Source organism: Raphanus sativus, chromosome 7, assembly GCF_000801105.2.
Source record: "Raphanus sativus cultivar WK10039 chromosome 7, ASM80110v3, whole genome shotgun sequence".
NCBI classification, from domain to species: Eukaryota; Viridiplantae; Streptophyta; class Magnoliopsida; order Brassicales; family Brassicaceae; genus Raphanus; species Raphanus sativus.
In genome coordinates this window covers 7,970,325-8,041,846 of record NC_079517.1, presented here as the reverse complement: position 1 = coordinate 8,041,846, position 71,522 = coordinate 7,970,325, and the positions used below count along the sequence as shown (strand labels likewise).

General features: G+C 35.0%; 6 protein-coding genes and 1 long non-coding RNA gene across 10 annotated transcripts in view; 4 read left to right on the top strand and 3 right to left on the bottom strand.

The window, feature by feature from the left end:
• The window catches only part of LOC130497520 (uncharacterized), an 11,494-nt gene extending 746 nt beyond the window's left edge, over positions 1-10,748 (top strand). Inside the window, exons 4-7 of one of the 2 annotated variants that reach the window (XR_008936499.1) lie at positions 1-54; positions 148-510; positions 7,069-7,143; positions 10,516-10,748. The exon at positions 1-54 is cut by the window's left edge and continues 64 nt beyond it. This is a non-coding gene — a long non-coding RNA (uncharacterized LOC130497520). The remainder of the gene's footprint in view (positions 55-147; positions 511-7,068; positions 7,144-10,515) is intronic. The other variant, XR_008936498.1, reaches the window with a different exon arrangement.
• A 21,633-nt stretch (positions 10,749-32,381) lies between these two features.
• On the top strand, positions 32,382-35,811 carry LOC108817875 (cytokinin dehydrogenase 5). Its single transcript, XM_018590696.2, has 5 exons — positions 32,382-33,425; positions 33,510-33,637; positions 33,769-34,035; positions 34,594-34,856; positions 35,295-35,811. The coding sequence occupies exons 1-5, from the start codon at positions 32,834-32,836 to the stop codon at positions 35,641-35,643; spliced, it is 1,599 nt and encodes a 532-aa protein (XP_018446198.1). The 5' UTR covers positions 32,382-32,833; the 3' UTR covers positions 35,644-35,811.
• On the bottom strand, positions 35,569-37,581 carry LOC108817876 (probable ubiquitin-conjugating enzyme E2 16). Of its 2 annotated transcripts, XR_001944080.2 has the most exons (7): positions 37,422-37,581; positions 37,219-37,322; positions 37,039-37,141; positions 36,601-36,664; positions 36,123-36,211; positions 35,898-36,045; positions 35,569-35,708 (listed from the first exon to the last, which is right to left on the bottom strand). XR_001944080.2 is itself a non-coding variant. In XM_018590697.2 (6 exons), exons 1-6 carry the CDS (start codon positions 37,449-37,451, stop codon positions 35,950-35,952), a joined length of 486 nt encoding a protein of 161 aa, XP_018446199.1. In that variant the 5' UTR covers positions 37,452-37,580; the 3' UTR covers positions 35,828-35,949. The 2 variants fall into 2 exon arrangements, 1 of the variants encoding a protein (XP_018446199.1); XM_018590697.2 differs by lacking the exon at positions 35,569-35,708 and having other exon boundaries at positions 35,828-36,045; positions 37,422-37,580.
• Positions 37,582-40,020: 2,439 nt separating this feature from the next.
• Positions 40,021-41,717, top strand: LOC108816301 (BEL1-like homeodomain protein 11). Its single transcript, XM_018588881.2, has 4 exons — positions 40,021-40,441; positions 40,755-41,140; positions 41,235-41,295; positions 41,396-41,717. The coding sequence occupies exons 1-4, from the start codon at positions 40,148-40,150 to the stop codon at positions 41,522-41,524; spliced, it is 870 nt and encodes a 289-aa protein (XP_018444383.1). The 5' UTR covers positions 40,021-40,147; the 3' UTR covers positions 41,525-41,717.
• Positions 41,718-49,187: 7,470 nt separating this feature from the next.
• On the top strand, positions 49,188-52,240 carry LOC108818395 (BEL1-like homeodomain protein 3). 2 transcript variants are annotated; one of them, XM_018591358.2, is made up of 5 exons: positions 49,188-49,440; positions 49,834-50,616; positions 50,918-51,294; positions 51,384-51,444; positions 51,537-52,240. In XM_018591358.2, the coding sequence occupies exons 2-5, from the start codon at positions 49,909-49,911 to the stop codon at positions 51,936-51,938; spliced, it is 1,548 nt and encodes a 515-aa protein (XP_018446860.1). In that variant the 5' UTR covers positions 49,188-49,440; positions 49,834-49,908; the 3' UTR covers positions 51,939-52,240. The 2 variants fall into 2 exon arrangements, with proteins under 2 accessions (XP_018446860.1, XP_018446861.1); XM_018591359.2 differs by lacking the exon at positions 49,188-49,440 and adding an exon at positions 49,484-49,658.
• A 5,468-nt stretch (positions 52,241-57,708) lies between these two features.
• Positions 57,709-59,886, bottom strand: LOC108818342 (uncharacterized). Its single transcript, XM_018591297.2, has 5 exons — positions 59,729-59,886; positions 59,173-59,526; positions 59,055-59,086; positions 58,004-58,990; positions 57,709-57,929 (listed from the first exon to the last, which is right to left on the bottom strand). Exons 2-5 carry the CDS (start codon positions 59,492-59,494, stop codon positions 57,903-57,905), a joined length of 1,368 nt encoding a protein of 455 aa, XP_018446799.1. The 5' UTR covers positions 59,495-59,526; positions 59,729-59,886; the 3' UTR covers positions 57,709-57,902.
• Positions 59,887-66,127: 6,241 nt separating this feature from the next.
• LOC108814671 (uncharacterized) lies at positions 66,128-68,078 on the bottom strand. The gene has a single exon (XM_018587286.2). The coding sequence runs from the start codon at positions 67,611-67,613 to the stop codon at positions 66,360-66,362; it is 1,254 nt and encodes a 417-aa protein (XP_018442788.2). The 5' UTR covers positions 67,614-68,078; the 3' UTR covers positions 66,128-66,359.
• Positions 68,079-71,522: the final 3,444 nt, after the last annotated feature.

Genomic DNA, 71,522 nt, shown 5'->3' with positions numbered 1-71,522 from the left:
AAGCTAAAAGAGATGTGGGCGATGAGGCAAAGACACTTTCAGCAGAAAAGATAAGTATGATGTCATCTATCAAGTTTATACTCTCATAATTTATGCTATGTCAATTAAAACTTTAACTTTGTAATTTTGTTTTTCTCCTGTATTTAGGTCGATAAATACAACTACATAGAGGACCAAATTATTCGGACATAAGATATTGTGAAATAAGATAGAAGCTAAAGAGATTTGGGCGATGAGGCAAATACACTTTCATAGGAGAAGATAAGTACAATGTCATCTATTAAGTTTATCTATCGTATAGTATATATATATATATAAAACATATTATAACAATCAGTTCACCTTTCCATACCTTTTTCAAACAATTTCGTTTTATGTAGATGAACTGATTATATTTTCTTCATCTTGTTTTAATAGGACCAAGGTCATTAAAGTGGTGGGACGTGAAGATACAGGACTGAAGTTTAACTTGAAGTTTCTATTCACGGGTGAACGAAACCGAACATGAAGGTTAGTAACATTATTACTCTCTTTAGATGAGAAATTGTAGAGTCATGTAGGATTTAAAATACATCATTGAGTTTGATTTTAGTTTACTGTATAGTATCGATTGAATAGTAATGCATATCTGGATAGTGAAAATTCAATAGTTTCAAGAAAAATCCAATGTAGCTTGTAAAAAATCAAAACAGATGAATGGTTTAGAGAATAAACTTATTGAAACAAAAAAAAAACAGAACAATCATGAGTCTAAAACAGACATCGCTTGAACCAATCTTCTTGAACTCCATCTGTGTCTGAATCATGATGAAAACAGAAAAAATAATTTTAAAAACAAATCACTCAATCATGCATGTAGATATAAGTCACATACCTGATCACTGAATATGTCAAATATTGTTGAAAATCTGTTTGAAAACAACATTCATAGTTTTGGTCTGGGGTTTGCCATCTTTGTCCACAATCAATATCTTCAAACCTTTTTTAGATGTAACCCTTGAAATACCAACATAGAGCTGACCATGTGAAAACACGGGTCTTGGGAGAAAGATACCAACTTCAGATAATGATTGACCTTGACTTTTATTTATAGTTATTGCAAACGCCACAGCCAAAGGTAATTGCCTTCTGCGCATCTTAAATGGTAATCTCGTGTCCGATGGTGTTATTAACAACCTAGGAATATCAACTGTCCGCCCCACCTTTTCTCCAGTTATGATCTTTGCTCGAACCATAAAATCCATTAGTTCAGTGATCTGAAGTCTTGTTCCATTCATTAAACCAGCAGACGGATCAATGTTTCTTAAAACCATCACAGGACATCCAACCTTCAGTCTAAGGCTATGGTTTGGCAAACCAGAAACCTTGATAGTGTTAAGGAAATCTGGGCCTAGTGCTTCATTGCTTAAAGAAATTTTATCTGATGGATCTATACTATCTGCACTAATATAGATCTTCTCCTCACCTGTAATAAAATAAGTTTAGCGTTAGAAATGTATTAGAAACAACTTAAGCTTTAAAAAACTTAGGCATAATTCGAATCTATAGTAACATATTAGAAGAATAAAAATATACCAGCAAGTCTATCCAGCATGTACTCGTTAAGCATATTAACATCCTCATTTGTTGGACACAGAATAGCTCTTTGTTGGAAAAAAATAGGATCCTTGTTTTCTTGAAGGGAAATAGAATCACCGTAAACAGCTTTGCTGATTGCTTCTATAGGTTCGTCTGCGTCAGTAATCAAAAACTCAGAAGGAATTTCAATCTCTGCTTCACCATCATTAGGCTCGTTAATTTTGCCATCCCCAACTTTTAGTATCCACTCTGAAAACTCCTTAAGATCCTTTGCATCTTCAACTGACAAACCATCTGATAACAATCGCATATTCTTGGTGAGTTTAAGCACTTTGCAGTGTTCCCAAAGATATGATGAATTCAGCGCAGCCAAAACAATTTCTGCTCTTCCAGCTCCATTAATCACAGGGAGAACCTGTCTAAAATCACCCCCAAAAACAATGACTTTTCCTCCAAAAGGATTGTCGCTATTGTTGCCCATGATATTCGAAAAACTTCTGTCTAGTGCTTCAAAACAAAACTTGCTCATCATTGGCGCTTCGTCCCATATAATAAGTGATGATTCCTTCACCAAATTAGCCTGATCAGATCCATGCGATATAGTACACGAAGAAAATTCATCAGGATTTAGTGGAATCCCAAATCTTGAATGAGCAGTCCTACCACCTTGTAACAACAACGAAGCAATGCCACTGGAAGCAACGTTTAGCACAATATCACCTCGACTTCTAATAGTTGCAGACAGTAATTTCCATAGAAATGTTTTCCCAGTACCACCAAATCCATCAACAAAGAACATTCCACCTGTTCCATTATCCACAGCCGAAAGTATTTCATCATATACTTTTTTTTGCTCGTCTGTCATTTTCTGGCAGTCTCGATCAAGAGTTTCTAGCAGTGACTCACGTGAATAGTTTCTTTCATCAAGTATCAACACATTTGAATCCTGAACCCTTGTCTTTGGCAGTTTTGGCATAGTCTCGAATTTTGCTAGACAAGTACCATTACGCTTCAGAAGATTGTCAATCTCTTGCAATGCATATTTTTTTTTATCTTCGTCACTTATCAATAACCCTACAAAACAAAAGCGGAAGTCAAAAAAATACAAAGCAATACTTACATAACTCGGTTTTTGTTTATGAATTTGAAATAAATATATGCAGATTAATATTACCTGGTCGGTTGAAATATTTTCTTCGGTTATACTCAATATCTTCCGAGAGGCACTCCCATGTATGTTCCCAAACAACCTCTGGCATAGATAAACTGTCATTCATCAGCATCATAACAAAAATTTGTCGAAGTTCACTTGCTGTGCTTTCATAACTCCTCCGTAAAATATCATCAATGTACTCCTGATCATCATCTAGTAACCCACGAGCAAAACATGCTAGCTTGTAGCTAGGGTAAAGAACACCTTCGTATGTTTTAAAGTCGTCGTAACAGGTAGGGCCTTTAACGATGTTCAACAAAACCCTCAAAAAGTAAGCATCTTCTTGTTTCCGCGGAGCATAGTTAATCCTCCCAATGCTGAAACCTCTTTTTCGCCTGATCCACTTCTTCTGCTTCTTGTTATAAGTAAAGAAGTTTGGTATCTGCGCATAGGTTAGAGTTCTTGCAAGTTCATCAACCTTATTCAGCTCAAACCACGCCAGGAACATTGTATTCTCTATCAGTTTTCGACTGACCACAGCTTTGAGTTTATCTTTCCCCTTGAAGATAACCATTTGTTTCCCAGGAAGATGAAATTGTAGTTTCTCAACTGAACAACTCCTATAGTGAATTGGAAACTTGAAAATTCTCCAAGTCCCTTCACAAGCAGAAACATATCTGCAATGACAATAAGCAATAATTGAATACAAAACTCTCTGATTATAGAATGTTTAACGAAGTAGATTATAGAATGTACCTGCAATCAAAAAAGTCCTTGATTTCATTCCTCTTTTTCTGAAGACTTTCTTCACTGGCATCTACAACATTTCCGCCTCCATTTGCCAATATACTGTCCACGATATGAGCAGGCGGTTCGACAGCTACTGTTACCCGATCTTGGCCTTTATTAATGTACTTAAATAAGTACTTAATAGAACCTGCTTGGTTGCACCACTCTACATTTATGTGAGCTCTATAACGAAGCGATAGCTGCTTGTTGTAAGGAATAACATATCGGTTATCACATCTAAACCCATTCTTCTCAACAAAACTCGATGATTGCTCACGCCTTCTATAAATAGGAAACCCTTCTTTATTAATTGTGGTCTTCTCAGCAAATGATTTTGGGTATGACTTTGAACACAATCCATTCTCCATACATGGAGAATTCATATTAGCAGCTCCACAAGGACCATGAATCATCATATCTTTAATCACATCATAGAGCTCTGGTTCTTCCACCTTGTTAGGTATTTCTGCAGATATAATCTTGTCGATGTCGTCTGTGTTGGGAAGCTTGCTGGTGGGGTGAAGAAATAAGAGAATGTGGGCATGGGGTAGACCACGTTTTTGGAACTCGATAGTATACATTGCTGTGACAAACAAATGTAAAAAATAAAAACAAACTTAGTGATTCAATTGAAACGAATTTAAGAAAAAAAGATGTAGATAGCTGAGTAGGTGAACTTACAAGCGACAGTTTTTCCAAGCATGTTCTTTCTTGTTAAATCGTCCATCAAGGATTCAAGTTTCATCTTGAATAGCCTACAAATAATGTCTGGTCTATCCTCTGCTTTTAACTTCCTTTTTTTCAGATACCTTGTGATCTCTGGCCATTTAGGATTGCATGTAAAAGTAATGAACAGATCAGGAAATCCAAAATGCTTACATATGGTCATAGCATCCAAGTAGTTGTTCTTCATATATCTAGGACTCCCGACAAAAGAAGCTGGCAATATGAATTCATTCCCTTGCTCATACATATCAACCATTCCAGCATTCTCAGACTCCTTTATAGAATCGTAACTATCAGACCGTAGTGTGGACTGGTTGAACTTCAGATAGCGTAAGCGGTTTGATTCAATAGTTGTGAAGGCATCCACAATGAATTGCTGAAAAAGTCGTCTAGCATGTAAGAGACAGTGAGACTCATCCTTACGCTCATGTAGACGATAAGCAAAGAATTGCCTCATACTGATATTAGCCTTCTTAAGTTTTTTCGATGCTGCTGTCACACCTTTCGCAATACCCAGTCTGAATCCGTCTTCTCCATGGGTAAACAATAAAGGATACTGCAGTGCAAGATAGGAAGCATGAATCTCGTTTATCCTCTGAAGCTTCCCTGATTTTCTCTGAAGAACAATATCTCTGATATTCATATCTAGATTAAAATCACCAGGAATGAGTGCAGCAACTTCAGAAGCCGTGGGAGTATTATAAGTTCTTCCATCCGACAAGCGATCACTCACAATTCGCATATGAAAAGCATCATTAGGATCTGTCCGAAACCTATCTTTAGCTGATCTGAACTGCTTCACATAAGGATTAACTTCATTTAACATCTTCATCAATATGTCAATAACTTCGTCCTTGAGACTATCTTTCTTCTTAGTCACAAACTTTGTTTTTCCTTTGCTGTAAGAAATTAAACCATAGATATAAGAAATAAAAAAAATATCTAAACTGTTATCTAAAAAGATGAAATTCCGAAAAGTTTAATGATCAAGTATACTGGGAGATGGTGGTTTTAAATTACCTCAAACAGTTCACCCTGTTTTCCACCTCATGTTCAGTGTCAACTATATATAGTTGACCAAACTTGGCTTCATTTCCTTCATTTGGTTGTAGGCTTCCCATAAGATGATAATTCTCTCCTTGAAGCACCAACATAGAAGGTCCCTTTCCCTTTTGAACAGATCTATCAACTTTCCCCCCAAGGGAAGTAAAGGAAAAAGACATGTTATAAGCCCTCATATTCTTTTGGAAATGCTTGCTTAATTTGTCATCTCCTTCCATTAGTTTTTTCAGCACCAGGGGTGGTTCTTTTAGGAATGGTAACTTCACTTGACCTTGCATACAACACAGTGAAAATGTAGGAGTCACAGTATTTCTTCGTCTGTTCAACCTTTCCCCATACCACATGATAGCTCCACAGTGCTCGCATGAGTAATCAGGATCGCCCTCATCCAGATATTCTGCTAAGGTGCAACATATAATGACATGTATAAACCATTTGCTAGTTAGAAAAGCTCTTAACATGAAAATAATTTAAAAATTGTTTCTTGAAAAGTACCTTCTTCTTTTGGTTTAGTTACAACCTTAGTTGACCTCTCTTTACGCTTTTTCGTGCGTTCCAAAATGGATTTCATACAAAATGGTGGTGGAGCATACGGATCAGTGTCTGGTCTAGCATGAACCTCTATATTGTCTGCTTCAGTTTCAGAATCTGAACTTTCTTGAGAACTACAATCGAAATCAAGCTCACCTTCAAGATCGGACATACCTAAAACACAGTAATGAAATATTAACTTAAGCAGTAAAGGTGTGTGAACTTATGTATTTTCTTTACACGTAGAGATTAGTACCTCCAATAAAATCATCGGCAAGCAGTTGATCATCCTTTTCAATATCACGATCTATGGATGTCTGTGTTTCTTCGTTTCCATTAGATATAAAATGTGAAATATTGGTTATATCATTCAAGACAGAACATGGAGGCTTTCTTCTTCTCTTTGAATTCTGGATTAGAGGTGTTGTAACTCGTGCATCTGGGCTAAATCCAACTACTTAATAGTTTAGGCAATTATTAGTAAATAAACATGTACATATAGTGTTTATGTAAGTCTTAAGTATAGTTTAACTTACAGTTCGTATTAGTCAAACAACTCCTTTCAATTGTTGAACTCGTTGGTTGGTTTTGGGTCAAATCCACACCTTTTTGGGGTATCACAGAATAAAATAACCATTTTAGAACTACCTAGAGAGATAGGTAACTAATGTAGAAAGGTTTATATAAAAAATATACTTACCAAACAGACGGATTGATGGTGTGCGGGGTGAAGCCAAATCATTGCTCTGTGGAGTATTTAATGGATGAAAGGTTGATGAAGATGGTGAGGATCCGATATTCTGATAAACCCTACTAAAAACATCTGTCAATGGCACATTAGAAACAGAGCAATCACGAAGTGGTATAGCTTGGTTCTGTAAGGCTGCACGACTTATTCCTCTAGCAGAACTACTACTTGGAGGAAGATTTTCATCTCCACTGCCACGGAGCCCCCCTCTTTTCCTTTTCATTATAAGCGGGTAGATGTGGCGCTAGGTTTTTTAGATAGCAGTGTTTGTTTAACGTGATGTTTGTGATTGCGAGTCGGTTGGTGTAGGGAATAAAAATGGCATTATTAGGGTTAATGTCGTTTATAAAAATATATTTATTAACCTTTGAGTTTTATCAGTTGATAAGATTAAAGGACATAATATAGATTATAAGTTAATATATCATAATCTCTGGAAAATATGCATTTTGGATGTGTAATATTTTTAACTTTTATGCAGGAGAAACGCTGTAATAGGGTGTTGCAATATTGAATAGCGATCAATTGGGCCATTAACGATATTCAAAAATATAAGGTAACCAATCCGCATCCTATAGGAATGTATTTCATTGTATGAGTTGTTTGGTCTGTTAACTTAGTTGATGTGGGTATGCTAAGTTGATTGGTTAGCTAAGTTAGTTGATGAGATTTTGGATAGAAAACAATAGAGAATGTAGTTGATTAATGGGAAAAAACCAATAACAAAGAACCCTTTAGCTAGAAAATAAAGGATTAAATAAAGTAAACTGCAAAATAAAATATCCGAAAAGAAAAAAACCAAACATTATTCAAAAAACAACTGCAGAAATTAAAAAAAACACTAAAACCAAAAAACATAGGTAGTACTTCCGCTTGTCTCTCACTCATCGATCTTGACTTTTTCAGTCTTGACATTGGAAGTGCACAACTTCTTTGAAGTAGATGTTATGTCCACCAATTCTGAATCATTTTCTTTTCTTTTTGAGTATGGAGTTAGACAATCTTCTGATGCTGCATGACTGTCTCCATCCTGCAACATCACCTATTGCATAGAAATAACAAACAATTATGCAACAAACTTATGTAACATCACACTGTATATTTAATGTTTTCACAAACACGTACCACACCAGAAGACAAAGTCGATGAAGATCCTTCTATAAGGGCTATTGGCTCTGATTCAGTTTCAATTTTCTGAACAATATCTCCAGACCACACCTTAGAAACCTTATAGATCTCGGCTCCGGAATCTGAGGGACAGAGTCCAAAACAGAAAGATTTTCCAACCAAATCCAATATTGGTTGAGGCAAATTTTCAGGATCTTCAATCTGAAAAGCATAATAAATTAATTTTATATATGAAAATCAAAGATTTTTATTTTATAAATGTATACACATAAACTTACCTCATCATAAGAACCATCCCACAACTCCTTAGCTTCAAAACCGATGATCATTTTGGCGATAGAGCCAAGCAACACCAGTTTACAGTTTCCGGAGTCATCATCAACAATCAAATGTAGTTTGAATCTGCGATAATAATTCACGGTTAGGACAATATATAAGTATCTTATTGATAAATAAAGAAGTAGTTAAAATCTTACTTTGGAATAACATTAGAAACGTTAGCACGACACCCAGAACAATGGAACGTAGGTTTATTAACCTTCACAGAGGGAGACCTTCTGATTCTAGTAGCAATTTTACCACATGCCTTACATCCAAAATAGTACCATGACCAATCGGTATCAATCCTTTCCACCGAACATATGATCTTTACGTTCTCGAGCTACAATTAGTGGTATCGATTAGGATACATGAAAATTAATATGTGATAAAATCTTATTTTAAAAACAAACCTCAGCAGTTTCCTGTAACTCAGAAATTGGGATGATGCCAACATCATCCCAATCATCAGCATGATTAATCAGGGCTATTTCCGCATCCTGATTTTCATTCCCACCAACAGGAAGCACCTGATTTCTGAGCCTGTGCACAGATTTTTAAATTGTAAATATTAATAAAGTGAAACAAAAATGACTAAGTAAAAATAAATATGAGAATTATTTTACTTCTCTTTGAAATCCATTGCCTCAGCCATAGTTGGATTGAGATACATTACCGATGCATCAAATGCATTTGTTATTTGAACTTCACCTATATATATACATATATTGATTGTTAGCATCTTTGGAAAGTAGCATTATATTTGGTATTAAATAAACTATAAAATTTTCATACCTCCAAATTCACCGATCTTAGCAAACCTTATCACACAAACAATGTCTTCACCAACATGTTTTTCAACATGATGCTCCATTTGCTCAGCATAACGGCCCCACAGACAACATGCCAAACTGTTACCACTGTTTTACACACATAAAAAGATAACAGATCAAATTGAAGGCAATATAAATTGAGATGTGGCCTATTATAAAGCGTAAACATAAATACCTGTTGTCTCTTAGGCGAAACAAAATCCTTTTCCTATCCTCATTGTGGACTGGGATGATCTGAACTTCACCAATATTAATAGCTTGGCCTATTATGTCTGTGAAAATATTGAATTCATCACGTTTGACTAAAAATATAGTATACGAATAATATAAAATAGAGCATAGTTAAAATTATATACCGACAAGACATTTAACATCAGCACTTCCATTCAATATATCTTCGTAGCTTATTAGAGATAAAAAGCTGCTATCGTCCGTAAGAGTCGAGTCTGCAAAAACAGTAGCGTTTGTGATATTCATCTTATAGGCCAGTTTTGTTGGTTTGTATTTGCCACCAGTTCCAGATATCTTCATGTTCTGCATAACACGCCATTTTCCAAGAGTAAGGTTTCGTTGAACTCGCTTCATATGAGTTCTCTTGCACGAGCACTGAATCTTAGCACCCTAATAACAAAAACGATTGTATAAGAAATAAACAGGGTTTTATTAAAAAAAGTTATAATCAAAATACGCAGACTATAGAACTAACTGTTTCATCTGCTAACACCATCTCTAATGTTTCTTCAGCGTAAGGTGGGTTTTGTATCCATGAGTGAATCAATTTCACTTGAACACGCCACGCATCCTTAAATGGTTTAAGTTCGCTGACTGCATCAAACCTATTTTTCGCAGACATGTTTTTTGTGAGAGGGTTTGCAAAAGAATGTGTAGATGTGTATGGTTAAGTTGAAGTCGGGTAGAATATATAGTAGAGGGTGTAAACCCTAGGGGAGAAAAAATAACTTTGCCTAATTTGCAAGGCAAATATTAACGATAATTAATGAATAGAATATACCGTTGATTTGTTTTTATCGTTGCAAGTAATATGATGCCATAATCAATGAATATAATATTTTGTATCTTCTTTGTTATCATTAATATCCAAAAATATAGGAGTGAGTAAGATTTCGTGTGTGTTAGTTTGTATTGTGTGCGCCATAATATATTTCTTTTAGGATTGAGTAAGATATCGTTGGTGTTAGTTTCAATTGTGTGCGATTATATATTCTATTTTCCTTAAATAATTGGTGTTAAAAATTTGAAATAGGAAACGATAAGATATTGTGCTTCTTATGCAAGTATAGGCGTAAATGTCGTAAGATGGTAGATTCTCTGGTTGGTTAAGAATTTTTACTATTATTAGTTATGGAAATTATTATTCTTATGCAAGTATAGGCGTAAATGTCGTAAGATGGTAGATTTTCTGGTTGGTTAAGAATTTTTACTATTATTAGTTATGGAAATTATAACCACTCGATTCATCTTTATAATAGTAAACCAATTCTTTATAGTTCTGATGAGCTGATCTTTAATCCTAATCCTATGAATTTTCATACATTTTACATTATGCATATAGATGAATGTCTCTTGACTTTTGATCTCAAACTATAAAAATCGATGGTAACTAATATTGTGGTTGTTTAATATGGCAGGCGTAATGTTATTGGTAAAGGAAAACATGGCATAGTTGGAAGATGAAGTACATTGATCATTTAATTATTAGTTTCCTTCATTGTAGTTTGTTAGCGTTAGTTTAGGAAAGTGTTAAAACGTGGAAAAGACATGAATTTTTTACGCAAGACATTATTAATTCTCAGTGGCATTTGCTTGTAAATAATAGGGAAAACTAAGGGCATTTCCATATGTGTACTTCTATTTTAATAAAGTAGATATTTAGAGGACAGAAAAATGTGATGTGTATTCCAACTCAAAAGCATCATAAAAGTTTTCCCAATAATACTTCATTTATGGAGTGGATGGGATGAACATGTGTGGCTGGTATTGCAAGGATTCTCCTCTCGGCTAACACTCTTCCCTGCCTTTAGTGCAGTGGTTGTGACTCTTAGGGTTACACGAGATGCAATCTTTCAAGAAACTTATGAAACTGCTGTGATGCGATTTCTAATGTTTACTTGTTGTGATCTGTATTTTCATTTTATCTTATGTTTTAGCTGTTTCGTACTCTATTTGGCTCTTGTAGCTTTGTTGTACTCTCCTTTCATGGAGGTTAAACTCTTCTAAGTTCAATACAAGTTGGTTTGATCAAAAAAAAAAAAGCATCATAAAAGTCCACATTATCATATTATTTTCTATTATTTATACATTTATACATTACGTTTAATATTTCTCTGTAGACTTTCAAGATTTTAGGAGAATGATTGCCAAAGCGCATTGTTCATGGAAGCTTTGGGTTTTAGCTTTTGTCCAAAACTTTAAATTTGAACAATTGGTACATTCCGAACCCCTCGATTCATGTCGACTATGGAAAAGGAAAACCAAAAAGGACAAAACTTTATTAGATATATATATATATACTCATTATTGATTGTCATAAAAAAAAGAAACCTATTTATAAGAAAAACAAAACACTGTTAATTTTTTAACAAAATAAAAAACACACAAGAGGTCCCCTTTAGGATGATTGATGGGAAGATCAAAGCTTCATCGAAATTTATAGAGTTTTCACATTCGTAGGTTATATATACAGTATACTATTGTTATTGTTTATTAAGGGGAAATTTTTATCTCTGTATTTTACCAAATTAAGGGGTATATTGGATAAATAATTTGGAAATTTTCTTGAAATTGATTGAATTTAGCATTTATAAAATTATTTGAAACTTAATATTATTAGACTCTATGATATTATCTAAGAAGTCAGTTTTTTACGAGTTGTACTCTCATTAATTCTAAAAGTGGTAAATTCCATGTTAGCCTTAATGAATTAAACATTTATATGTAATTTCAATTAATAACTTTTTAGTTTCCTTTTTGCTTAATAATTTTTAATTGGGTCTTTAAATTTTAATTTCCTTTTTATTTTTAATTTTTCAGAGAACTAGTAAATCATTAAAACATATCTATAAATTCTACAACATATAGTTTGTATAAAAACGTGATTTTAGAAAAGGAAACTTAATAAAACAAGAAAAATCAGTTTTGAAAGTAGAAGTTAAATAACCCAATAGATATTCAAACTGACTAAAAGGTTTTTACTACGATAATATTTTTAATCAAGTTATTAGAAAATAAACATTTTTCAAAAAATAATACAAATTGATTGCTGATAATATATTTTTGAAAATGATCAACATTAAAATTAACTTTAAAACAATTTTTTGTTGATATTCATATATGTGCATGGTATTTCAAAAGATTATTAATTATGTTCACTTATACTACTACTAAACGAGAACCTTTTAATTTATTTTTTATATTTGTTATCCAAATAATGTATTAAATTATACAAAATTTAAAAAAGGTAAATATAAAAATTGACAAATAAACTAAAAGGAACTAACAAAACTAATAATGGTTTTAATTTATTTACAATCTATGAGCAATTGTGGTTCAACTGGATATATTAATCATTATATACACAAAATAACTGAATCTATCATAGTTTTAGTTCCAAAATCATATGACTAATTATCATAACAACATAATGATATTTTAAATATTGTTATATATTTTTTTGTTGGCACTATTATTACATTTTTTTATAAATTTTATTGACTGATTGAGTCGACTTAAAAAAACGTATGTAGTGCTATATCTAAACTATTAAAACTGAAGTACACTTAGTTATATCCCCTTAAAGTTGCTCAAATATTACAAAGGACTGCCACTGCATTTAAAACAAATAATTAATCTAAATTACTATTATTATCTAACCGCAAATCTGGATGATTTACTTACCAAACTTTTTTTTTCTGACATTACTTACCAAAAACTTAAAACGTACGTTTAATATCCTGTGCATTGTAGTTTTATATCTTATATATTATACACATGACATTAAGAAAACACCTGTCAAATGTTAGTGAGTCACCGCATTTATATTTTTAATTTTAATAATAGCATTTACATTACAGAATATTTTATATATACAATGTAATACTTGCACAAATAGATTAACATTTGGGTTGATATATAGATTCAAAATTGTCATCAATAACGATCCATTTAATCATTTATAAAACACAGTAATTACCAATGGTTTAGAAATTTATAATGATTTTATAAATTAAAAACAATCAAAACAATCAATAACCATTATTAAAAATGTTTTCAATATATATAAGAAAAATACAACAAAAAGATTAATTTCATATACTAACTTAAATTATAGTTTTTATATTTGACATTAAACTTGAAGAATATAATATATATGATTATTTATAAGATTATACATATAAAATACTATTAATTATATGATTATTTATATGATGGACCAATACAATTAATTATATGATGACATATATAGGATACATAATAGTGATTAGGGATGGGCGTTCAGGTATCCATTCCATTCGTTTCAAATCTGTTTGAGTTTCGGATTTCCGGGGTCAAAGATTTCAACCCCGTTCATATATTTCTAAACTTCAGTTCGAATTATCACTAGGGCTGGGCGTTCAGATATCCATTCGGGTTCGTTTCAGATCTGTTTGAGTTTTGGATTTCTGGGATCAAAAATATCAGTCTCATTCATATATTTTTAAATTTCAGTTTGAATTACATTCGGATCTTTGCGGATTCAGTTCGGGTTCAGATAACCCATTTAATTTTTTTTAAAATTCACTATATATTTTGAATTTCTTAAAATCTATAAATAAAATAATTTATTGTATATAAATTTGAATAACATATGCCAGAATACCTAAACTTAACATATAAATTGGTTTAGTTTAAATTTTGGATCAAAAATCAAAAATTATTTTAAATATTTTTACTGTTTTGAGTGTACTTCCACTATGTTAGATATTTATATTTGACTATTTTTATATATTTTCAAGTATGTAAACCAACCTAAAAGTATCATATATATTCTGGATATTTTTTATATACATTAAAACTAAAAATAATTAATATATATATATATATATATAAGTATATAAATCTTTTTCGGATACAGAACAAATATCCAAAATACTTTGGTTCGAATTGGTTATGGTTTCGGTTGTCTAAATATTAAAATTTTGATAGTTTAGATATTTAATCAATTTTGGTTAGGGTTTGGTATTACTTTTTTTGGATCGTGATTGGTTCGATTCTTCAGATTTGAATTTTTTTATCCAGCTTTGATATTGACATGAAAAATAAATAGCAATATATTTCTGAAATATACACCCGCACGGGTGTGCGGGTCAAAATCTAGTAATAGATTAATAATCCAAAAGTGTACTTTAATCCAAAAGTGTACCGCCATATTTGATTGTTTTTTTTTTTTTTGAGAAAAGGCATTCAAGCCATATTTGATTGTCTCTTTAACTATATCAAAGTGTTAAAAAAAAGTTTGCCAAATTTGTGGGGAGTATAGCAAAACTCGGTGCTGCACACGGTAACCATTTTTAGGCAGACATAGTGAAGATCTCGAATCAAATCCCTTTGGCTCCGTATCTTCGACGATGTCCCAATCAAATTTATTTCTTTCATCCTTCTCTTGAATTTATTATTTTTGCATCCACCATTAGATTATAGTTACGAAGTATAAGTTACGTACAGGTAATGTTTACAAATAGTAACGCTGAAAACTTTTAAACATGTAAACTTGTGCTGTTTGATCAAAAAGGAAAAGGATCATGCGTAGTAATATAATATTATGGTCGACGAGAAAAATAATAAAATAAACGGTAAGTATGTGTCCGTGTTCAATAGTTTGAGAAGTTTTTATATTTCAAATAAATGCTTCCTAAATCTTTTTAATTCATATTTTTCTAATAATTAGGCCTGCTTTTAGAAAATATAGTGATCCACAGTATGATTCAGTCGATCCAATGGCGTAATGACCTTAAATGTAAGTTCATATTAAATCCACCTTAGTTTTTTTTTGGCATCTCCTTAATAATGTTTAAACTCTATTCATTGTTAAAACGAAATAAAATTTGGACTTCAAACTTTTGTTCGGTTTTGGGCAAAAAGAGAAGAATTTCTTATGAAAAAACTACATATATAAGAGAGTCTTTTTTGAGCAACATATAAATATAAGAGGGTCTTACCACCAAAAATCGTTCTCATTTCTGTTAGCAACAAAATCGTTTACTCGTGTTTAAGTATTTCTTTCGTTTGTATCAAATTCTTCATATTTATGTGCCATAATTCCGAGATTTGAACCTTGATAGTTATACAAAATATGCAATTTGTCAACACTGAACCACCATTAGTTCTGACGAATGTTATAGGGGTTACCTATATATGATACATAATCGAATTAATTAATTAATTACAGACATTTTCTGAAACTAAAAGAAAAACAATATCAAAAGGAAGTTGAGCTGTAAATGAGCATGAAGGAAAGAAAAAAGTGTTGGGAACTCATCTCACTAAGTTGCTCTGTCGCTCTCACTTTTCAAAAGTCCTAACGAATCTCTTTTACATTCTCAATAGGGCATCTTCCACTTCTCTCTTTCACGTGACACTAATTGTCCACCCAGTTATTACTTTCACAATTAAATACCTTTAATTTTTTTATTTTATCAGCGTATCATCATTTATGCATACGTATCTTTTGATGTCTTCGTCTATGATATATAATGTAATATGATATTTATATTCGATCTCGTGAGAGTGTTATGCTGAGTCTGATCATTACGTCGTAAATAAGATCGATAGATGACACTGGTTTCGTTAATCGCTTCCACGGTGATAAAAAGTAATATTATATTTAGGAGACATCATACTTCACAAACCATTTCATTACTGGACCAATTATACGATCAACTAAAGAGCGATCTCGTAAATAATAAAGAGTTCTCTGACATATTTTCTCTTACGGTCACTAATAAGCCATTAGCTTTATAGGAAACCAAACTCGACTCTGTAATCCAAGATAAAATTATCCACTGATGGCGAATAATATCTTGACCAAATCATAAGTATTTATATATAGTTAACATTTGATTATGTTTTTTTGGGTCAATTAACATTTGATTATGTATGGGACACTTTTTGCATGGGAAAGGTGGATATGTTTGGTTCATGACCAAAAATCTCGCAAGTGACAGTTGTGTGTGTAAGGTCCACTAATTAATCAATACTCGACATTATTACAACATACGGTCCACTTAATATATGCATAAATATAAATTCTAATGCACAGAAATTTACTAACCACTTGTATGGCCGACTAATTCGAAAAAGATGGTTCCAAACTCAAAAAGGAACCCACGATGATGCCACGATAAAGTTACGCATACTAAATTTTCACCAATGAAATAATAAAATAAGTCGCATAAAAGTTTGACGAGGCAGAGAGTGTTATGACTTTAGAGCAGAAGTGTGTTAAAGTTTAATGAGTTCTTCTTCGTTCATTTTTAGAAAAAAGGTTTATCTTTTCTTACAATAATAGTTCGTTTGGTCCTCAACAAAAAAAAGTTCATTTGGTCTAACACACGTAAGAGAGTACAACTGACTTTAATTACTTAGGTTTTTGAAGAAACGTATAGAATTAAATTTAGCAAGAGTCTAAAATGAAATAGGATAATGTGGATTAGAAAGAGGCGTGAAGAAAGATCATGGGACCAATAATCGAAAACTTTAGTAAAAAGAAGACGAAGAACAAGAATACTATATACTAGTGTATAGTTTGTACTTCCAAGAATTACATTTTCTTTTTATATTAACATTTTACCAGAAAAAAAGAATAAAAAACGAATTGGAAGAATGATAGATAGGAAAGGAAGTAAACTATGGTGATGTGAATAGAGAAGAGTGTTAGGTCGACGTCCATTGTTTTTAACGTGTGATTTTCTTTTTAGGTTATCTCCACCATTTGTCCTCATTTCTCTTGCTTGATTACGACACTTCCTCCACCCTCTCTTTTTTTAAAGCTGTCTTTCGTATCTCCATAACGCAACTCTATTTCATAATCAAACTGATCAATAAAACATTAAATAACAAAATATATACACATAAATATCTGACTGTATACAGCTATACATGAAAATGATTAATAGAATATACATACAAAGATATATATATACATCAAATAGAAATTTTTTCTTACTTCTAAAAGCTTCTCTTCTCTTTTCTTTTCTCTATTTTTTACTAGAACTTTTTTTTCGGCGCCGATGTGTTCTCTTGAATGATTGCCATAATTTCTCTATATATGTTCTTTGTTTCTCTATGTTTATATCTATGGTATGTGCTCTTTTCTTTTCAGTGGAGGTAAATTTCAACTGAAACTTTTTGGTTTAAATCTGGTAGGTTCTAGGTTAGATCTGCCGGTGTATGATATTGATAGTGGTACTAGAAGACAGTTTCATACGTGCTGCCTTTATTTCTAGATCTCATTTTCAGATATGTGTCCAGAGACTTTCTCTTCTCCTCAGTTTTTTTAGTCGATGGCTATAATTTATATTTTTCTCTCTTCTTTTTGGCGTCGCTATGATCTCTTGGATGATTGTCAGAAATTCTCTATATATGTTCTTTGTTTCTCTACGTTTATCTTCATGGTATGTGTTCTCTTTCTTTTCAGTGGAAGTGAATTTCAACTGAAACTCTCTGGTTTAGAAATGGTAGATTCTAGGTTAGATCTGACGGTGTATGGCATTGCCAGTAGTGCTAGAAGATAGTTTCATCTGCGTTTTCTTTGTTTCTAGATCTCATTCTGAGATCTCTGTCCAGAGAATTTGTCTTCTCCTTGGTTGGATGTTCTTCGAGTCAGTGACGTACGTAGCGCTAGGTAACATGTCCTGAGTTTTGGCTCTACGTGGTGCATTGATGTGGTGGTGTCGTTTTCTTTGTGGGTTAGGGGACTGGATTCATGTGGATCTTTGACCTCTCACCTCCAGTTTAAGATCTATTGGTGATCTTTAGTAGTGGCACTTGAAGTGCTTCAGAATGATTTCTTCTCTTGGAAGATCTTCAGAGGCATCGCATTTGGTTCATCTACTCTACATGTGTGTCTTAGAAAACTCGGTGCATGTGGTTGGTGGCTTCTCCTCACAGCCGGAGTGTGCTTGGCGGTGTGGCTCTCCTTGATGATGTCTCGTTCTCTTCGTACAATCTGCTGCATTTTGGTCTTTAGTGGAAGATTTTTGTGTTTGTGGTGAAATATTTTTTCACTAGAACATTCAACTTTTTGTTCGTTTGGTGGTGTTTCTCTAGAGAGGGTACTCTCTTACAGTTTGACTGCTTTTCATGGATGCTCGGTTAAATGGATGTACACGGTTCCGGATTGGTAGTTTGGAGGCAGCAATCTTAAGTTTACCTCTTCGAGCAACGACATCGCCGGTTGTAGATTCCTGTTTATGGTGCTGATGTTGTTCCTATTGGGTGAGAAAGCGAGTTCTAGACTTGATTCTTTGTGCAAGATTGTGGCGTGTGAATTTTTCAATCTGTAGGAATCGTGTGTTTCAAAGATAGAGGAGACCTTTTTATGGTAGTTAACGGTAAATGAAAGCTCACTTTATTCACATTGATTTCTCTCGTCCATCGTTGTTCTAAAATTGTCATGTCTTAAGCCCTCTCTAGGTTGTTTCCTTTTGTTCTGAATTTGTAATTAGATTCTTTGTTTAGTTGAAGTTCATGTAATTTGCTATTTGTCTCCTCTATAAAAATAATAATAATATTTAACAGTTTTACAAACAAAAATAGCAAAAAAAGATTAATAGAAAATAAGAGATATATGTAAATAACTAGTAACAACATATATAAGTAATGTGTGTATACATGAACAAGTGACTCTTAACACACAAAACAACTAATCTTTCAAATTTACATGTATGTTTTCATGTACATTTTACTAAGTGTTTTACAAAATTTAAAACATACTAGTTGCTAATATATATATATATATATATATATATATATATATATATATATATGTATCTTTACATGTACTTGTTTGATATTACATTTAAGTTTGTGATTGCCAAATCACATTTGAAAAACATGTACTTGTTTGATATTTTTTTAATCTTTTCTATAAAAAAATCTCATATCATTTGTTTAGAAAACATAGAAGTATTATCTTATGTTTTTTTTAAACAAACAAAACTATATAATATGTAAATTAACTCAACTGAATTTTTTTTTTTAAAAGTAAACCAACCAGCCAAAAATTCTCTACAGAAACCTAAATTTCAGATTTGAGTTTGGGTCAAAGACAATCAATAACAATTGATTGCATTTTGTTGTTATAACATGTTAATATAATCCTTGACCCAACAAAAAGGTATTAAAATGATAATCAACCAAGTCTAATGTCTATAACAAAAAAAAGGGTGTAGTGGTGATATTTTTAATAGTCATAAATCCATGAGCTTGAGGATGGAATATTTTGTACAAAAGAGTGCTGGATTTGGTCCGATTTTTTTTTTTTTTTTTTTGACGGCAATTGATACTGTATAATTGATGAAAGAACCAATAGAAAACATTACATGGAAATGCGTACAGTGTGGCGGTCTCCTCTTTTGAGGTAAGGATTTCCAAATTGTTTTTCAAGTTTTTCTCGAACACTATGGTACACGCACAAATTTATATATGTTGTTAAATTTACAAAGATTTTAAATAGTTCTATTAATGTTTAATGACGCCCAAAAACATGTGATAATTGATATATTAAAAAGCACTGAGTGTTAAACAAGAAAACAAACGATGTGATTTCATGTTTTATGCACTGGGAGAGGCTGCTCTATAGGAGGTGAGTCACTTGACCCAGGTGAATTTCATGTAAAATATTTTTTTCTACGACTCTGGAGAAAAATCTGAATTCTAAGAACCGATTCGAATCCAATCAAAAAAAAAATACCGAATCTGAACTAAAATTGATTAAATATTCGAACGAATTTAAAATTTTGGTATTTAAAAAACCAAAACCGAATTAATCCGAACCGAAGTATTTTGGATATCCAAATGTACCCGAAATAAATTTATATACCTATATATTTATTTTTAGATTTAGTGTATATTAAAACATCCAAAATATGTATGATACTTTTAAGCTGTCCAAAATACTTAAAAATATATACAAATAGTCAAAAATAAATGTCTAAAATAATTAAAGTATATTTGAAACACAAAAAATACTTTAAATATTTATTGATTCTCTATCCAAATATTTAAACAAAACCAATTTATATGTTAAATTTAGGTATTTTGACATATGTTATTCAAATTTATATGTAATATATTATTTTGTTTATATATTTTAAGCAATTTAAAGTATATAATGGATTATAAAATTTTAAAAATAATTTAAATGGATTGTCCGAATCTGGACCGAAATCGTAAATATCCTAACCGAATCCGAACCAATATTTAAAGATATCTGAATGAGACTAAAATTTTGATTCTAAAAACCCAAAACTTGAATAGATCCGCGTCCCGAAACAGTTCCATTGGATTATACTCATATATAGTTTCTTAGTTTAAAAGAAAAGAAACTAATTACAAAAATTAGAAAAGAGAGATGAAAGTATCTTAGACAAAGTGATTTTGGAACTTTACAAAAACTCCTATGCCATCTGTACCATTATAATTGGTTCAACTTTTAAACACTTATTAAAACAAAATTTAATAATTCAAGTACATTTAAATATTAATATAATTTGGATAAAAGTACTCACCGTTAAGAGCATCTCTAATGACACTCTATTTTCTCTTCTATAATTCTTACAAAAATAGAATAACATTTTGCTCAAATGATTTACTTTATAAAAAATTATTCTATTTTTGTGGAGAAAATAAAGTAAAACAATTATTTCACTCATATTTGGAGTGAAATAATGGTTTTACTCTATTTTCTCCACAAAAATTGAGTAACCTTTTTATACAGTAAACCATTAGAGCAAAATTTATTCTATAATGGAGTTACTCTATTTTTGTGGAAATTATAAAAGAGAAAATAGAGTTGGGTTGGAGATCGTCTAAGGGTGCTCCTACTTATGATCTATGTTAATATGTTAAGTTAATTATAAGATTGACTCCCATAAAAACTTCGTCTGACTTCGCCACTGGTTTTATGCCATAGCCAAAGAAACAATTATTTTGCAATTAAACATAGATTTCCAAAGTCTCTAAATTCACAAAATAAAATACTTTTGTTCTCTTTCTTTGTAGGCCACAGTTTGAAAATAAAGTGCTAGCATTTTTCACAGCATATCCGGACGAAGCATATATACTATAATATGGACCATATTTCAAGATGGAAACATTATAAATTCTAGAATAGTTTTTGTTCTTCTTCACGCAGACATGTTACACTGTGGCATTGTCCCTTCGCAGTTCTATTTTTTTTTGTCAACCTTCGCAACTCTGTTTATTTCCGAAGACATATCATATAGTATTAATTAATATAGTATTATCCAATTATGTAAAAATGAATAATGTAAAACTAAATATTTAAATTTACATAAAAATTAGTCTGTGTAAACATTAATGTTTCAAGTAACTAAACTAGATTAGGACCCGCCCTAAAGGGCGGAAATTGATTTGTCAAATTTTAATTAATAATATATGGTATATATAATATATGTATATAATATTATATATATTTTGTGTAACATTTATATATATATACATATTAGACATATATATAATATTTTATTAAATATATATAGAATTTAATAGTGTTATAATTTGTGTTGTACTTGTTATTAGTTTGTATTTAATCTTCTTTCATTTTTAGTATAATAATTTGTCTTGTCACACTTTTTACCTTTTAACTTATACACATAGTTATGTCTTTTTTCAAAAAAAAAAAACTTATACACATAGTCTCGTAAAATGTAATATATAAAAAACATATTTAAAAAATCTACTGACCATATGCCACCATTATTTGGTTGTTTGAACAAAAAAAAATCATGTTCTTGCAGAACTGTGTATGTTGTGATATGATGTAGGTGAAGAGTAAATATATGGAAGTAAAGTTAGTGATACGAACATGAGCCTATGTTGGTTTATGCCACAATTATTTGGTTTTTGGAAGATCAATGAGCATAAGCATACACGGTCTTTGTATACTTACGTTGTAAATGAGTCGGATATTTTTTTTCTTATGTCTGGAATGATATGAAACTCGTTGATTTAAAAGTGGTTCAGTTTTATATGATCTAATTATATTAAGAGATTAACCAAAAATATTATAAAAGTGTTACTGGTTAGGTTTAACTAATCTATGTTGGTTAAGATTTGGTTTAATTTAAGTTGGTAGGTTGTATTGTATAGGAGACATGATATATTCTAACAACAACTATGAAAGAGTCCAAAATTTAAATGATAACTTCAAATAGTAGATAATCCCTAAATTAATAGATTAGAAGGTGAGTCACTTGACCCAGGTGAATTTCATGTAAAATATTTTTTTCTACGACTCTGGAGAAAAATCTGAATTCTAAGAACCGATTCGAATCCAATCAAAAAAAAAATACCGAATCTGAACTAAAATTGATTAAATATTCGAACGAATTTAAAATTTTGGTATTTAAAAAACCAAAACCGAATTAATCCGAACCGAAGTATTTTGGATATCCAAATGTACCCGAAATAAATTTATATACCTATATATTTATTTTTAGATTTAGTGTATATTAAAACATCCAAAATATGTATGATACTTTTAAGCTGTCCAAAATACTTAAAAATATATACAAATAGTCAAAAATAAATGTCTAAAATAATTAAAGTATATTTGAAACACAAAAATACTTTAAATATTTATTGATTCTCTATCCAAATATTTAAACAAAACCAATTTATATGTTAAATTTAGGTATTTTGACATATGTTATTCAAATTATATGTAATATATTATTTTGTTTATATATTTTAAGCAATTTAAAGTATATAATGGATTATAAAATTTTAAAAATAATTTAAATGGATTGTCCGAATCTGGACCGAAATCGTAAATATCCTAACCGAATCCGAACCAATATTTAAAGATATCTGAATGAGACTAAAATTTTGATTCTAAAAACCCAAAACTTGAATAGATCCGCGTCCCGAAACAGTTCCATTGGATTATACTCATATATAGTTTCTTAGTTTAAAAGAAAAGAAACTAATTACAAAAATTAGAAAAGAGAGATGAAAGTATCTTAGACAAAGTGATTTTGGAACTTTACAAAACTCCTATGCCATCTGTACCATTATAATTGGTTCAACTTTTAAACACTTATTAAAACAAAATTTAATAATTCAAGTACATTTAAATATTAATATAATTTGGATAAAAGTACTCACCGTTAAGAGCATCTCTAATGACACTCTATTTTCTCTTCTATAATTCTTACAAAAATAGAATAACATTTTGCTCAAATGATTTACTTTATAAAAAATTATTCTATTTTTGTGGAGAAAATAAAGTAAAACAATTATTTCACTCATATTTGGAGTGAAATAATGGTTTTACTCTATTTTCTCCACAAAAATTGAGTAACCTTTTTATACAGTAAACCATTAGAGCAAAATTTATTCTATAATGGAGTTACTCTATTTTTGTGGAAATTATAAAAGAGAAAATAGAGTTGGGTTGGAGATCGTCTAAGGGTGCTCCTACTTATGATCTATGTTAATATGTTAAGTTAATTATAAGATTGACTCCCATAAAAACTTCGTCTGACTTCGCCACTGGTTTTATGCCATAGCCAAAGAAACAATTATTTTGCAATTAAACATAGATTTCCAAAGTCTCTAAATTCACAAAATAAAATACTTTTGTTCTCTTTCTTTGTAGGCCACAGTTTGAAAATAAAGTGCTAGCATTTTTCACAGCATATCCGGACGAAGCATATATACTATAATATGGACCATATTTCAAGATGGAAACATTATAAATTCTAGAATAGTTTTTGTTCTTCTTCACGCAGACATGTTACACTGTGGCATTGTCCCTTCGCAGTTCTATTTTTTTTTGTCAACCTTCGCAACTCTGTTTATTTCCGAAGACATATCATATAGTATTAATTAATATAGTATTATCCAATTATGTAAAAATGAATAATGTAAAACTAAATATTTAAATTTACATAAAAATTAGTCTGTGTAAACATTAATGTTTCAAGTAACTAAACTAGATTAGGACCCGCCCTAAAGGGCGGAAATTGATTTGTCAAATTTTAATTAATAATATATGGTATATATAATATATGTATATAATATTATATATATTTTGTGTAACATTTATATATATATACATATTAGACATATATATAATATTTTATTAAATATATATAGAATTTAATAGTGTTATAATTTGTGTTGTACTTGTTATTAGTTTGTATTTAATCTTCTTTCATTTTTAGTATAATAATTTGTCTTGTCACACTTTTTACCTTTTAACTTATACACATAGTTATGTCTTTTTTCAAAAAAAAAAAACTTATACACATAGTCTCGTAAAATGTAATATATAAAAAACATATTTAAAAAATCTACTGACCATATGCCACCATTATTTGGTTGTTTGAACAAAAAAAAATCATGTTCTTGCAGAACTGTGTATGTTGTGATATGATGTAGGTGAAGAGTAAATATATGGAAGTAAAGTTAGTGATACGAACATGAGCCTATGTTGGTTTATGCCACAATTATTTGGTTTTTGGAAGATCAATGAGCATAAGCATACACGGTCTTTGTATACTTACGTTGTAAATGAGTCGGATATTTTTTTTCTTATGTCTGGAATGATATGAAACTCGTTGATTTAAAAGTGGTTCAGTTTTATATGATCTAATTATATTAAGAGATTAACCAAAAATATTATAAAAGTGTTACTGGTTAGGTTTAACTAATCTATGTTGGTTAAGATTTGGTTTAATTTAAGTTGGTAGGTTGTATTGTATAGGAGACATGATATATTCTAACAACAACTATGAAAGAGTCCAAAATTTAAATGATAACTTCAAATAGTAGATAATCCCTAAATTAATAGATTAGATATTTAAATTTACATAAAATTTAGTTCGGTTTAAACGGAGTAATAATCTGCATTGGAGACATTTTAAAAGAAGTACGGTTGTGTAACAGATCTGTGTGTGTTTTTGGATTTAATCATATTTACACGTCTCAGCAACGCGAATAGAAGTGTGAGTACTGAGCATCCTATCTAATACTGTATTATTTACTATTTAGTAATAAGACACAAATCCGGAAGAAGAAAATCAAAAGATGAGAACAAGTTGGCAACTATGAGATTTGAAAATTCGGTAAAACGTATCAATCTCTGTTATCGTGCGAAGGTATGAATGTTCAGATTGGTATCAGATAGTACCCAACTTGCTCGTCATTGTTTTTACAGAAAAATAAATTCAATATAGTACCAGATCAGCCCACCAAACTAATTATCGTCAAATTTTTTTTTTTTTTTTTTGCTAAAGCTGTAAATATCATAAAATGAATGAAAATTGTTACAAAGAACTAACTTAGTTCTCGATCTCCCTGGCAAAAAAGAAATAAAAAACAGGCAGAACCACAAGATTACATACTCATAACCACATCTCACTAACTATCTCAACCAAATGACCATTAGTGAATCAGAAAGCTTCCTGCTCCTTCTAGCCGAGATTATGTTTCGAATCTCCTTATCAATGTTATTGAACACGGTTGCAGGGGGATTAGTTGCTGATTATGCACCATATTGTTTCTCTGTTTCCATATGTGGTAAACCACAGCCTCAGTCGCAATCTTCCTTAACAGAGAGAGTCTCCTTGACGTTGCAGCTCTGATCCAAGATAGGAGCTCAGACCAGTTGGTGAAAGCTCCCACCGGCGGTTGGCATCTGCTGAAGACCTCCCGCCAGATAGCAAGACTGTAAGCACAGGAGAGGAGTAGATGATCCCTTGTTTCATCGAAGTTAGAACAGAGAGGGCATGCCGCTGATATTGGTAACCCCCAAGCTACGAGCCTAGACCTCGTCGGCATCCGATCGTAATTAGCGATCCACATGTTAAAACTATGCTTGGGGATTGCACCTTTAAACCAAACCACGTCCACCCAGTTTTTGATATCTGCCTCGATCTGAGAACGTCCCATGTGGAGGAGGACCTGAAATCAAAACAGTTTGAATCACCAGCTACCCAAACATATTTATCATCAACATCAATAGGCAAAGGCAAATCAATAGTTGTAAGAAAAGCATGTAAGTCAACTTCCATTTGCGAACGAGGGTGAGGCAAGGACCAATTTGAACCGGTGATAGCGTCAGCTACATGGGCGTTTTCTCTTATTCGAAGTGCTCGCGAACCTGCCGGTCCAATGTACTCTATCAGCTGTCCAAGTGGTGACCACACATCAAACCAGAAACTAGTTGATTTGCCATTACCCAGGTGGGATTTACAGAACTGAAGTGCAAGAGGTCTAAGCTGCAAGAGCTTCTGCCATGCCCAGGAGTCAGAGGAAGAAGCAGTGATTGTCCAGAAAGATTGACTGTTAAGATGAATATTTTGGTGCCAGTCAACCCATAAAGAAGGCGCCTTTGAGAGAAGAAGCCATATAAACTTAAGGCACATCACTTGATTCCATATCATGAGGTTTCTAAGGCCAAGTCCCCCTTCATTTTTCGGTAAGCAGACAGTACTCCATGCGATCTTGGCGATGCTTCTCTTCTCTATGTTTCCTGACCAAAGATACCGGGAGCAGAGAGATTCAATGGCCTTAATGCAACCTTTTGGCAGGATGAATGCCGATGTCCAGAAGGTGACCGTTCCGAAGATGACAGTCTTTAGAAGTTGAAGTCGACCAGCATATGTTAGTAGCTTGACTGACCAGGAGTGAAAGCTCGCGCCTATTTTGAGCATTAGGGGAGAGTACTCTGAGATCTTGAGCTTCCTGCTCATCAAAGGGAGACCGAGATATCTGATCGGGAGCTTACCATAGGGGAAACCGTAGCTGATAGCAATGGTTTCACTTTGGTCTACACCCGAGATGAATAACTCTGTCTTAGCGTTGTTCATATAGAGACCCGACCAAGAGGCGAAATCGTCTAAACATTCCGAGATACCGTGGAGACTGTTGCTCGTACCGTTGAAGAAAATCATAACATCGTCGGCAAACATGAGATGAGAGATCTTTAGGTCTTCCGTTCTTGGATGGTAACCAATGGTGCCAGCTTCATAGCGAGATAGGAGTAGACGGGACAGGCATTCCATTGCGAGGACGAAGAGATATGGTGATAACGGGTCACCCTGTCGGATGCCTTTGGAACTCGTAAAGAACCCACCCGACACTCCGTTAACCGAGACAGAGAAGGAGGAGGTGGAGAGGCATTCTTTGATGAGCATGATGTAGGTTTCAGGAATTGCAAGAGCTCGCAGGGAGGCTAGAACGAAATCCCAGCGCACACAGTCGAAGGCTTTCCTCAGATCCACCTTCAACATACCCCTCGGAGACACATTCTGCGTGTTGTATCCATTGACGAGATCAGTCGCTAGGAGCACATTCTCAGCTAATAGCCGGCCTGGCAGAAACGCAGACTGTGACTTAGAGATCATGAGAGGCAAGATCGCTTTTAGACGAGAAGCCAGCAGCTTTGAGATGACTTTATAAATCGTGTTTAGGCAGGAGATTGGTCTGAAGTCAGAGGGCAGGGAGGCATTTTTCTTTTTCGGAATTAAGACCAGGTTCGCGGAGTTCCATTGCTTGAGTAACTTTCCTGAACGAAAAAATTCTTTTACTGTTTCTGTGACTTCTGTTCCGATGATAGACCAGGAGGCTGTGAAGAATTCCGCAGAATAACCGTCCGGCCCTCCCGTTTTGTTCTTGGGGAGGGTGAAAAAAGCCTCTCTTATCTCTGAGTCTGAGAAGCCTTTCCTGAAAGCCAGTACCTGGTCCTCGGAGCACTTGAAATCGAAGAGAATGTCCAAGTCGCTCTGCACAAACATTGGTGGCGTGACCTGGCCTCCTAGCAGCTCCGAAAAATAATCAACGCACAGCTTTTGAATCCCCGATTGTGATTCTATACGCTCGCCAGAGTCCGATAGAAGAAAATGTATATGGTTTATAGCCTGTCTGGATGCATCGTATCTGTGGAAGAGAGATGTGCTCCCATCACCAAACGAGAGCCAGTTAATACGGGATCTCTGGAAGAAGAAAGCAGCCTCTGCAGTAGACAGCTCTTCCCACTCATGAAGCGCCTGAAGCTCCCGTTCAGCATTGACTGGTGTTGGGGATGTAAGCGTCAGCACCTGAGCCTGAATCAAATTCTCATGAGCCTGAGCAGTTTTCTTCTCAATCCCCGAATAATTAAGCCTGCTAAAATCACGGATCACTTTCTTTAACAGCTTGAGCTTCTGCGCAACCCGGAACATCGCTGAGCCTGTTACATTAAACGAAAACCAGCTAGCACAAATAGTAGGAAGAAAATCTGGATTCTGAAGAATTAAATTATAAAAACGGAAGGGTTTTTTTGATCTTATCTTTTGAGGGTCGAGGGTGATCAAGATGGCAGCGTGATCAGAGAATTCTGGACTGCCGAAGAAAGCCACCGAGGACGGGAAGGTGTTGTACCACTAATCATTTACTAGGCACCTGTCCAGTTTCTTTGCCAAAGGGGAGCGCTTTTGCTTGTTCCACCAAGTAAAAGTGGTACCTCTAAAATTCAGATCCTCCAAACTTGCATCAGATAGATACTGATTGAATTCCCTTATCCTCTTGTCCATGTTCAGAGTTGGCGGTTTTGAGTGCTCGGAGGGGTCTCGGATTTGATTAAAATCCCCCACCATCAGCCAGGGTTTGGAGTCTAAGTGATGAGATGCTTCAAGAGTCTGAATTTCTGCCCAGAGAGCTGACCTTTCATTTGGGTCGTTTGATGCATAAATGACCGAAATGAAGAACCTTGAAGGAGTGGAAGAAGGCCAAGTCACTTCCGCTGTAATCATTTGCAAGGACTTTGAGATGATGTTGACTAGAAGAGAAGGATGCCAAACCAGCCAAATTTTTTCCAAAGGCGAGAAACCGTAATTGTCTTCAGAAGACCAGCCCGGAAAGAGCTGAGGCACGAACTTACTTATCTTGGGTTGCTTGACGTGAGTCTCCAGGACACCACCAAAAAGGGGTGAATTTTTCCTAAACCATTTCCTTAATCCGCTGCGGTGGCTATATTTATTTAATCCGCGTATGTTCCAGCAAAAAATGTCGTGCGACATAAAAATTATGTGGATTTGGGGCCCTTGTCCCGGTTTCCTTTCTGACCTGAGAACTTCTTTTTGTACCGTACAGTCTCGAACCCCTGATCATACATGCTGAGCTCACCCTCTTCCAAGTCTGAGTCCGATGTATCCACGTCAGATGAGTCTGGCTGCAATTCAGAGTTTGATGATTTTGGAGAAGCTGACCCCTTCCTCGGACTGACAGACCGAAGATAGTAAGGAGATGCATTAGACTCTCCTATTACCTTGTCCTTCTCTGTTCCCAGTTTAGACTGCTGACTGATCTCTGTTCGCACTATCTCCTTTTGAAGGGTTGGAGCGGGGTTCCCAGAAACTTCCTTAGCCTGATCAACAACTGTCTCTGGATCTGTAGGATTTGTAAGAGTTGGAACAATCTCCCTCCATTGTTGCTTGGCCTTGTCTTTATCCTTCACCTTCTCCTTAGATCTACCTCTTCTTGTTTTCCTTCCAGTTTGCTCCTCCTTTGGACGTAGAGGGCATTTGGCAATCACATGCTCCTTCGAGTTACAATGCGCGCAGAACTTAGCAATGGAAGGGCAGCGTTTGGAGGAGTGACCGATTTCTTTACACAAGTCACAGACCGGTGGCATCCACAGGCTGCACACCAGGATTCTACAAATCTCTCCTGAATCGAACTTGACGTTGACGGCTTCCGGGAGTGGTTTCCTAGGGTCAATAATAGTGTATACCTTGGCAACCTCCAGGTTAGACTTGTTTTTTGTCTGAGGGTGAAGGTACTTCGGGTGACCCACTAAACTTGCTATGCGCTCTAACCCATCTTCGTTGAAGAAATGGAGTGGAACCTTCCTGAGTTATAACCAGATTGGAGCAGAAGTGAGTTCCGGCTTTGACGGAGTAACTCCCGGTTCCCACTTGTCCACAAACATGGTTTGACCTTCAATCTGCCAGAGACCCTGGTTGATGACCCTCTGCCTTGTAGCTGCGTTTGGTATACGGAAGAGAAACGCAAAACCCTCCATTTTTGAGACTGCGATATCACGGTAATTCTTGCTCCAAATGCCATTTACAATATTATGCAGGGTTCCCTGAGAAGGAGGATCCGAGTAGAACTGGCCCATGACAAACGGTTCCCATGATTTCCTGTGTTTTTCTATCACCGAGTTTGGGATGTTGATGCAGACTTCTCCTGAAGGTAAAGTGAAGGCTTCTCCCTTCTTGGATAGGCGCTTGCCTAGGCCTTTGGCGTGAGCACACCAAGTGTCTGTAGGATCTTTGAGCTTCGACTCTGCAGAGGGGTTTTGATCAGTAACCTTATCTGCGATCTTGACCTCATCCTGAACAGAGAGAGCAGGCTCAGCCGCTACCATTGAATTAGCACCTGCGGGTACAAGCGCAACATTTGCATCTTGCGAGCTCAAAGAGATCATCTTGGCGTCAGCAAAAGCTACTTGAGGAGACATATTGGCCTCTAGACCCTCGGTTAAAGGGAATTTTCCCGTGTGAGGCTCTATGGGAACATACTGGAGCCCGTGACCTTCCTTAGATGGATCTGACACCGAGGTATCGATCACTGTCTTGGTCGGACTGGGTTTCAGGTTGTCGGAGCTCAGCCTGTCGGCACCAGATTGTTGAGCTTCCTTTTCGGCTTGGGAGACGATAGGAGCGTCAGAAACGACCTTGGTTTCAACGAGGAGCTGGGTTTTCCCGGAAGAGTTTGGAACCTCCGTTGAAGGTAACTTCGGAGGAGGCTGCGAATCTTTGATTTCCGCAGGTTGTTGAGCATCCCTTTCGGCCATAGGGTCGATTGGAGCATCGGAAACAACCATGGAGGCATCAAGACTTCGATTTTCTGTCGGGGGGATCTGCTTCTCCGTCGAAGGGATCTTCGGAGGCGGTGGCGATTGAGAATTGGGCGGCGATTTTGACGGAGATTTCTTGGGTTTCTTCTTTTTCATCTTGCTTGACTGAGTGGAGGGCGAGGACTCGGCGAAAAGCCGACGTCTGATGAGACGCCGTTGAGAAGCAGTCGGAGGCACTGTTCCTCTTGAGATCGCCTTGTTTGTCGTGCAGGAGAGAGAGAAAAAGTTACCGTTTGTTCCAAAGAAGATAAACAAAACAGTCGTCAAATCTTGCTAGGCGTTAGATTTCCCCGTTATTTATTCGTCAGAGAAAACCTAAAATAATGTATTTTCACGCCAAAATATTTGTTTTAGAATTAGAGTAACATTCCCACACCAATTTGTATATATTAGTTTAATCGGTTTTAATTAATTATACATGACTCGAGTCACTCGACGAAGAGTAGCTAAAGAAAACTCATATTTAAAAGTAATGCGGAGTCAAAATATTATTATTAAACCATTTCTGACCCCACCTACTACTGTATATCATGCATAGAATATAGATCTTCCCTTACCAAATATAAATTGTTCGCTTTTGTAAAATTAATTTCTAGATAGTTTCAAAAAAAAAAAATTTCTAGATGAAGTCAGGGAGAGAATCTACCGAGTGCAAAGGACTGCAGAAGAAGAATCTATCTTGGTTTATTCTTTTACACAATTTTATGTCTATATAGTGCATATTTTCTCATTGATAAAAAAAGTAACATTTTATTAGAAAATAATCTATCACAAAATTTATTACAAAATATTTTTCGTTCTTTGGTAAAAAAGAATTTTCTTGCTTTTGTTAATTATTTGGGTTATCTAATATTAATCCATTTGAGTGTTTTTACCGTGCAAGTCACCACGTGAACTTCATCTCAGGAGAGAACGGGGCCCATTAGGATTCTCCGTATCCAACTGCGGACCCCCACTCTTTCACCACACACGTGTGACCTCATCCTCTCCCACGTGAATATCCACGTGGCGCTATTTCTTTGCGTTTCACCCATTCCTCCCATGCTCTCCTCCATGACTACACCACATCCTAGTTACAATAGTTTAAAACACTCAAACACCAAATCTATACTCTGCCTCTAATCAAATTTCACTTCCCTATACATCGACATCTTTGATTTTCCTACTATGCTTTGTTCTTGATGTCCCAGACAACTAACTTTTCAATAGTCAAGTCAATGGTTACCTAGCTTTGAGCTCATATAACACGTTTTGATTTGAGAAGTTTGATACTGCCAATGTTGAAGTAGTCAAACCGTAAGTATCCGGTCTACAATGTCTTGCTGAAACATATTATGTGTATATACTACGTAGAATAGTTAATGATACACATCGACACGCAGATATCACACGGCCCTTTTGTTAAAGATGAATTTGTTATTAAGAATATGACGTGATCTTCTCCGGTACAAACTCTTTGTCCTATAAATAGAGAGCCCCTTGTCCTCATATTCTCGACACACACATAAACGCATAAACTCGTTAAACTGTACGAATAAATAGATTTTAATTAGCTCTTTATATTTTTTAATAATATTGTTTTTTCACCCAAACCGAAAAAGAGAGAGAATCTGTGCATGTTGCTCAGAAAATCTTCAAAGTGTAATCTGGGCTTACGTTAGCTCGCACGAACTCCCAAGGATCTCCTATATATGTTTTTCCATTTCCCCATAAAATCTTCCATCAGCTAAAAACATTTTATTATCATTTCTTCTTCTATATATTCCATTCCCCCTTTAGTGTCCTGAGAGACGCATATCTTGATTTCTTGATTCTTGATGACTCGTGAAATGACGTCAAGCTTTCTTATCATGACATTCGCGATTTGTACGCTGATCATAGCCGTTGGTCCGAGCGAGCTCCTCCGCATCGGAGCCATAGACGTCGACGGCCACTTCACCTTCAAGCCTTCCGACTTAGCCTCCGTATCCTCGGACTTCGGTATGCTAAAGTCGGCGGAGGAGCCATTAGCTGTACTTCATCCATCCTCAGCTGAAGACGTGGCACGACTCATCAGAACAGCTTACGGCTCAGCCACGGCGTTTCCGGTCTCAGCCCGTGGCCACGGCCATTCCATAAACGGACAGGCTTCGACAGGGAGGAACGGTGTGGTTGTGGAGATGAGCCACCGCAACAAAGGGACGCCGGAGCCTCTTGTTGAACCCGAGGAAATGTATGTGGACGTTTGGGGTGGAGAGTTATGGGTTGATGTGTTAAAAAAAACGTTGGAGCATGGCTTAGCACCAAAGTCATGGACTGATTACTTGTATCTTTCCGTTGGTGGTACACTCTCCAATGCTGGAATTAGTGGTCAAGCTTTTCACCATGGTCCTCAAATTAGTAACGTCCTTGAGCTAGACGTTGTAACTGGTTAGTATAAAACGTTCAAGTTCATATTTTTGTTTTCTTGAATTGATTTTCAATACTGTAACAAACAAATTGAATCAAAAACAGGGAGAGGAGATGTGATAAGATGTTCGGAAGAAGAGAACACAAGGCTATTCCATGGAGTTCTTGGTGGGTTAGGTCAATTTGGGATCATTACACGAGCACGAATCTCTCTCGAACCTGCTCCCCAAAGGGTAAAAATGTTTCAAAATTTTGATTCTATGTTGTCACGTAATAAAAACTGCCAGGCGGGTCCATGAGTTTTTTTTTAAAATAAATTTATTAAATTTAGTCAATGAAACCCTAAATGATAATCTTGTGACAGGTAAGATGGATAAGAGTGTTGTATTCGAGCTTCGAAGTGTTTACAGAGGACCAGGAGTACTTAATATCTATGCATGGTCAATCAAAGTTTGATTACGTGGAAGGGTTTGTGATCGTGGACGAAGGTCTCGTCAACAACTGGAGATCCTCTTTCTTTTCTCCTCGTAACCCCGTTAAAATTTCCTCCGTTAGTTCTAACGGCTCCGTTCTGTATTGCCTTGAGATCACCAAGAACTACCATGAGTCCGAGTCCGACACCGTTGATCAGGTAAAAGTTTAAGATTTAGTCAAGTTCTCAAAATTTTATTCTAAATTAGATAAAGAGATATATTATTCTTTTTTTATAATGATAAATATCTGGAAGAATTTAACGCTATGCGATTATTGAGGAAATCATGATTAAAAAATTTGTTTTTCTTTTAGTTTATATGATTGAAAGTGGTCTCCATAGTATTTTTGTTGTGTCGGCTTTAATATAATTAGAAAAGGTTTATAATAATTTAAATTAGGAAGAAGACATGAAAAAGAAGCCAGAGAGGATCTACAGAGATCTAGCTTTTCCACCTGAACTATATTATGTTTAGTTTATCACTAGCGAATTAATCATGGTTACTAATTAAGTAGTGGACGGGGTCATGGACCACTCACCAAATAATGATTCCTCTTTAGTCTAATTAAATTTTAATAAAACCAACTCTACTGGAATCTTAACTTATCCTTGGTTTTGGTAGGCTTTAATAGCAAAACAGCTTTTTTATTTTCTCCTTTAACTTTAATTTTCTTATTCCGGTTTAAACAAACTAAAAGTGGGTTTTGTTTGCTCCAGGAAGTAGAGATTTTGATGAAGAGATTAAATTTTATACCAACATCGGTATTCACGACGGATTTGCAATATGTGGATTTTCTAGACCGGGTTCACAAGGCGGAGCTGAAGCTCCGGTCGAAGAATTTATGGGAGGTTCCACACCCATGGCTCAACCTATTTGTACCAAAATCAAGAATCTCTGATTTTGACAAAGGCGTTTTCAAGGGCATTTTGGGGAACAAAACTAGTGGCCCTATCCTTATCTACCCAATGAACAAAGACAAGTAAGTCTCGATCGATATTACCACCGTTTACTTATTTATTTTCGGAAACAAAAGAATAAAACGAGTTTTGCATGCATGCAAAGTTACACTTGTGGGGATTAAATTAGTGGTCCAAGAAAATAAATGTTTTATCGAAACTGTAAAGAACTACTGACACGTGGTACATGGGATTGTCCGAAAAACTTTGTTCACATGTGTATCGAATCGAACCAGCTAAGATTGATAATAACGCATCATCGTCGGCTCATCTTTCTCTTTTGGTTCGTTGTCTGGACGGTCCACATTGGGTCTATTGTTTTTTAGATCCTATAACTAATAATGGTGGTGGGTCCCAGTCGGATTCTACTAAACCAAACCGATCTCAACGACCCTCCCACACACCATTTATTAACTATAGATATTGTCGTGCTGACGTGTTGATCTTTTTGGTGATGCCAGATGGGACAAAAGAAGCTCGGCCGTTACACCGGACGAGGAAGTTTTCTACCTGGTGGCTTTACTGAGATCAGCTTTAACGCACGGTGAGGAAACGCAGAAACTAGAGTATTTGAAAGATCAGAACCGTCGGATCTTGGAGTTCTGTGATGAAGCCAAGATCAGTGTGAAGCAGTACCTTCCTCACCACACAACGCAAGAGGAGTGGGTGGCTCATTATGGAGACAAATGGGATCAGTTTAGAAGCATGAAGGCTGAGTTCGATCCTCGGCATATACTCGCTACCGGTCAGAGAATCTTTCAAAACCCATCTCTGTCTTTGTTTCCTCCACCGTCGTCAGCTTCATGGTGACAGGACGAAATCAGAGGGGAAAAGTAGTAGTTGAGATTATATTCTTCCTGATGTATATATATGACCTAATAGAGAAGCATCAGAGAGATTAGGTTGGGTTATTTTGTTAGTAACGTTTAAAAATTAGAGTTAGGAAGATTCAAGTTAGTAATATGTTACTGTTTAATTTTTCTACATCATCACGGATTTTGAAATGGGTTTAGGGAAGCTTTAAACCCGATTATTATTAAATTAAAATTAGACAACAAACAAACCTCATGACTGTTTTGGATTATTATACATTTATGGTTTTGATGGATAGATGGTTTATACTTTATCATCGTGGAACCACCATCGAGTCTCCTTTGGGGATCTTCCGTTCTTACAATTCTTCACATATCGGTCATTATCGGTCGGTCGTTGCTGGAATCAAGCGAGAGGAAGAAGGTTCATATTTTGCAGAAGAACAAAGAGAGCATAGACTATAGAATCGCATCTACCTTTTCAGTGGAGCTAGAGAGCATGGAGAGAATGCTGATGCAGATAGAACTCACAGTCATCGCTGGAGACCACGAATCATACAGTATATCTACAAGGGATACAAGTGGTTAAATTCTTAAAACATACTATTGAACAATAAAAGCCATGAAACGCAGAATATCCAAACGTTTTAGCAATCTGTATATCTTGCCAACACTGATCATATGATCTTATACTGACAAATGTAGCATTGGACGCTAAAACAAATATCTTAAGGTATGTAACGAGGGTGTCATTCATATTAACGGGCAAGACTTCAGAATAGCTTGGAATGCAAATTCATTTGCACCTTCTTACATTGTTTTGGTCTATATTTACAGTCTCAACCTTTTACTAACGTATCAAAAGCATCAGATAATTAGCCATATCTTGTTTTAAAACAAAAGCGTGTTCAGATGTCTTATCATGTTACAGGAAACAGAGGACAATCTCACGTACCTAAGCAAATATGCCCATTGCTGTAAATGTGAGGATGCAAAGGAGCCGGAGGAAGAAAAATCACCTGTACAGTAAACAAAACATAACAAGGTACCATCTAAGAATTACGATAATTATTATTTATTTGAATTTTCTTTATTTTAGATTTCTATTTTAATTAGGATTATGGTTTTCAAGGTTTTCTTATAAATATATGGTTTTCAGAGTACTTTTTCAATCCTTGTTTTTGACACATCTTGAAAGATCCTAACGAGGTTAAAAACGCTTGGTTTACTTAATAATTTCTTAGACTAAACAAAATATCTTTGCATCTATTTAGTTTCAGCTACGTGGGAAAAAAAACTTATGCCCAAGTCAAACTCGAGTCCAGTATAGAGCAGAGATCAATCAATCCTATAATCTAAGCAGCAAAGTCAGCACTAGGTTGGAAACACTCACTTGCGGCGACTCCATAGGATAGTGCTCGGGAAAATCAACTTGAAGCTGATAGGTCTCGTTCGCGTACAGAGTTCCTGGAGCTCCAATAGCTTCGATTATCCATCTGTAACCAATCGAATTTCACATTTAAAGTTCCATAATTCAATGATTATAAAACATAGGGATCAAATGATGTTGTACCTTTGGAGATTGTCAGTGACCTTGTGTTTGAACCCCGTAGGTGGATTCATCTGCCACTCTACAAGCTCTTTCTGAAGCCTTTTACACGCGATCTTGCTCAGAGCCTTACGCATGTTTTACACACAAAAAAAAAGTCAAAACCCTAAGTCAATGACACAAAAAGAGATAAAAACAGAGGAAGCGAGAGAGAGAGAGAAGGAAACCTTGTGAGAAGGAGCACCAGAACTTGACATGGCTTTGTAGAGATGGAGTGAGAAAGAGATGATCTCCTCTTCGTAGAAGAAGAAGAAGAAAGGAAGGCTCGAGGAAAAATCAGAGGATTTGTGGGGTCCTCTTCTCTGATTGAAGAGATCTCTCTCAGATAATTTCAGATCGCCAGGAGGATGGTCACGATGGTGCCACGTGTACTGTCCTAGGCTTTTTAGATTTATGTTTGTAAGTGTCAGCGATGCAGTCAGAGTTGCTGGATCATGCTGCCGGTGAAACGGTGCAGGGTTATAACGGTCATTTAATCGATACTGCCTGCGTTACCAATACTGCTATACCACATTGTTGTTCGGTGATATACACGAATCATTAATACTTTTAAAAAACTTCTCAAATTTTTTTTTCTTCCGGCAAACTTTTACTCTCTGTATCGTAAAGAGTTTATTTTTAAAAATTTCACATATTAAAAAATAACTAATATATATTTGTTCTTATTAATTTTACATATTGATTCAATTATATTTGTGATATTTAAATTATTTATAAAATTAATAAGTAATACTAAACTTTGAGTAAATATAAATTGTAAATTTCATTAAATTTCTCTCACAACTCGTATCATAATGTAAAGGGGATACACTCTATAAGATGTGGAGCAACTAAAGAAACAGTAAATTATGCGTATTTTGAATGTCTTCCATAACTTATATAGAAAGATAAAGAATATCGTTATTTTTGTATGTCAATCAACACAAATATTTAGACAACAAGGACATATACATTAACTAAAAATGTAAAAAAACATTATTAAATTGGGAGAATTCCTTTAAATCCACTTTAAATTTAGGCTAATCTTTGGGTTCTTCGATTACTTTGAGCAAGTCCACTCGTCCGTTTCAAAGATTATTGACGAAAACATCAAAGAAAAAATGAAACATCCTTTCTAACTTAAAAATTCCACCCAATTTTTTTCATAAACTGAAGGATGATAATTTGATCAATTTAATTTTTAAAATTTCTTTGTTGGTCAAAATAAATAACGCTTAAATAGTGAAACTCTAGTAACTTATTAAACTAGAACTAACAAAATGGGCTAATAAAATGTTTGTATTTAATTGTCTTCTTTTTGCTCTATTAATCGAATGTGGATGAAGAAAATTTTACTTCAAATTTCCAATTAAGAAAAACAAAAATCGGGTTAAGAGGTGTTTTAGACAGTACGTGTTTATAAAACTGTGGAGTGTTATTATAAGATTAATAAATTAAATAGAGCTAGGAATAGGTCATGAATCATAAGTTGAAGACTCGAAGGCCTATCGGATGTGTTGCAAGTTGATGTAGGAATAATGAGAAGCCAAAGCAATGTCTTCAAGATCTTTGCAGTGCCTTCTCAACATCTACGAGTTGTCCTAGTTAGCAGCTACTATCAACGAACATACACATACACTATTCTTAAAGTTTCCATGTTCCTTTGCCTTTATGGCTCAGACGCAGACAAAGTCTCTGAAATTTCCAATAAATAATAGAAATTATGAATTTAATAAAAGACTCTGATTGAACCAGATTTTTTTTTCCTTTTTTTTTACCGAGTTTTGTATATATTTGGTCATTCAATGAGGTTGAAACTCTTATGAAGTATTGAAGAAACATGTTCTCATATGGAAATTTATAGCAACATTTTAAGCTCCAAACTTTAAATTTGAAGAATTGTGGAGTTTATACAGATTATTAATTCCGTTAGCCATAATGATATAATCCTCTCTAGCACCATTAACAGTTCTTAATTTTTAGAATTGTAACCAATCTTAAAGTCTTAACTAAATAGCTAGTTATCAAAGAAGCAATTATTGATATTATACATTTTATTTTTTTTTAGAAAAAAAAGAGTAGTATATAGACATTAATAACATTTGTTTTTTAAAAAGAAATTAACATTTTTGTTTGCATGTGTGTGTCTTTTTCTCTTTTTGTTTTTGTTTTTAACTTCCCAACAAAGTTCGAAGCTCAGAAAGGGAGCTGTGGGTACTGATGCAACAATGCACGATAAGAGGAAGCATTTATGCAAAAAGCCTGTTGTTTCGTGCTCAGAGGAGAGGGACCATATACATATTTAAAATTCCTTCCATTCTTCTTTCGTTTGACAAAGATATACCAAAATATAAATTTATTGGACTGGTGTTAATTAATTGTTCTATTTATTTATTTATTTATTAAGTATTAGTATTAGTAGGGGGGAGGTATAGGTAAGCAATACAAAGTGCTTTTCCTGCAGGCCGCAGCATTGGCTCTTACTCTCTAGGTGCTTCGTGATTTCAAAATCTTCAGTGTTTTCTTACCACAAATAATTGAATATAAAACCAGCTTTGACCACTGATTACCTCGATTAGTGTTTTTCAACGTACGTGACACAATACATGGTCTTCTCGACTAATGGCCTACCTCAGTAAACAACACAAAATCAGTGTAAAACATTCATTTTCGCTAGAAATTCTGAGGTAATCTTGGAATAGACCACTACTAGTTAGTGTAAGTGGTAACTAGCTAGTAGGTTTCAACAGCTACCTCCTCTATAGGCCTAGTCAACATAACACTTCTTTAAAAACAAATATATTTTTTTTCGATTTATATGAGTATGTGGAGCGAATAGAGTAAAGATAACAGTGCCCATAAATTTTTTATTTTCAATACTTTTCTTGACTGGTTTACTCTTCGGATAGAAAACATGGAGGAGTTTAGGGTAAGACACGAGTTTTCATCTCCAACTAGTGTTCCGTTGGATTCGCGATACGTTAAGGCAGTGCGGTGCCTTTTAGAAGAAGTTATCGACATAGGTGGTAGAGAAGTTGATCTTTGCAACGACGTTCTTATCCAACAACTGTTTCCAGGAAGAAGAAGACCCGGTTTTGGCTTGTCCTCTGAGATCAGATCTGAACTATGTAACTCAGGTTTCATGTCTTTGCCTGAGAATCATGAGCTTCATATCAAAATCACCAAGCTTCTCAGTTTGTTGCAACAGGTCAGTCACTATAATCTTGAGGATAATTACTATGGAAGTAATATTTTCCCACTTTGGTTGTATTTATATAAATCCAATTACATAATGTATTCAAAAATCAACAAAACCGTCTAAATTTAAGCTATAAACTCTAATTTTTATATAGCAAATACTAAACACAAATCTGATGCCTAAATTTTGAAAATCTTAACTAAATTTACTAAACAATATGTTGTAGTTTTTTTAATCTATATTTAGTAAGATCTACTTTCCAAATTATCCCAAAGCTTTTCTTCTCTAGTTAAATCCGGTTTATTTTCCCGGTTATCAACAGGTAGATGAAAGGTTTGACATTTACTGCAATCAACTGGAGCAAGTGATATCATCATTTGAGGAAGTAGCAGGAGAAGGATCATCCAAACTATACACCGGTTTAGCACTTCAAGCCATGACTCGACATTTCGGTTCTCTCCAAGAAGCTATCCTCTCTCAGCTCAACTCTCTTCGTAGGAGATTCATCATCTCTCAAGATTTTGTTCCTAAGATCACGACCTCTGGTTTGTCACAGCTCAGCTTGTTTGATGGGAACACTCCATCATCGCTTCAGCTTCTCGGTTGGGTTCAAGGACCTCAGAGGCATGCTTGGAAACCCATCAGAGGCTTGCCTGAAACTTCTGTTGCAATACTCAGAGCTTGGCTCTTTCACCATTTCTTGCATCCGTTAAGTGTTTTCTTGCTGTTTAAGTTAGGTTAGCAATTTAGCATTAAAGATGTGAGAAATAATATTTTGTTTCTTTTTTTGTAATGAAAACAGTTATCCGAGTGATGCAGAGAAGCTGATGTTGGCGTCTCAAACAGGGCTTTCAAAGAACCAAGTATCTTTATCTGAATCTAATCATGCATTGTCTCTTAAACTTTTGTCATCATCAAGAATCTGATTTAGATCATTTTTTGTGTGCTTGTTGGTTGTGTAAGGTATCAAACTGGTTCATAAATGCTCGAGTTCGACTCTGGAAACCAATGATAGAAGAGATGTACAGAGAAGAGTTTGGAGACTCCTCAGATGAATCCATGCAAAGAGAAGGCAATGATGATTCAAACTGACTTAAAGAACAGAGTCTTGCGGCATCTAACTCGATCTTTTGATGAGTTTGTTAGTCACTTTTACAACCTTATGTCTATCTTAACTCTTTCCAAAAACAAGCACTGTAATGTGAACTGGACTCGAGTTTCTTCGCTTCACTTAGTTTTTGTTATGTCATGAAAAGAAAAATGTTCTAGTTCTTGTTGATATGTCCTTGTTGAGCTATACCAGAAGCATGAATCTTAAGGATTCTCATTCTAGAGTCGGCATTACACAATGTGATCTCTAAAAAGTACACCTTATTCATTAGGAGATACTATAAATCAGAACAAGAAGTATGCAAGGAAAAAAAAAAGTGAACCTTACTTTATGATCACGAGCATATCTAAACATCCGTCTCATTAACAATGAATTATCTTTTAAGTATTTAACTACAAGCGCGCTAGAAACAACCTACGTGGAAAAGAAAAAGAAAAAATTATCTTATCATAAGAGCACCTCTAACAAAGAATTTTAAAGAAGTTTTAAGGTGAATTTCTCAGAAAAAAAGAAAAGAGAGTAGAGAAGAGTTCTAATGTTTAGACTTTTCAGAACCCCATTAAAACTTAATATGACACTTATAAATAATAGATTGATTGGATTTTTGTTTTACCATTAACGTTTAATTATCTAATTACAATTCATTAGAATATTAATTCTTTTTCTGTTTAAAAAACTCTTTGGATTTTTTATTGTTGGAAGTGCTCTAGCCAAAGAAAAGACCTGTTATACAAACTCTTAAGGTTGCTAACCATCAAAAATGTGAATGGATGTTGCTAGCGGTTTGGTAACACAAAGTCGATTCATATATCACCGTCCCATGTCGTGCACATCATCACTGGCATCAGAACTATATTTCGATTGAAGACATAATATATAAATTTAATATCTAATTTGATATATATATATATATATATATATATATATATATATATATATATATATATTTATTGTAACAAAATACTTCTTTTTAACAAATTCATGGGAACATATGAAACTTTTTACATAAACTAATGGGATCAAATGCCAAATTTTGATTAAATATTATAATAATTAGAAAAAAAATGTGAACTAATTTTTTTTTCCAATTTTACTGGGATCACTTGACTCCACATGTCCCTATCTACTTCCATCCACGTGCATCATCACCAAACCAAGCATATTCATCACCATCTTTTTTTTTTTTTTTTCCGTCAATTTTTTTTTATATTGAAAAAGGCAGAGCCCATAACACTATCAAAGCCCAAGTCCGACAACCATGGACCCGAGCCCAAACCGAAAGACACTTAAAACAGTAGAAAAAAAGAAAATGGGCTAAAGGCCCAAATCGAGCCCACTGATTTGCGGAAACCCTAGCCCCCATCTCTACCTCTGCCTCCAATCGATGGATTCGCCGGAACGGCGTCTTAACAGAAGCAACCAACTCGTCGACCTTCATCACCGGTGGTCCTCCGTCGAGATCGTCAATCGGACATACCGAGAACTCTTCAGAACCACCAACTCGTTTCCTCGGGAGTAAATCCCGACATCACAGCCTCCACTATCTTCTCTTGTCGGTGGAAGCTTCATCGGAAAGTTCCTCATCTGCTGAGATCTCATCCGGACTAATCTTCATCCACCGCACCGACAAGACCAACAAACCAAACACCCTTCACCACAAACACCCAAAAGTACACCGGGTTACAAAAGCGACAGCGCGGAGCTTTGTTAGCCTCCGCTCTCCGTAACCAAGAGCCGGCGGAGACGAGTCTGACGAAGACTCTCTTCCCGGTAGCTAGAGCCGGCGACGGTGGAGCTAAGGAAGCCTCCACCTTCCGGAGAAGACCACACACAGCCATGCAAGCCGCTCCCTCTCCACCAGAAGCCTTCAAACGAGAGCGTCGTTGCTCCACAATCCAACCGCCGTTAGAGGTAGATGCGTACTCAGAGCTCGGACAAGGCGCTCGTTGAAAGCGCGGCGAAGACGGAGCCAAGGAGACTAAATACAACCGACGAACTAGGATTCCGGCGCCGGCACGGATGCTCACGCGCCGTCCGGACGCCGAACCCAAAAAATCGCACTTCTCTCTTTTCTCTCTCTTGATTCTCTCTCCTCTTTCTATTCATCACCATCTTAAGTTATCATTTATTTATTATTGTTATTGTTATTTCAAAATTGATCTCTTGGAACTTGGTACATACTCATGTTAGTTTTGGATTCAGTTCTTTTGAGAACTAAATTATCACTAATTGACCGCACATATCCATTAAGAGAAGTAGACAAGCAAGGAAACAAGAGATCTAACACTAAACACCCTAGATCTTCACTTAATCACTCTAATCATCCTAGTCCATGAATCCAAAAGGTAACTACTCACTAATAGACATGAATAACCCAAAACCCATGGACGATTGAAGGTTAATCATGCTTAGTGGTCAAGATTGATCAATAATCACAAGAGATAGAGATGAAAAGAAGCTCAAGATTAAGTTTTTCACCAAAATAGCTAATGTGATTACAAAGAAAACAAGATATGATAACTTTTAGATCTAAAGTGTATTTATACTAAGCTAAAACTCGAACTGGGTCAACCCAACAACCCTGGACCGACCCAAATAGAAAGTGGACTGTCTGTTTTAAGCTTTGGCCGCAGTCTCCTCAGGGCCGCGAAACTAGGCCGCGATATGCATACCAAGGCCGCGACCCTCTGCTTCCTGCGATGACAGCCCGCGAAACACTCTGTCGAACTCGTCGAGATCTCGTCGCAGACTGTCTTCACCCGCGGTGGTTGCCTGCAGTCGTCATGGTTTGTCGCAGCCTTCATTTGCCCGCGAAAGTCCCCTGCTACCGCACCATTGCTCACCATTTGGACGTTTCATGACTTCTTAAGCTCCAAAATCTGATTAGTACTTCTCCAAACCTGAAAACACATAAACACCATGCAATGCAACCTAGACAAACCTAAACACTAACTTAAATAATCAAAATAAATGCAAAATGGATAGTTAAAACCATGAAATACACAAGATATCAGTGCACATTATCAAGCCAAGCATATTCATCACTGTCTTAAGTTATCTACTTATTATTGTTATTATTATTTCAAAACTAATTTATTAGAGTTTGGTATATATTCACATCAATTTTGGATTTTATTTTTTTAGAAACTAAATTATCATTATTTGGTTAATCTGGTTTTGGGCTTTCATCCACATGGTTAACATATTAAGTTGTAATAAAATGATTAGTCCAACCTCTGGCATTAATCAAAAAATATTTTAAACTCGGATCATGCAATATGATACAGTTTTGGGCTAATTCACTTTATACCACTAAATGTATTCTTTTGAAAATCGATCGGATCAGCCAATATGACATATCCAAAAAAGATTAATCATTTCAAAACTCATCATAATTTGAGAGAATCACATTTTTCTCTTGCACTGAAAATCTTCATTAACATTAGAAAGTTAACCACATAAATTCAGTGGAATGGTATGACGAACTTAAAAAGGTGATAAACCTCCTGAATTTGAAACTTACTATAAATATACCTATTTGTATAATCAGATGACATAAATCTTTCTTTTCATTGCGAGTAAACGACCTGTTTTGCGTTGGTAAACACATTCCTCAGAAATTAGTGGGTTGGATTGGTCCGTTGAATAACCTTAGATTATCAAAAATAAAACATTAAAAAATTACACATTAACGGAATATCTAAGCCGGCAAGCGTCGTAAAAACATCCTGAGACAAAAACCAATTGGCATCTAGCCATCTACAATTCCTTGGAGCCACAAACCGGCGGATGAAACCAAACCCCGGAGACTAAACAAAACAAAGAAGCCGAACTTTACTGGAAACACATTTATTTGACCTATTTTAGAAAGTTTAATTATTTGATATTTTAGTGTGTTCATTTCCCCCATATTCCACCTGCCGTTTACTAACTCTACATTAAAATTATGTTTATCCAAATAAAAGAATAATAACTCATGAATATAAATGCATAATCTACTTTTGTTAATACATTGATTCTCCTCGAAAGGTTTGTGTCGGCTGTTCCAATCCATTACAAACTGAGACTCAAAAAGTTGATAAAATAAATAAATGAAACAAAATAGTACAGAAGGAAAATAAAAATAAACATTAATTAGTATTGAAACAAAGCCGTTAGCTTCCTTCCGTTAGCGTCCACAAGGCAATTTCGCGTCGAAGTCTTTTGTTTTTGGCAACTTGCACCAACCTCGCGTCCAACACATCTACCTTATTTATTTCATTTTTTCATCATTTCTATTTATTATTTATTACACAACCTCCATAGATCCCTTGGGACAAAGAATCGACCTATCAGAAGGCTCAAAACACTTGCAAATTTATTGTTTTGAATAAATACTTTTCTAATGTCCTACATATCTAATTATTATGAATAGTGTTTTATCCTCATGTCACATATAATACTAGATGATTTAAATCATTTATGAAAATATTTTTTTGTTAGTCAAAAGTTGGATTTTCTTTACAAGGAAGGAATTGTGTAATCACCAACTGGTTGTTAAGGCCCTTTAATCCCTCGATTAAGCAATTGAGCAGACACACTTTTTTTTTTTTTTTTTTTTTTTTTTTTTTTTGATATCTCTGGTGTCTAGGCAGCCACTTTCCCAAATATCCCCGAAGGGGTCCAGCGCCCCAGCAGTAAGGATGTTAAATCGCTGTGGCCGGGTTTCGAAGCTGGGTGGCGGGCACCTCAGCCGAGGTTCCATTACCACCAGGCTACGAAGCCCGGTTAAAACTGTTTAGGGTTAACTTTTTATAGTGACTAGCCCCACCGCTTGCGCGGCCCCAAATCCAGGAAATCCTTCCCCTCCGGCTTGGACCTACGGATTAATGTATATTCCGCTTGCCCCTACTCGTATGGGGAAACCCCTCCGGCTTGGACCTACGGTTGGTATACACCGCTTGCCCCTACTCGTATGAGGAAGGATTTATTTGGAGAGGCATAGTACCACCCTGCTGTCCCCGAGTATCGAACTAGCGACCTCGAGTAGTCATGTGTGAGAAGATTCGCTGGACCACTAGGCCACCAACGCTTCTCAAAACTGTTTAGGGTTAACTTTTTATAGTGACTAGCCCCACCGCTTGCGCGGCCCCAAATCCAGGAAATCCTTCCCCTCCGGCTTGGACCTACGGATTAATGTATATTCCGCTTGCCCCTACTCGTATGGGGAAACCCCTCCGGCTTGGACCTACGGTTGGTATACACCGCTTGCCCCTACTCGTATGAGGAAGGATTTATTTGGAGAGGCATAGTACCACCCTGCTGTCCCCGAGTATCGAACTAGCGACCTCGAGTAGTCATGTGTGAGAAGATTCGTTGGGACCACTAGGCCACCAACGCTTCTCAAAACTGTTTAGGGTTAACTTTTTATAGTGACTAGCCCCACCGCTTGCGCGGCCCCAAATCCAGGAAATCCTTCCCCTCCGGCTTGGACCTACGGATTAATGTATATTCCGCTTGCCCCTACTCGTATGGGGAAACCCCTCCGGCTTGGACCTACGGTTGGTATACACCGCTTGCCCCTACTCGTATGAGGAAGGATTTATTTGGAGAGGCATAGTACCACCCTGCTGTCCCCGAGTATCGAACTAGCGACCTCGAGTAGTCATGTGTGAGAAGATTCGCTGGGACCACTAGGCCACCAACGCTTCTCAAAACTGTTTAGGGTTAACTTTTTATAGTGACTAGCCCCACCGCTTGCGCGGCCCCAAATCCAGGAAATCCTTCCCCTCCGGCTTGGACCTAGGGATTAATGTATATTCCGCTTGCCCCTACTCGTATGGGGAAACCCCTCCGGCTTGGACCTACGGTTGGTATACACCGCTTGCCCCTACTCGTATGAGGAAGGATTTATTTGGAGAGGCATAGTACCACCCTGCTGTCCCCGAGTATCGAACTAGCGACCTCGAGTAGTCATGTGTGAGAAGATTCGCTGGGACCACTAGGCCACCAACGCTTCTCAAAACTGTTTAGGGTTAACTTTTTATAGTGACTAGCCCCACCGCTTGCGCGGCCCCAAATCCAGGAAATCCTTCCCCTCCGGCTTGGACCTACGGATTAATGTATATTCCGCTTGCCCCTACTCGTATGGGGAAACCCCTCCGGCTTGGACCTACGGTTGGTATACACCGCTTGCCCCTACTCGTATGAGGAAGGATTTATTTGGAGAGGCATAGTACCACCCTGCTGTCCCCGAGTATCGAACTAGCGACCTCGAGTAGTCATGTGTGAGAAGATTCGCTGGGACCACTAGGCCACCAACGCTTCTCAAACTGTTTAGGGTTAACTTTTTATAGTGACTAGCCCCACCGCTTGCGCGGCCCCAAATCCAGGAAATCCTTCCCCTCCGGCTTGGACCTACGGATTAATGTATATTCCGCTTGCCCCTACTCGTATGGGGAAACCCCTCCGGCTTGGACCTACGGTTGGTATACACCGCTTGCCCCTACTCGTATGAGGAAGGATTTATTTGGAGAGGCATAGTACCACCCTGCTGTCCCCGAGTATCGAACTAGCGACCTCGAGTAGTCATGTGTGAGAAGATTCGCTGGGACCACTAGGCCACCAACGCTTCTCAAAAATTTCTCTAGACTACTTCCCACAGACACACTTCTTCCTCAAATAACACTTCTGGCAAATCAAATTCTTTAGACTACCTCCCACAGAAAATTTCTCTAGCTCCAAGGGTGGTTTGGCAATTTAATATTAATATTTAATAAACTGATTTGTTGACATTTTCTCCGTTTGTATTTACTAATGTTGTAAAATAAAAAGTACAGAAAATATGAAATTGGAGTTATTTAATTTCCTCCTTTGCACGTCACTTAATAAGAAATGCGTGCCCGATGTATGACGCAAACATAACACGTATAACTTGTATAAATAGTATTTATACGCTAAAATGCTTATTTGATTTAAATTACAAATGTATAGACACCATTATGATCGCTTTAACAATTACTCCATGTATCATGTCACGTAACACATGTTTCATGCTGACTTATAAACAGGGATTTGCAATTATATATGAAATAAAAATATATGTTGTTGGTTCACACTAACTTATAATGAGTTTATCATAACAACTAAGACTAATTTGAGATGCTCTAGTTAACAACTCAATCAAACTTTGGTGGACAAATTTAATAGTAAAACTATTCAACGGATGCTTGAATTTGTGTCCAAGCTATTAAACTTCTAAACAAAAGAAAATAAATAAATAAGAAATTCAACTCTTTTTTTTTTTAAATACCATTTGTTTATTCTGTTTATCTGAATATACGCACCAAGTCATTAGTCAAGTCAATGATATTCGTTTCATTTCAATAATTTTAGTCTCTATATCGATAGTTTGATTTAAAAATGTGTATAAAGTCGTATTTTGCGAAAATATTCTCTATTATCTTCAATAATCCATACACAAAAATAAATAAAATGAATTTTCTGCTTCACGCGTGGTACTCTCTAAATGGTTGGCACAGAAAAAAACCAGAATAATATTAATAAAATGTGATATAGAAGCTTCTTTGGTTCGGATAAATAAAATATTACTGGTAGAGATTGTCAAATTTTCTCCATAGATTATTATGGTATTGGTTGATATTCGTTAAAGATTTTTTTTTTTAATTTAAAATCGGGTGTTTGTTGTCGAGGTTCCAATGATAAGATGGGTTGGTTCTTGTTCTTTGTGAGTGATACACACAAAAAAGTAGAGAATAATTTTGTTTATTATATAATTGCAATAATTGATCGTCTCTTGGGATTGGGTGTCTTCATCTCTTTTTGTCTTCGACTATTACGAAGTTCTTCTCTTTTCTTGTGTTCCCTGATTCAGAGCCACATCCACAATCTCTCTCAGGTTCTTGATTGAAAGCTATGATTAATCTGTATTGTGTTTCTTCTTCTTTTTTTTTTAAATAAAGCTTTCCTCTTTTGGAAAGAAATGATCATCTTCTCAACATAGCACATGAAAATAAAAACATCATCAGACGATAATAAACACTTTTTATTATATATGGATCTTTCATGATTTCATCATCCTCTGCTTTTTGCGTCACTGTAATTGATGTGGAAAAGGTTTCTTCTACATAAAGATTAGGGTTTTAATTCTTTCCTAGTTTAGAAATTTCTGGGTTTCATTTCTTTTAGTTTTCTTGAATTTTTTTCCATCTGTAGTAGCGGCGTGGGAATACGATGTTTTAACAAAGAATCTTGTTTCTAACTTACACGTCTCTCTCTCTTTCTCTTACAGGGAATCTTGTTTTCAGACAAGAGATCAGTTGGATGAGATAAGAGACTCACTGTAATAGAAAATAATAAAAAATACATGGCGGTTTATTACCCAACTAGTGTCGGCATGCAACCTCTGTACCAAGAAGAATCCATCTACCTCAACGAACAACAACAACAAGCTTCTACTTCCTCCGCCGCATCTTTCTCCGGCGTAGGCGGTCTCCATATCCCTAACTCCGGTGGTGCTGTACCAAACGAGATGGTTTTTATCCCGCCAACAAGCGATACAGGCCTCACCGGAAACGTAACGGTTTCAAGCAACGATCTAAGCTTTCAAGGAGGAGGACTTTCGTTGAGCCTCGGTAACCAGATCCAATACCACCATTACCAGAACCTCTCGAACCAATTGAATTACGGTAATGATGAGAATGGGAAGAGCTTGAGTCATCATCACCATCAGTCTGAGCAAACTCCTTCCACTGGTGGTTACAGCAATGGAGTTGGATTCTACAACAACTACCGCTACGAGACATCAGGGTTTGTGAGCAGCGTTCTAAGATCACGATACCTTAAACAAACACAACAGTTGCTAGACGAAGTTGTTAGTGTCAGGAAAGATATGAAACTGGGTGATAGTAGTAACAAGAAGACCAAGAACAACAAAGATTACAAATGTCAAGACTTTACTAATGGGTCGAGTGATAACAACAGAGAAAACGACAAGTTGCAAGAGGAGTTATCTCCTCAAGAACGTCAAGATCTTCAGAGCAAGAAGAACAAGCTCTTAACAATGGCCGATGAGGTACATTAAATTTAATCAAAAGCCACAATGTTTAACGATGTTTGTGAAGTTTTCCGAATTTCCACCTTAAAATTAATTGGTGATAGATAAATTCGTTATATATTAATTTCGGTTCTTTAAATATGTTTTATATGAAATCTTTGATGATTGTTTTTGAATAAATATTTGTAGGTAGATAAAAGATTTAAAAAAGTAGACTAAATAATCAATACATGTATTTTTTTCTAACCGATTTTAAAGTTGGATTATCTGTAGGCATTACATTGATGTTGTATGATTGTTTTTTGAAAACTTTGCACAGGTAGATAAAAGGTATAACCAATACTACCACCAAATGGAGGCTCTAGCGTCATCTTTCGAGATAGTAACAGGTCTTGGAGCAGCCAAGCCTTACACATCAGTGGCTCTAAACAGAATCTCTCGCCATTTCCGCTGCTTGCGGGACGCGATAAAAGAGCAGATTCAGGTGATCAGAGGGAAGCTTGGGGAGAAAGAGACGTCTGAAGAACAAGGGGAGAGGATACCACGTCTTAGGTATTTAGATCAGAGGTTGAGACAACAGAGAGCTTTGCATCAACAGCTTGGAATGGTTAGACCATCTTGGAGACCACAAAGAGGCTTACCTGAAAACTCTGTCTCTATACTCCGCGCTTGGCTCTTTGAGCATTTTCTTCATCCGTAAGTCTTTGATTAAGAGTTTTAACACATATACATTCTTGCTTCTCTTTGCTTAGTTAATAAACAGTTCTAAATTATTTTTTTTGTAGATATCCTAAGGAATCAGAGAAGATCATGCTTGCTAAGCAGACAGGACTATCTAAAAACCAGGTAACACAGAAGGCTGAGATGTTTACATTTGTTGTTTGTTTCATCTTTGGTCTTGCTTTGATTTTGAGTGGTTCTTGAAAATATATATTTAGGTTGCGAACTGGTTTATTAACGCGAGAGTTCGGCTATGGAAGCCGATGATAGAAGAGATGTATAAAGAAGAGTTTGGTGATGCATCAGAGTTACTCTCTAACTCTAATCAAGACAAGAACAAAATGCAGGAAACATCTCAGCTCAAACACGAAGACTCTTCTTCTTCACAGCAACAACATTTCAACAACAACAACATTGCATATACTACTACATCTTCTGCTGAAGAAAACCTTGTCTTCACAGATCCAAAACCAGGTCGTGCTACTGCTACTGGTGATTACGACAGCTTGATGAACTATCAAGGGTTCGGTGTGGATGATTACAATCGCTACATTGGCCTTGGAAACCAGCAAGATGGCAGATTCTCTAATCCCCATCAGTTACACGACTTTGTCGTCTGAAATAAAGTTCACGAGCTTTTACCAAGCTCAAGAACTGGCATTTGGGAGCATGATTCTTGAAGCGCAAGAAAAGCGCTTTTCACATTTTTATATACATAGGGGATATAATATACAACACCATATAAAATCTGTAATGTTTCATGGTGGCATATATTTGTCAAAAAACTGTAGGTGTTAGTCCTTTACATGTGTACATGAAATTGAGACTTATATACACTTCGGTAAGCAATTATTGTAATGTTTTGTGTTTAATCTTCATGGGTGGTATAAAACAAATACTTTTGCAAGTGTGAAAACATAAACATATCTGTAAGTTTGGAGCATGTATAAGCTTCTCTTGTTTTTGTAGTGTCTATTACTCCCAACAATTTGATTTAGGCGATTGAAAAAAATACTTCATATATGTTTCTCAGACCATTGATATAACTAGATGCTACTTAATAACATATCAGTATTAAGTGGTTACAGAGAGAAACAGTAAGATACACCACTCTTACTGCTACTATAAACATGTGAAAAACTATTAAACTGAACCAGGACTGCTTCTTACAAGATCTTTCCCGTCAGTCAACGCTTTAACAACATTTCTCATGGACGGTCTGTTCCCTGGCCTTTTGACAGTACACTGAAGCGCCAGGTCTGTAAGTAGAATTGCTTGTTCTCTAAGCTTTGCATCCATAAGCTCATCCACTAGCGCTGGATCAACGACTCGACCAATAGTATCATCCTCGTAGCTGCTCAGTACAGATCTGACCCAACAAGGAAAGGCCTTCTTCTTCTTCTTCTTCCTTGTCGAGGGCATGAGAATCTTCTGTCTTGACTCTTCCTCTTTTGCAGCAGAGAAAAACCAAAGCAAGTGCAAAAACCAAAGCAAGCGCAGAGAGAAATGAACAAACCGCTATAAGGGCAATGTTCCAGCATCTATGTTTGTTGGCTTCCTGACGTTTGCAAGTTCTAAACTTCTTACGGGTCACTGCACTTACTGAGGAAGAAGGTTGAATGCAGAGGTCTGGATTTCCCGAAAATATTGATGAATTATTGATCAGTTTTACCAATATAGGACCCATGAACTGATTATTCTAGACATCAAGCTGTAATGAACAAAGATTTTGAAGAACCCATAAAGGCACTGTAAACTTATTGTTGGATAGCATTATTTCTTGATATTATCACCTACATTTTGACTTTAATCAATCATAATTTACTAATCAATTACTATTACAAAATCTCACATTTAAAAAATATATTTTATTATTTTTTACTTATATTTTTATTAATTTTTACTTCTATTTTTGTTAATTTTTACTTATATTTTTATTAATTTTTACTTATATTTTTATTAATTTTTACTTAAATTTTTATATAATTTTATTAAAATTTCTATGTAAACATAATTTTTGTTTATTTGATAATAATAATAATAATAATATTCACAAAAACATTAGTATTGCGTATATAACTTTTATTAATAAATACTAAGATGTTTTTCGCGATACGCGTGGATAATTAATCTTTAAATTTTATAATTAATTTTATATATGAATATCAAATATTTTACAACTAGGTGTTTTGTCCGCACATGCGCGCATATTCGTTTTACTAATAATTGTTAATATATATATATTATGATTTAAACATCATGATAATTTATTCTTTGTATTGTTAATCATTTTAGTTTTTTTCGATTTTTATTTCGGTCTACGTCTTTTTAACACAAATGAAAGCTATAAAACTATGAGACCATAAGAGCATAGTTACATATCAAATATTTCACACAATAAAACACTAAAACACACATAATCCAAGTAAGAACAAAATAAATAAAAATAAAATAAAAACTAAAGTTCAATGATAATTTAGAAGATTAAAAAAACGAATTGAGATAATGACAATATTTTATTGGTTTACTTGATAAATATATATATTGACTTATCTTAATATATCATAAGTTTACTTTTAATAAAAGAAAAATAGATAACGATAGTTTTATTATTAAATTTAATTTATGGTTAATTATATAATGATAAATCTTATTATTCATTAAAAATATATTTATTTTAGCCGTTTTAGAAAATAAACCATTAAACACATATTCATAACATGATTACTTAGACAATTCTCTAAACTTAATATTAAGATATATTTTTTTTATAGATTAAACAGTAATAATTAAAACATACACATGAAATAACTACTGAAGTAATTCATAATACCTAATTCATAATTCCAAACTCCATGTAACAAAACCGATTTGCTCCTAATCTTTCAAACTCAAAGAAAGAAGAAAAAACATAAAACTCCAACTAAAAAATATCAAAAGTACAAAAATATAGATGTCAAAAGCTATAATCAAGACAATTTGGAATGAATGAAAAAAATGAAACTATAGAATTTAAAACATCTTACATCATATGAAAATAAGAATTGGTCATAACTTGTTTAAAATAATTATAATTGTAATTTCAATTAGAAAATTTGAAATAGTTATATTATTTAAATTAATAAATTAATGATTTAATAAAAAAACTAAAAAATAATATGACAAATAATCAAAATTAGCTAAACTCAAAGAATAAATCTAAATTAAATAAATTGATGATTTAATAAAAAAACTAATAATAATATGACAAATAAGCAAAATTAGCTAAACTCAAGGAGAATGTGAAAAATCAGCAAAATCACTTCATAAATAATAATAGCTATATTATTTAAATTAATAAATTAATGATTTAAGCTAAAAATTAATAAGAATCTTGTGAAAGTTAAAATAGTTATAATCATAAATCCAATGAGAAATTTCGAAATATTTATATTATTTAAATTAATAAATTAATTAGAAGTTCGAAACATTTATATTATTTAAATTAATAAATTGATGATTTAATCTAAAAACTAATAAGCATATGACAAATAAGCAAAATTAGTTAAAATCAAAGAATATTATATAAATGAATAAATTGATGATTTAATCAAAAAAACTAATAAGAATATGACAAATAAGCAAATTAGCTAAAATCAAGGAGAATGTGACAAATCAGCAAAATCACTTCATAAATAATAGTATAGATCATTCCGGGATTATAAACTCTAGCGTCTAAAATATACTCCTTCTGTACCATTTTAAGTGATGTTTAAGGTTTTTATACAATTATTAAGAAAATACAAATTTTTATGCACTTTGTCTTGGTTATATAAAAATCACATTAAGTAAAACAAGTTTAACCAATAACAAAATAGTACATGATTTTATAATTGGTCATAAAATTTGAATGACATTTAATTTTACCTAGAATAGTGAGAACATCACATATTATGAACCAAAATAAAAATCTTAAAACTTCACTTAAAGTGGAACGGATGGAGTAGTATAAAAGGGGTGATATGTATGTAAATGCTGCATATAGCTTTGTTTGTCCCATATTTGGAGTGTAGTTTTTATTAGTTTCCCAAAATACCAAGATTGAGTTTTTTTTTTTAACTCAAATAGCAAGAGGCTAAGCTCAAGGAAACAAAGTCTGACCAGTTTTAACTGTTAATACAAAAATCAAATCGAAAGCATCAAAGACAGCAAAGGCATATGATGACTCACCCTAAGGGAAGGGTTTAAGAGATCACCATAGCACCTTCAGTCCTAATGATATTATGAAGCCATGACGGTCCTCCCATCGCCAAATATGATTGAAAACGTCCATCCCATAGTACACTTCTAGAGATCTCTCGTGCCACCTTGTTTGACTGAACAGATTCCACTTCAAATTCCATTCCTACAAACTCTGAGCATATCGTAGTGATTTGCTGAAGTAGTCCTCTATACCGCGGCCAACGATAAGGTTTCTGAATAGCATCATACAGTTCCTGTGAGTTTACAATACATAAAAATTTAAGAATTATTTTTTATAATAAAAGTATCAATTATTATTCTAACTTTGGAATTTTATATTATGTAAACCGATAACATTGTTGTAATGTATAGTGTTCGACACTATTATTACATAATGTTTTATATTGTTAAGCGTAATGCACTTTGTCAAATGATAGTTTGTTAATGAATATCACAATATATTTTGTTGTAAATGTATAGTGTTCGACACTATTATTACATAATGTTTTATATTGTTAAGCTTAATGCACTTTGTCAAATGATCGTTTGTTAATGAATATCGCAATATATTTTTGTAATATCTTTAAAAAAAATATTAGTTTGAAGTATCAAGTAGATGAACATCCTCAAAACTTAAAATTTTATAGTTTGCATACAAAAGTGTAATGTATTTCGGCTAACAGAAGTAAAGAGAGAAAATATTTTCTGCCAAATATTCTCTGCCATGTATGAGGGTTGCCATAGTGTTCTTTGGTATACAACAGTACTGACTCCATGGTGTATTTGCCTACTGAAATAAGCAAATCACCAAACACTAGTCTGTCTCTTTTAATTGATCATGTAATAATTACGAATTTAAGAACCTCATTCAAGATGTGTTTCCAAACACTGCAAGGCAAATTGAAGAAATCAGTGTGAGCCACATTGTTAGCTTTAATATACCACAGTATCATGTAACTTACGTGTCAGTTCCACAGCCATGTCTATGATGAAATCATGGAGATTTTGTTTCAGAGACAAGACTAATCCTTGACGTAAAGTGTCATGTAATTTATCTTGTTCCGACCTCTGTAAAAGCGGGTAATCTAGACCCAACTATGATCTTCATCCTCTCAGGATTCTCGCCAAACCTGTAAGACCCTTACAAAAAAAAAAAAGTGATAAAATATAGTAGATGCTTCACAATGTAGGCCTAAGTAGTCAATGGATCTAGTTGTTGCCTGCTTATCTTCCGGAGTTAGTTAGGGGGACAGCAGTAAAAGCACCGTATAGTTGAACCCGAGTTAGCTCAAGTGTGTGATGTATGCAATGCCAATCTGAAACTAATATTTCCAACGAATCCAATCAGTGTTTCATGTTCTAAAGCAATTACTTGTGACGATCCTAAATGACTCGCCTTTTATACAGGTTCAAAGAGTTTAGAAATACACTAATCCAATCAGTGTTTCATCTTCATGCTTCTCAGTATCATTTGCAGCACAGCGTCCCATGTACATTCGATTAATGTCAACTGTCAGGACATGCATCCTAAAAAACGAAACAAACAATGTGAAACAATCCAAAAAAGCACATCGGGTATAAGTTTTATAATGAGGGATGACTACTTTGAACCTTGACTTCCTTTTCTCTAACAAAGTTCACATCAGCATCAAAGTATTCTTCGTCTCTCTGTCCTGAATAAAAGCTTCAATCTAGATACTCTATTTCGTTCGAAGGTCTTCTTCACGGCAGAGAGAAAGATTCTTTGTAGTGATGAAGCGAAGCGTGAGACAGGAACGGTTCGAGAAGAGGACGTGGTTGGTTGTGTATAGATGGATTACTACATGGTGATCAACGGCGGCGGTGAAGTAACAGGAGGAGGAAGCTGAGTTTTCTTTAGCTTTTGCTTGGTCTGTGATGGTTGAATCTTTGAATTTGCAGTTTTTTTTTGTTTCAATAAGTAGAGCTATCAATATTTTCTTCATGGTGGTATAAGCGGAGTGCTCAATTAGTTCGGAAACTCTAACTGCGAAGTCAGCAGCTAAAGATTCAAGTGTGAAAACATAAACATGTTTCTGAGTTTGGTATTATCATCTACTATTTTTGGAGCATGTTTAACGTGAAGATTACAGAACTTAGATTAACCCAAACTAAATGGCTGACAAACATTTATGAAATCGATCACTAAAATGATCAAGTTTTGTTTCATAAACTAAAAAAAAAATCATCTCCATAAGTTACACTGAAACACACACAAAATATCCCAAAAAAACAAGTTAAAGACACAACTCTAAAGGCTAAAGCTGTGAGCTGACTCTGTTTTTTTTTTCTTTTTTACAAAGCTTCCTACATAACCTCACTTTCCTCTGATCTGAGAGGTTTCCTTAAAGCTGAGATGTCTGGTTAAGTCCCTGCAAATGTGCAAAATATCAGTTACTACAAGACACCATTTTAAAATTATTTAAGAGTAATATGAAGCTTTTACCTCTATGCTTGATGAAGAACGGTTGTTACGATGTCTAGACCAAAACCCTTTCTTCAAACCAGAGTCTTTGGAAGAGCGGCTGTTACTCCACTTGGAGCTGAGAGAAGCGAAATGCCATTTCAAGAACGACTTAGACGGGCCTTTGCTACTGGAACTAGGTTCCATCTTCAGACCTTTTCCTTCTCTTTTCCCCGTCTTCTGGAACATGAACTCATCGCACTCACTCTCGCCATAGCTATCCACCACACGGTTCTTGCACCTCTTGTAGTGCTTTGCCTTTGCTTCCGCCTCCGCCTTCAGAGCCTTCCTCGTTATCTTCGCAACCCGCTTCTCCCCAATGGTGCAAATGGGACAAGCGGGATCGTACTTCTCAATCTCGGTAGTCATGGTCTCCAAACACTCCGCATGGTAAACATGACCGCAAGCGAGAACAGCAGCGATCGGGAGCTCGAAATTAGCAACGGAAGACCTCTCGGTGAGTAACTTCGAGCAAGCTCCGCAGCTCTGCTGATCGACGACGGCAACGGAAGGGGAGAAGGAGAACCTGCTGCTACCACCACCACTAAGCTTCCTTCTACCGGAACCCAAATGCTCGCTATCAAAAGACCATCTCTCCCTCTGAGAATACGCCACGAGCTCAGAGAAAGTGTTCAAGGACCAGCCACCTTCGGAGGAAGCGTAATGAGAACCATTGGCGAAGTCGTTGCTACAGGTCGAAAGCTTGAAGGACGACCTTCCTTCGGAGACAGAGTAGTTATTATTATTCGGGGACTTAAACCCTAGAATCTGACTATCGGAAACCTGCCTAAACAACTGATGCCCAGGCGAACGGCGAGCCCTTCTCGATGGCGTGGATTTAGGAGGAAGCAAACGCGTGTGAGCCGATGAAAGGTCGCAGACGGGAGTTGAGAGAGATGGAGAGGAGAACAAAGGCTTTGAAAGTGCTGATGGAACAATACTCGGCGACGAGTCAACTAAACTCTTCACCTGAAACATCCAAAAAGGATTAAGAGTAACCTTAAAAAATTGTAAAAGTAAATATCAATCTCACCTCAATGAGGTCATGACTTGCCAAGGATGAATCTGAGTCAAATAAAAGAGAATCATAAGACAAAGATTATGATCATAGACGTCCTACTTAACTTAACTTAACAGATCATATAGGTTACCTGAAGAAGGTGGAACCAACGAGTTAGATCCCATATCGGGAGCAAGAGGAGGAGGAGTTCCACCACCCTCAGATCCCAAGGAGGACATCTTATCCATACTAAGCCCTCTGCTCCTCCCACCAACAACATAAAAAGGCGATCCCTCGATCTCATCAGCCACGCGTCTCCTATTGTTATCGCGTCTAAAACTCCACTGAGGCGAGCAGGCTGAGTTCCGGTGGAGAGAAGCGCCGGATGCGGCGGGGGCGTGGTGGCCACTGCTACTACTGGGAGGAGGAGGGACCTTCCTGTCTTTCACGGCTACGCAACAAACTGAACCCATAATAGTCTCTTTTTGCTTCCTCTTATTGTAACCTAATAGGATTCATAAAAGATCGATCTGAGATTTAGAATTAACCGTAGGAGGCCGAATGAGATCTGAGATTTTTCGTACAATCCAAAAAGAAACGATCTCACAATAACACGAGAAAAGTCAATTCGGAAAAAAAAAAAGGAGAGATTCAACAACAACAACAGCAACGAATGTTTTTTCGAAGAAAGGGGGGAATATACGTACGGGAGATAGATCATCCGGCGGAGATTAACGATGATGATGATCGGCAAGAAACAGAATCGATCTGAGAGAGAGGGAGAGAGAGATGAGAGGAGGTTTGGGTGGTGCGTCTGGGGGGTGAGGAGGAAGAAGCACGCACGGGGAATTGTGCCACGTTCTTCTCTTTTTTTCTTTTTCTTTTTTTATTTATTTATTTTCGCTTTTTCTTCTTCTTTTTTTAATAATGTTTTTTTTTTTACTTTTGCTTTATGTTAAAGTTTTCTCTAATTTTATTTTTTGGGGGAATCTGCATAAACACACATAAATCATTACTAGTTGAAGTAAAATACCACAAAATATCAAGATTTTTTTTTAACTTAGAAAGTAATATATATGTATTGACAGCTTAACAACAGATTTAGTTACCATTTTATATAGATTTAGAATTAATTTATGGTATAAGAATATTACTATGGATTAGGAGAGAGAGAGTGGTGGCTTCTGGACCACGGGGAGTGCGCTCTACGTGTTACTGTTTCTCATTAGCCGTAAAAGCCAAAAACTTTTCTGACCCCTATTAAAATTTATTTAATCCTTACATAAATACTGTAGGTTTTCTTGTTAACGTTTAAATAAATACTCAAAGGAAAATGTTTAATGGCAGTTCCTTTATTATTTCTGCTGCTACTTATTTATCCTCATCTCTTCACAAGTACTAGTATATTTGTTCACCCACTCTCATCAGTTGGAGAATAATTAATGGAGAAATTAAATATCATTATCAATGTATATATGCCAAAACTTGTCAGCAACTAGGTTAGACCAATTGAACACAGCATTTTTTCAAGTTTTAGATTTATAGTTTCAAGCATTTGAAAACTGGAAGCATATAATCCCTGCATATATTTCTCTAAATAATTTGAAAGTTAATTTTATACGTATTATTACATAAACTTTAAAATATAAAACGAATACTTTTCTGATTTATTAAAATATATGATTTTTATAAATGGTTTTTATTAAAATATATGATTCTATTTATTTTTGATTAAAAGCAAGTTTTTTACGAACCAATTTCTATTGTTGTTGGGTCACTTTCTGAAACTACTTATTCTTTTGAATTAATATTTCTTTTTTTAGATATATAAAATTTATAGTATGAAATCTTGCCCTGTCCCCGTATACGGGAGCACATCTAGTGCGATTTTGTAACTTTTCTTACAGTAGATTTGATTATTAATTGTCAAATCTACTACTAGTATTTTAAGGAATGTGGTCTTTACTCACTAATGGGCCCAAATAGCAGAGGGTTCATTACAAACAAGCATGGGCCAGAACTCTTAATTGGTCAACAACCTTTGCAAAAACGTAAATAACACAGATTATTCCCACGAACCACCATGCTTTTTGCAGTTTAGCCCATCTTAACTTAATTGCGTGTCTATTGCATATGTAAACAGGCCCGGTTTAATGTGTTTCTCGTAAACCGGAGTAATACTGAAAACTTGTAAAAAGTTGGAGATCTCCATTGACCAAGAAGGATACATTTGATTATACCCCTGACCAAGAATCATTTCATCTGCATATGTCTTTCACGGTAACCTTATGTAAACTTTCGACGGAAGATTAGTTTAGATGTCAAAAGAAAACCATTAACTTAGATGTCGCACTTATTATTTTATTTCTTTACAAAAATATTAATTTTATTGAAGCAAAAAAAATCATTTTTACATTTAGTTTTGCCTTCGTAACAATCCATCGTAACTATGTCTGCATCTCGATCTTTTCATCTTGTTTCAAGCCATCTAGCCAGCCCCTCTCATAGGCATGGCCTTATTTCCCATGAATATAGCAAATCTATTGCGTACCCGTTTGTCCACCAATCGGATCAGTTTAGATGTCCCACTTAGTACTTGTCTTTCATACTAGAATAACATTCTCTTTACCCTTTCTTAAAAAGAAGAAAACATTCTTTTTTTTTCATAACTGTGCAAGCGAACTTACGAACATGTAGCTAGTGTTAACGGGAATATAATCGTGGATAAATGAATTTTATGCCAACAACAAAAATAATGAAGTGGACGGTGCAACTATCTAAAGAATCGATTCTGATCAATCTTTCGTACGTGTTTTATTCGGAGAAAAAGCGATGGAAATCAAAGATATATGATGGCGACAAAGAAATATACGCACATATTGTTACCCTGAACTATAGTTTTATTCTTACGCTAAGTCAGAGACATGAATATCTATCTACTTGCCCCCGAAATTTTATTCCTTTTCACAGAGAAGATAAATATTAATTTGCAACAAGTAAATAAGGACAAAATCACCAATCAACATGGTATGTGGATTCTTTGAACATATATCAGTTTTTAAGGTTGATTATAAACTTTTTGTTTCTGGTTTCATCATTTCATCAGTGACCACTTAAGCCTATTTGCTTGGTTGATTTGTAAAAGTCAATGTAAAGTATTGTTTTAGTGCCTGACTATCATTGAGGCTGATTTGTTGTCATTTGTCAAATTAACTCATCAATATCATCATTATAAGTTTATAATTAAATACACATATGTGTAAGTGTAATTGTTTATTAAATATATGATTGATTATTATTTATCCATTCTAATGGAGACAAATTGACGAAAAAACTATGTGATGCATAACAAATTTGCGTAGATCTTATAAGATGGTAGATTTTTTTTTTTTTTTGTAACCATATAAGATGGTAGATTTATCTGTTGAAAATCCGTTGATGTAACATTGTTATAATTTGAAATAAAACAATAACTCCGTGTCAAAAGAAAAAAATGAATACCATAGGAATTTGATGTGTGAAATTTCAAAGTGTATAGTAAGAAGTCAATTGAATAAATAAATATATATATATATATATATGAAACAGATAAAAGATATTTCAAATTACAAAACAAATCGTTTAATATATATTTTATTATTAATAAGTATTTGGAAGGAGTGTTGGAATAGTATCTTCCGACAAAGAGTTGAATAAAATTAAATAAAATAAATGTATTAGGCTTAAGAAACTGAATGAACAAAAAAAAATAACTTCTATTTGCAAATTTTATTTCTATTTATCATGGGAAAGTACTTAGTTTTGTGGATAAATAAAATACAAATACAGGAAGAGACATTGTCACAACTAACACATTTCTAATACTACTTTTTATGTGTACCTTAACCAAATTTACCTTTATTTTTACAGAGATAAATATATATTATATCAGTAGGGTTAACTAATCTAAACTTATAGTTCAGAGTTGAAGGGGTGGGTTTTGACATATGGGTTTGTGATTTTAATAAATATATAAAAAATAACTAATTAAAAAAATTTAAAAGTATATTCAAAAAGAATTTTGGAATTTCAAAAAGAAAATTAGCAAAAAGTATTTTATAAAAAAGTTCGAATTTGAAAATTATAATTCGAAAACATTTAAAAATTATTTTTATTTTTAAATAATTATTTGTATTATATATCTATAAATCAAGGGTATAAGAATCTTTTGTCTCTTTAAAGAATAACGTATTTTTGAAAAAATCATTTAATAAAGATAAACATGATTAATTGTAGCAATAATATGGTAAAAGTAAAATTTCTCCATACACGAAACGGAATAAATATCAAGTATTTAAGACCAGTCTTATTTTTAAGATAATAAATAGGGTTTAGAATGCTCATATTAGGATTTTATGGGGGATCAAATCTCATATTAGGATTTAGATCTTACAATTCAATGATTTAATTTATGTGGCTTTAAATTCAAGTTCTTAATATTTAAATCTCACAGTTTTATTTCATGATTTAAGGTTTAGATATGAGTATATAGTTTGGTTGTTAATTACATTTTTATGAAATTTTTTAGATGTGCGACAATGAAAATTTTAAATTATTTAATATTATGATTTAATATTTAGATTCTAAATTTTGGAACATGTTTTATAAATATATTTACAGTTTAGAGATTTCATATGTTCTATTTACTAGTAGATATTTTGGTTTCATTTTAAGCATTTTAAAAACTCATTTTGATAAATATTTAATATAACATTTTCAGATTATATGTCTCTCTCAAAACTGCATAAATATTTAACAATTTTCCAAAAAATTGTAATATGTTTTTAGAAATCGCCAAAATCAAATTACAAATTTGATGAAACAAAAAAGTGAAAGTCGCAAGTCATTCATAAAAGAGTTGTTAAATTACAGCATTGTATGACTGATTTAAAACATATAGTCATTAAACGGTCATTAAATCAGCGACTATATAGTGACGGATATAAAAAGGAGTAGTCGCTAAACGGTCGCCCAAAAAACAACTATTCTGCGATTATATTTGTCGACTGATTAACGATTGCAAGTAACCGATATAATATCGACTTAGAAAGCAGACGTAGTCTAGACGTGAAATAGTTGCAGCTTAGTCATGAAATTTCACGACTATTACACGGCTATTTGCCAACTAATATATTTACTCGTAAATCAATCATAAAGTCGTTGTTTAACGACTGATTACCGACTAATAGAATTATCGACGCGATGATTGACGACTACAGTTTTTAGTCGCTAATCAATCGTAATGTAATGTGTCATTTGCGACTGTTTACCTACTGAATTTGCAGTTGGAAATTACTTGTTTTCTTGTAGTGAAATTGTTATATATTCATAATTAACATCTAAATGTTAAAATAAACTATAACCCTGATTTTTATTGGCTTCACTAAAACTTATATCATTTAATTTTTTTAAGCAAGTCATTGTATAATCATGGTAATATCGGTGTTCATTGTACTCTTACTAATTATTAGTGTTAACATTTCAATATATTAAGATGATTGACTAGTATGATATTCACTTTGGTCATTTAAAATGGTCTATATCTTGAAATTAATCATCTGAACTCTAAATATAGTAGTCTAGAAAAATCTATTAACTATAGTTTTTAAATGTCTCATAACTTTTTAGGTTAGAATTTTATCATATCTTTTTCATATTGTTTCTGAATACATTTATATACCAAAACATAAACTTTTTGATTTAGATGAAAAAAAAAGAAATGACACACACCATAATTTTAAATTTTCCACGGGTTATCTGATATACATCTAAAATACAAACAAAAACAAAATTAATAGAAAAGATATTTCATCAATTGATACTTTTCAATTAATTGTTCAAAAACCTCAAAAAGAGGAAGAGGACCGATGATATCTAATAGTTTTACTTGTCCATTCAGACCTTTCCATGGATATCTGTTTCCGACCTGTCAAGCCGATACATCTTCGATCGATTATCGCTTAGTTAATGGTTTATGATAAGAGTTTTACGGATGAAATGGAGGCTGAATCTTTTAGGATCTAAGTATGTCGTAGAAGCCTTTCCACGCTTCATGCAGAAATGAAAGGGTTTTTTTGAGTTTTGTCAAATAGTTCTAATATATTAATAGTCCTCTTCACTTGTTCTTGTGCAATTGACATTTGGGTATCAAATCTATCAACGACATGTCTACAACAAATATCTGGAACAACATAGCAGACATGTTATCACTCCTCATGTCTTCTTCTTCATCAACATCAAATCAAAGATATCTCAACCTTTTTGGTTAATGTGGTGCATGCCTATATAAGTATAGGATTAACTAAGTTGTTTTTTTTCTTTTTGAAAAGGTTTTAACTAATTTATCTTTAACCAACCTTCTGGGAATCACTTAGAAACATCTGAGAAAGCAATCGAAGATACTATAGATCATGGACATATGCATTACTCACGGAGAATATCTACAAAGCGAGTAGAATTGCCAACTACACTTCCAACCCAAACGTCTTTAGTAGCCACCTGTTTTTTTTTTTTTTTGGGCTGAGTAGCCACCTGTTATATGGTTTATATGTACCTTTGATGCTCGTTTCCGAGATTCAAATGCAACACAAACGTCTTTAACAAATATGGTGTTTGATATACATACGCAATGATTGACAAGGATAAATAGTTTTACAGAATTATTTACTTAACATTCCAAGCAGTCTTATACATTAGTTGATGGGGATTTGAATCAGAGAATAATCATGTACGTAATATAAATAAAAACGAAACGATTGAGTAACTGAGATCATGTGCGTCGTACGTTAGATTCTTGAAAAAAAAGGAGAAAACTCGAGTGGCCCATGATCCACAATCCATTTTGCTGTAAGTACTAAAATGCATCATTGTCTATCACATTTTGGTCAATATAGTCTCGAATACAATAATGATAATACTCCATCTCTATATAACGTTTTTAAATCGAACCAACCTGGATAGAACCGTCTCACATTGTTATCATTCTTCACTACTAGCCAAAGTTTCATCTTTCTAATAAGAGCAACAAATGCTTCCAAATAAGGAAAGCAGAAACTAGACCAAGAAAAAAGACGAAAGTCAATTTTTGTCCATTATTAATTAAAAAGAAAAACATAAAATATTTCCCCTCCACTTACAGCAAAATCACATCACCATCTTCATGCTAACCACATTTATGTTCCATTACAACACTGAAGTCATCTTATAATCTAAACACAGAGGCATCAAATCATCTATAAAAAAGACTATTGCAATGTCATTCACTCTCTCTCTCTAGATGATGGTGATTGTGACATTGAGTTACCAACAGTTGAGAAGATCAGCCATGTTTGGAGGTTGGTCATAAAACCCTGGATTGAATGGGTTCATCGCTCCGTCGTAAAGTCCACCTCCTCCTCCTCCGTAATCAGTTACTCCTCCTCCTCCTCCCTGACCAGTCTCCATCCCAAACCCCCCGGCGCCGGCGGAGTAGCCCGCCTCCATCCCGAATCCTCCGGCAACGGAGGGATAAGTCTCCTTCCCTAAACTTGCGGCGGCGGAGGGAGCTGTCTCCATTCCAAATACTCCGGCGGTGGAGGGAGCTGTCGCTATCCCAAATCCTCCGGCGGCGGAGTAGCCCGTCTCCGTCCCAAATGCTCCGGCGGCGGAGTGACCCGTCTTCATCCCAAATCCTCCGGCGGCGGAGGGAGCTGTCTCCGTCCCAAACCCTCCGGCGGCGGAGCAGCCCGTCTTCATTCCAAATCCTCCTGCGGCGGAGGGAGCAGTCTCCGTCCCAAATGCTCCGGCGGCGGAGTAGCCCGTCTTCATCCCAAATCCCCCGGTGGCGGAGGGAGCAGTCTCCTTCCCAAGCCCTCCGGCGGCGGAGTAGCCCGTCTTCATCCCAAAACCTCCGGCGGCGGAGTACCCCGTCTTCATTCCAAATCCTCCGGCGGCGGAGGGAGCAGTCTCCGTCCCAAATGCTCCGGCGGGGGAGTAGCCCGTCTTCATCCCAAATCCTCCGGCGGCGGAGTAGTCCGTCTTCATTCCAAATCCTCCGGCGGCGGAGGGAGCAGTCTCCGTCCCAAATGCTCCGGCAGGGGAGTAGCCCGTCTTCATCCCAAATCCTCCGGCGGCGGAGTAGCCCGTCTTCATTCCAAATCCTCCGGCGGCGGCGGAGGGAGCAGTCTCCATCCCAAAACCTCCGGCGGCGGAGGAATACGACTCTGCAGAAGCGATGATCTGGTTGAGGGAATTGAGGCGTTGGTTGAGCTCCGTCACCTGAGCTCTCATGACGGAGTTCTCCGCCTCGGTCTTGACGCAGTGCTCCGTCGTGACACCGAGCTCGATGGCGGTCTGACGGTTAACCTTGCGTAGCTGCTCGAGCTGGACATTCAGACGATCCAAAAGCTCCCGCTTCTTCATCCTCGACCTCCTCGCCGACTCTCTGTTAGACTCCAACCTCTTCCTCTTCCGCTCTGCTGGATCGGAACCTGAACCGGAGCTTGGTATACTGGTCGTTAAAACCGGCGACAAATAACCGGTCATAGAAGATCTCATCTCCGGTATATTCATCATCAAAGAAATCAAATTAAAAAAAAAAGAAGAAAAAGACAGAAACACTAGTTAAGCTGATGAAAGACGCAGGACCCTGATTAAGGTAAATCAAAAAGCTATATGGAAAGGTGATATAATATATAGTTTATAGGCTATAGAGAGATGATTTCTGAGAAAACATAGAACCAGTAAAGAAAAGCGACGGAGAAAGATTGAACAAGATGGGTCCTGCGTCTAAGAGATGAATCTATAGTTAAGCCAGATCTAAGTGCTTCGCTAATCACTGGAGACATTAACGTTTGAACATCAAGATCTTGTCTTTCTTAACATGAGTGTTTGAAAGAAAAAGATACAACAGGTTTTAATATTCTTGAGAAAACTGAAAAAGAGCAGAGTAGGTAGAGAAGAGGATGATGAGATGAAGAGATTTGAGTGATGTATCGGAGAGGAAGGGGGAAGAGGTAAATCTTTGGGAGGGGGGGTTTTATAGTGTGAGAAGGAAAGAAATGAGTAATGAAAAAAGTCGATTACAAGGTAAAATATACAAATTAGGAAGAGTAATTTTCTTTTTGACCAAAAAAAAAGAAGATTGATTTTCATAATATTATTGTAAATTAAGAAAAGAAAAGAAAAATGATTATACGGTTGAGAAGTTTCCAGCTGTTCATCTTAAGTAGTTTTTTGTACGTTACAATTTTGAAATTAAATGATTATGTATATAACCAATAACCATTTTTAGACAATTGTTTATATGGAGGAAAAGGTCAGACTTGTTTTCTTTGAATTAAAAAAAAAAATCTGAAATTTCTAAAATCCTCTAGATTTATTCCCTTGATTTGCTATATTCACTTTCTATATAAATTAATGCAATCTAGTTTGGCTGTATTTCTGTATAAAACTGTAATACCAAAGAATCCTAACAATATCTAATGATAACTATTGAAACTTTTCTTGGTTTTGACTGTTTTTAATACATGAGAATCACCATCTATAGTACCAGAATTAACCGTTCAGCAACGGACACCTGGAGTATAAGACAAATGATGATATTAGGGGGTAGTTGTGGTATTTCCTAACATATGTGGGTAATTTCGGTATTACGTTCTCCTACATGTCAATAAACTTCAGTCAGTATTTTAAAATGCATCATGGATTTTAGCTCCAACTTCGTTCAACAATGATATTCTCATCACTAAAGTATCTGCTGGAGCTCTACAAGAAAAAGCAAGTGGTTAGCTATCAGCTATGGTTTAATCCTTATTTATAACTATAGTTTTCTTCGTACCTCATTTGTTGGATAAAGGAATCAAAGCATGCATGTGAAACAGTAAAAGACACTTTGTATCCAAAGTCTAAACTATCACGATTGAAGGCAACTTGCGAGGAAAGGAAACAGTAATAGTCTCTCTTTCGTAGTAGCGTCTTTTATCCTTTCCGAGAATAGAGTTTCAGTTTGAAAAACACGTTCCTGTAATGATTCACCGTACCGGTCTCTGATTTTGGTTGCTACATTTTCACTAAACGGAGAAATGATTCGAAGACATAGAGAAGAGCTTCCGGTCAATATCCCGTTCCATTAAACATGTTATTTTAACTTCAGCGAACACTACATCCGTACGAGACGTATTGGCCATCAAGAAGTTTAGAAGTTTAGTTTTTTTCGAACAAATGAAGTTTAGAAGTTTCTTTCTCAGTTTCCATGTTTCATCGATGATGAGCTGCCAAACACAAGAACTCATCAGTATCATTTGAACCATTCCACACATCTACTTGGAAGAACACTTTCCTGAAATAGATATTTGAATCATAAACTGATTCAGAATAGAGAGAGTACACCAGAACCTTCAGAAAATATAAGCTGATCATCCGAGAAATACAATTATAATTAAAAACACTCTTAAAACGTAAAGCCAAATTAATGAAAAAAAAAACATTTTGTTAGATGGAGAGCCAATGTACTGACATCTCACGAGCAAGAACGCGTGATGTGTGTGTGCATGTGGATACCAAGTAAAACCTTAGAGCCTTAGAGATTGGATGTCAACTCGACACGTGTCTTTATTTACTTCGTAATCAGGAAAAAAATTTCAGATCAACGATGTTTTTGTGTAAATTATATCGACGATGTTGGTTCAAACAAATTGATTCCTATCAATCAATTTCTTCATACATTTACTGGAACAGGTAACAAAAGTAATTTGTACTAATTGTCTTCTTGATAGTTGATACATCGTTCTTGGCCATAATTTAGATTTTTCTTTTTAATTTTAAGTGAATTTCGATAGCTTTTGTATTACATGTCAATGAGTTTGATTTTCCGATAGAAAAAGCATATGTAACTGCAGGAAAAAAAGCATATGTAACTGCAGGAAAAAGCATATGTAACTGATTTTACATTACAGCCGTTATTTTGACCATGGATTACACGTTTTGTGAAATTAGTTAAATACTTACTAACAACTTCTAACCTTCAAAATTATTGTACCGGCAGTTTATTACGATTGAATAAATTGAGAAGAAAAAAAATACTGAAGATAAGGATACCTAGATAGCAGGGTTTCGTGGAACTAAGTAACAAAAATCTCCAACTGATCGTAAACGGCCAAAATCAGTTGAAGAAATGAACATATATTGGTATGCAAATGACATTCCTTTATAGATTGTTCATAAATCAATTGATGAAACTTACCAAACTAGTAAAATTGCCGCCTCGATAAGTTTATCCAACAGAAAAGGTGGTTGTTCGTTATTGCTTTTTAGTAAGCCATTCATATCTCATTCATAGGAAATGATAATTTATTACACACAGTATGATGTTGTACATTCAGATTTAGTGAGATATATAGCTTTATTTGAATGTTTATCAAGTTAGATGAATTATCAATAAAACTAGTTCATCTAATTAATGCAACGATATATGCATATATATATAGAGAGATCTTAACAAATCCAGCACTGGTAATTGACTTAGTTACAATATTAGGATCGAAGTATGTACTTAGCAGCTGTTTTTTGACCTACTAATTCAGTTAGAGTGTGTACAGTTCTATGCACGTTGCAAATCTATGCGAAAGACCATCTTTTTAGTTTCGATTGGGATCTCAAAGAATGATATACCTCATCAAAGTCGATCAAAGAAGAGAGATAGTACTACAAAGTTTGGTGAGTGGGTGTAAGGTCAGTGGAGTGAAGTCTCTTTTTACCCAACGCAAAAGGGTTCCAAGTTGCTTAGTGAAACATATACACAGATATGGATAAAAGTATTTTAAAAGAAAGTTATATTAAAGATACTGCGTTTTGGCAAAAACAGGTTTTTATACCAAAAGCGGAATCAAAATGTAGTAAGAAGAAACATGTTTGTGAGAGAGATATGATCAGAGAGAAGGATGTAAGAAGAAAAAGGTCTCCCCAAGATTCTGAATCTGCCTAATATCTCAATTCTCAAAGCACATGCCCCTATCTTTCTTCCTTATTAATCTATTTCCCTTATGGTTTGTCCTCTCTTCTTTGCGAGCATTGTGGAGTTGTTTTATATCCAGACCACCTTTTATCGTATGTACTATACCTTGAAGCTAAGTAGTTCATTACTTTATGGTTTTTGTTGGTATAACAATATTAATGTACAAAAATAGAATCAACAATCATGAAACAAGAATTCACATAATACAATGATAAAACTATATATACACGGAATAATTAGAAAACCATAACTTGAGGACTATATATTCCGAACGCTGACAAAGGAAAAAAAATGATTCCGACCAATTTGGAAGTTATGAAGACCAGCTGTGCTACCTGCTCTTACTGCAAGAGTCTCCGCTGTTAAGGCTGAAGGGACAAACTGTGAAACAGAGTAGAGATATTGCCGTCTTGAATGAGCCATCACATTCCTTCTTATATATACATATCCTATAAAATGTTCATATGAAA

Excerpts from the sequence above, each read along its gene's own strand:
- LOC108817875 (XM_018590696.2), top strand. The coding sequence starts at position 32,834 with ATGACTCGTGAAATGACGTCAAGCTTTCTTATCATGACATTCGCGATT. Across the intron at positions 33,638-33,768 it reads TCGAACCTGCTCCCCAAAGG|GTAAGATGGATAAGAGTGTT; the intron begins GTAAAAATGTTT and ends ATCTTGTGACAG. Across the intron at positions 34,857-35,294 it reads TACCCAATGAACAAAGACAA|ATGGGACAAAAGAAGCTCGG; the intron begins GTAAGTCTCGAT and ends TGGTGATGCCAG.
- LOC108817876 (XM_018590697.2), bottom strand. The coding sequence starts at position 37,451 with ATGTCAAGTTCTGGTGCTCCTTCTCACAAG. Across the intron at positions 36,665-37,038 it reads ATCCTATGGAGTCGCCGCAA|GTGATTTTTCTTCCTCCGGC; the intron begins GTGAGTGTTTCC and ends TTTACTGTACAG. Across the intron at positions 36,212-36,600 it reads CAATGGGCATATTTGCTTAG|ATATACTGTATGATTCGTGG; the intron begins GTACGTGAGATT and ends TATCCCTTGTAG.
- LOC108816301 (XM_018588881.2), top strand. The coding sequence starts at position 40,148 with ATGGAGGAGTTTAGGGTAAGACACGAGTTTTCATCTCCAACTAGTGTT. Across the intron at positions 40,442-40,754 it reads TTCTCAGTTTGTTGCAACAG|GTAGATGAAAGGTTTGACAT; the intron begins GTCAGTCACTAT and ends GGTTATCAACAG. Across the intron at positions 41,141-41,234 it reads TTTCACCATTTCTTGCATCC|TTATCCGAGTGATGCAGAGA; the intron begins GTTAAGTGTTTT and ends TAATGAAAACAG.
- LOC108818395 (XM_018591358.2), top strand. The coding sequence starts at position 49,909 with ATGGCGGTTTATTACCCAACTAGTGTCGGCATGCAACCTCTGTACCAA. Across the intron at positions 50,617-50,917 it reads TCTTAACAATGGCCGATGAG|GTAGATAAAAGGTATAACCA; the intron begins GTACATTAAATT and ends AACTTTGCACAG. Across the intron at positions 51,445-51,536 it reads CAGGACTATCTAAAAACCAG|GTTGCGAACTGGTTTATTAA; the intron begins GTAACACAGAAG and ends ATATATATTTAG.
- LOC108818342 (XM_018591297.2), bottom strand. The coding sequence starts at position 59,494 with ATGGGTTCAGTTTGTTGCGTAGCCGTGAAAGACAGGAAGGTCCCTCCT. Across the intron at positions 58,991-59,054 it reads CAAGTCATGACCTCATTGAG|GTGAAGAGTTTAGTTGACTC; the intron begins GTGAGATTGATA and ends TGGATGTTTCAG. Across the intron at positions 57,930-58,003 it reads GTTCTTCATCAAGCATAGAG|GGACTTAACCAGACATCTCA; the intron begins GTAAAAGCTTCA and ends GCACATTTGCAG.
- LOC108814671 (XM_018587286.2), bottom strand. The coding sequence starts at position 67,613 with ATGATGAATATACCGGAGATGAGATCTTCTATGACCGGTTATTTGTCG.